The 72089-nt window shown below is 47.3% G+C and overlaps 1 protein-coding gene across 1 annotated transcript; it reads right to left on the reverse strand.

The window, feature by feature from the left end:
• Positions 1–11800: 11800 nt before the first annotated feature.
• LOC142250023 (uncharacterized) lies at positions 11801–42851 on the reverse strand. The gene is made up of 7 exons (XM_075322087.1): positions 42830–42851; positions 21036–21168; positions 20806–20974; positions 15511–15655; positions 14563–15428; positions 13201–13300; positions 11801–11863 (listed from the first exon to the last, which is right to left on the reverse strand). The coding sequence occupies exons 1-7, from the start codon at positions 42849–42851 to the stop codon at positions 11826–11828; spliced, it is 1473 nt and encodes a 490-aa protein (XP_075178202.1). The 3' UTR covers positions 11801–11825.
• Positions 42852–72089: the final 29238 nt, after the last annotated feature.

Consider the following 72089-nt stretch of genomic DNA (forward strand, 5'->3'; position numbering starts at 1 on the left):
TTACAGAACAGCGCCATCTACTGCAATGTAATTCCAACATAATAAATCTGTAGCTTGTTGCATTTATTTCAACATATCTGAGGGCAGAGCTAATGAGCTCCCATCCCACAGACTGAGCCGCAGAACCAGGCAGCATCCCCCGACAGAGCTTATGCCCTCCTGAGCTGTATGCCACTGTCCCCCCTCATTAAATGTGTATACCCACAGAGCTGTATGCTAGACCAGTAACATGTTTGCTCCACCAGTAATGGTTTTGCCCCAGCTGTTATGTATATATTTTAGCACTCAGCCCTTCCTATGATGTATATGGGTCGCCCGAAGATAAAGGGTACTCAGATCCGGGCCACGGGGTCACTTCTGAGGGTATCACGGTGGCTTGACCTGGTCTGTGATCCCAGGCTGAGGCTCCACAGTAAGAAGGGGATTAGGTAAGTGAGATTGTCCGTGACGCCACCCGTGGTGTGCGGTGAGGTAACGGAGCACCGCCGCTGCCGGTAAATGGATCCCGGGGATGGTGGTGGGCAGCAAGGTGGTGATTTCCCTCCACGGGTAGGGTGTTGGTGTCCCGGGACCCCAGTGAGGTGGTGCAGGGAGGAGATGGAGACCGTCTGAGAGCTGTGCGCCCGGTTGGACCAGGGGATGTTGTTACTTACAGTTCGCTTTTCAAGGAAATTCACACAGAGTCAGGAATTAACCAGAAATTGCCGGTGTCTGCAGCCTTCGGTGCGGAGGGTGTTTGGGGTCCCACACACACAGTACAGCAGGATCCTGGTCTTGTTTTGCAGCCAGACGCTTCTTTCTCCTTCCTCAGTCGGGAACAGGGAGTCCACTCCCCCTGCAGTGATCCGTGTTCTGTCCCCACTTAAAGGCGATGGAAGGTGCGTAGCTGTGAGAGGATGTGAGAATCTTACCTTCGTTTTTCCTATAGGTGGGGCAGACAGGACCAGAGCGCTCCAGAGTGAAACATGCACATGCTGAGATGAAACAATGGTGGTTTATTTTCTCCAAAGGTTAGGACATGCAGAGTGCAGTAATCCAAGTACTTGGCATTGTAATTCTCCAGTGATGCTTGCCTCTGAAGCTACTACGTGGTCAGAAGACTTTGCTCCTAGTAGCTCCAATCCAATAAGGGATGTTGTTCTCACAAACTCTGGTTTGGAATGAACATACCAGGATGTGATGCAAGAGGGTCATCAGACACTCCCATGGGCTGGACAAAAGAAACAGAGGAGCAGAAAGGTCTGACCAGTAGATGGCAGCAGAGACAAGCATGAAAAACATTAAATAACAGTTTTAACTAAGACAAATAGAAACAGCACACTCCCCGTCTGAAATTCACTTTGGGGATTTCACTATTGAGTCCATAATACAACCTGAAAGGAAAGGCATGTTAAATGCAAAAACAAGCTCAATTGAGTCCAAAACAAGAAGGATGGCTCAAAGTTCAGGTCCGGTAGCGTTCATCCTGTAGAGACGCTCTCTATGGGCAAAAGCAGAACAAGTTCATGGATTGGCCTTGCAAAGGTCTTCGTCTCACCTTTCCTGATGACCTTTAGCTCCACCTTCCGAACATTGCCGTCCTGACTAGGCAGTATCCTAGTAATTAGTCCCATAGGCCAGTCAGTCCTTTCTGTGGTCTGATCTTTCATGAGGACTAGGTCTCCTTCCTTGAGGTTCGGCTTGGGATGTCGCTTCTTTCTTCCTTGAAGAATGGTGAGGTATTCCTTCCTCCATCGGTTCCAGAAGTAGTCAGCCAAGTATTGAACCCGTTTCCAGTGTTTTTGATAAGTGTTCGCGTGGGTGAACTCTCCACTGGGCATTACCGCGTTGTCAGTTTTTTGGGTAATAAGAATAGTAGAAGTCAATATGGTTGGTGTTTCTGGATCCATGGTCACCGGCACAAGGGGTCTTGAATTGATAATGGCTGAGACTTCAGCTAAAAGAGTGACTAGAGTCTCATGTGTGAGTCTTGAGGAATTGACGTCCATTAGCATGGAGTTCAAGAGGTTGCGTGAAATCCCGATCATCCTCTCCCAGGAGCCTCCCATGTGAGAACTGTGAGGGGGATTGAAGATCCAGGTGCAACCTTTCTCTGCCAGCTGATCTTGGATAGGTTTGGTGTCGATGTTCAGTTCTCTACATGCACCGACGAAGTTGCTTCCACGGTCAGACCTCAGCTGTTTCACTGGTCCTCTGATGGCAAGGAACCTTCTCAAGGCGTTGATTAGGCTGGAGGTATCCATGGACTCTAACACCTCAATATGAACGGCTCGAACACTCATGCAGGTGAATAACACCGCCCACCGCTTGCTGTTTGCTTGGCCTCCGCGAGTTCTGCGTGTGGACACCATCCATGGTCCAAAAACGTCTAGGCCCACGTAGGTGAAAGGTGGCTCTGTAGAAAGTCTGTCTGTAGGCAAGTCAGCCATTTGCTGGTACAGTTGTTTTCCTCTCGCTTTACGACAGTGCACACAATCGTGTAGTATTTGTGCTACACGTCTCTTCATTCCAATAATCCAGAGGCCTGCAGACCGTAAAGCATCTTCTGTAATTTGCCTGCCTTGGTGTTCAGTCTTTTCATGGTGGTGTCGGATCAGCAAGACTAACATGGTGTTTGTTGGAAATGATGAGAGGATTTTGTTCTGCAACTCCAAGATGAGCCTGATTTAAACGACCACCAACTCTCAGTAAGCCGAAACTGTCGATGACTGGGTTTAAATTGGCGAGAGGACTTCTTAATGGAATCTGCTGTTTGTTGTATAAACACTTCCATTCTATGGCGAATTCACTCTGTTGGAGGTGGCGTATTATGAGGGACTCGCTATAGGAGATGTCCTCAGCAGAAAGGGGTTTGTGGCAGACATGCCAGCGATGACAGTCTGTTTTTAAGGTCCGTATGATAGCATCTGGCGATGTGCACTAACCTAGCGCCAGTCCTGACGAGCCTCATCCAGCTGGAGAAACGTTCAAAACGTTGGCAACCGAGGCTGGAAGTTTTTTCTGCGCTGGTGGCCAGGGTATTTACTTCAGCTCGGACATCTGGATCATTGTCTGGATCTAGGATGCTGAAGGCTTCCTGGACACCTTCTTCTGACTGTCTCAGCAGGAACTCTGGACCTGTAAGCCAAGAAGAGTTAGCAAAAGAACGTAGGTCTAGTTGCGTGATCTGCTGGATTCAGTTCGGCTGGTACAGGTTCTGCTAGGTTGTTGCAGACTTCCTTGTCCATAAAGGCGACGCGGTGTTCTCTCATTGCAAGCTTGCTGTTCATAGAACGCTGAAGAGAGTTAAATCTGGTCTGAGCTTGAGCTCGGTTGTTTGGGAGTCTTACCCTGGTAGATCGGAAGGGTAATGGAGAGACCCAATGGTTGGTTTTGTCTTTAGAAAACTCACAGTCCATTATTCCGATGAATTCTCTGTCCTCTACTGACAAGGCTACTTTATCGTCGTCCTTGGTTGTGTGAAAGACTGATCTTCCCAAGTTGTCGATATGCAGAGAAGAAGCGATGTCAGGTAGCTGTATTGTGTCTGGAGACTTCTCTTTCACTCCATAGTGATGAGGACATGGCTTTAAGCAGGTTGTGCGCCCATCTCCATGCACATAAGTCTTGAAGGAATCAATTTCTGATCGATCAACGCACACATTTCCTATGACTACCCATCCCAAGTCCAGTCTCTGGGCGTATGGTGTATAGTCAGGCCCATTACACTGCTGTCGCACCTTGTGTACCCTTAGGGCTGGTTCACACTAAGCGACAGCGACAACGAGGTCGCTGTTACGTCACCATTTTCTGTCGACGTAACAGCGACCTTGTAAGTCGCTGTTATGATCGCTGCTTAGCTGTCAAACACAGCAACGCAGCAGCGATCATAACCACGAGAGCAGGGAGCCACGCATACTGCTCAGCGCTGGCTCCTTGCTCTCCTAGCTACAGTACACATCGGGTTAATTAACCCGATGTGTACTGCAGCTACATGTGCAGAGAGCAGGGAGCCGCGCACACTGCTTAGCGCTGGCTCCTTGCTCTCCTAGCTACAGTACACATCGGGTTAATTAACCCGATGTGTACTGCAGCTACATGTGCAGAGAGCAGGGAGCCGCGCACACTGCTTAGTGCTGGCTCCTTGCTCTCCTAGCTACAGTACACATCGGGTTAATTAACCCGATGTGTACTGCAGCTACATGTGCAGAGAGCAGGGAGCCGCGCACACTGCTTAGCGCTGGCTCCTTGCTCTCCTAGCTACAGTACACATCGGGTTAATTAACCCGATGTGTACTGCAGCTACATGTGCAGAGAGCCGGAGCCGGCAGCACAGGCAGCATGAGAGCTGCGGAGGCTGGTAACTAAGGTAAATATCGGGTAACCACCTTGGTTACCCGATGTTTACCCTGGTTACAGCTTATCACAGCTGCCAGATGCCGGCTCCTGCTCCCTGCTCGCTTCATTTCGTCGCTCTCTCGCTGTCACACACAGCGATCTGTGTGTCACAGCGGGAGAGCGCCTTTGAAGAAAACGAACCAGGGCTGTGTGTAACGAGCAGCGATCTCGCAGCAGGGGCCAGATCGGTGCTCAGTGTCACACACAGCGAGATCGCTAATGAGGTCACTGTTGCGTCACGAAAACCGTGCCGTAGCAGCGATTTCGGTAGCGATCTCGCTATGTGTGAAGCACCCCTTAGATTGTCTCTGCCGATCAGGAGTAGAATCTCTGCATTATTGTCCAGAGGTGGGATAACACTAGCGAGGTGTCTTAGGTGTGGTTGATGAAATGCAGCTTCTGGGGTAGGAATTTCATTCCTGTGGCTGGGTATTTGGTCACATTCAACGAGCGTTGGTAGAGGTATTTCAGTCTTCCCATTGATAGGAGAAGCAATAAATCCCTGGGCTCTTCTGCCGCTAGTCTCTATGCGACCCAAGCAGGTGTTCAAAGTGTAGGGTTCTGATGGTCCATTAATTCCGAAGGCTTCAAAGAATTTGGTTCCTGCTAGGGACCGGTTGCTTTGGTCGTCTATGATGGCATACACCTTCATTGCCTTTTCTGGATGTCCCTCGGGATAAACCTTGATGAGGCATATTCGGACACAACATTGCTGTGTTTGGCCCTCTCCACATACCTCTGAGCATGAGCAGGAGACGGCTGTGGTGGTGTCAGTCTGATTCTTGGGCTCCCCGCCATGACTTGGAGTGGTGGTGACTGCAGCCGGTGTGTCTCTAGCTAGCTGGGTTGGGTGCATGGCTGAAACGTGTTTTTCACTATGACACGCCTCACACTTGAGGATGTATTTACAGTCCTTGGCCATGTGCTCAAGTGATGCGCAGCATTTGAAACAGATCCCAAGCTGTGAGGACTTTCTTGCGCTCCTGTAGGGTTTTGGATCTAAACCCTCTGCACTTGTTCAGTGAATGCGTTTTTTATGGATGGGACATTCTTGATTGAAAGACTTCTCGTGAGGAGATGGTGTTCTGTTTATCTGTGTGTGCTGCAGGTGGTGGTAGCTCAGTCTTCCTAACACTCACAGTGTTCTTAATGTCTCTGCGTTTGTGTATGGCACCTTCATACCTTGATGATGATGTTGCAGCTGCCGAAGTGTTGAATTCTAGGAAGTCGAGGCTGGGGTCGTTCCTCATCTGGGCCTGCTCATCGATGAACTTGCAGAACTGAATAAATGGGGGAAAGGTAATGTCATGCATTCTTTTGTACCTTGAGACTGACGTTGCCCATTTCTCCTACAGACTGTATGGCAGCTTCACCACGATTGGGTTCACTCCATGGGCTGTATCCAGGTAGCACAGCCCAGACAGACGAGGATCTCTTTTGGCGAGCTCCAGCTCCATGAGCAGATCACTTAGGTCTTGAAGCTTGTGGACTTCTTTAAGGTTGATCTTTGGGATGTCCTGCAGTCTCTTGAATAGGGCTTTCTCTATTGCTTCTGCGCTGCCAAAGGTGCATTCCAGTCTTTGCCATGCAGCAGCGAGACCTGCTTCTGCTTGTCCCACATAGACGGTTCTGAGGCTCTTGATACGGTTTGTAGAGCCTGGGCCCAACCACTTGATCAGGAGGTCGAGCTCCTGTTCTGCAGTGAAGTTGAGATTGGCGATGGCTGCCTTGAAAGTTGCTTTCCAGGCCCTGTAGCTCTCTGCACGATCATCAAATTTCGTGAGACTAGTGTTGATTAGCTCTCTGCTCACCATGAACCTGGCAAACTCAGACATATCTGATTTTTCACCACTTGTTGCCACGACGACTCGTGATGCCCCTGGGGCGTATGGGCTGCCTGGCGTGAATGGATGAGATGTTCCCGGGTAAAATGACGTTGCTGCAGGGTTGAGCTGTGGTTTAGCCTCTGTAGATTCTGATGACCGCTGCTTGAGCTGTGGAAGCGGGTCAGGAAACACTTGGTTGCCATCTTGCCGTGGTGACTGTGTTTGAGAGGGCACCTCTTGGTGACTGTTATTAATTTGCTCGGGTGCTTTAGGTGGCACTAGCACTGGTAGAGGTAAGTTGGAGGTTTCGGTGTTGTCGGCTTGGATGGGACTGCAAACCGGGGTTGCTACAGGTAACTGATTCAGTACATAGTCTCTTGTGCGATCAACTGGATTGTCTGCTTCCAGTGGTGGCGAGTGAGCTGGATCAGGACCTTGGATCAATGCTTGCTCAAGTAGTCTCACTTTAGCTAGCGCAACTTCCTCTTCCATCTGTGACCGAAGAATCTTTATCAGAGCCTCCACTTCTGCCCTTTTGGCTTCCGCTTTAGCAGCTTCTGCTTTTGCAAGGGCTTCTGCTTTAGCGGCTTCTGCTTCTGTCCTTTTGGCTTCTGCTTTAGCGGCTTCTGCTCTTGCAAGGGCTTCTGCTTCTGCCCTTTTGGCTTCTGCTTTAGCGGCTTCTGCAAGGGCTTCTGCTTCTGTCCTTTTGGCTTCTTCCTCTACTTCTTTCTGTGAAGGAACGTCTCACCTTGGATTCCTCTGCTCTTATGCGGGCCTCTAGTATCCTGTTGCTCAGGGCTGAGCTTCTTGAGGATGATGACCCGGATGACCGAGAGGAACGTCTAGATGAGGTTGATCGGTGTGATCTGGTTTCTTGCTGGTGAGAGATACGGTGTTCTGCCTTGTCTATAGCATCTTGCACCTTGGCATCTCTTTCCTTGTCTACCTCTTCTGCCTTGCTTAGGTCTGAAAGAGCTTCATCAATTTTAGAGTCTTTTAGAAAGGTAATGTACCTTGTTGACAGTCTCTTGTATCTTTCATGAGCTGTGTTCAGCCGTTCCAGAGCGGCTTGTAAGCATGTGGCATCACCTGATGAGAATTCAAGTCTTGACATGTAATAGGTGACTCGTTCCCACTGTTCCTCCAGGTGTTCACATAACTATCACACTATGAAAGATGAGCTTTCAGTGGCCTTTATCGTGGGTTTGGAAGAGCGCTTCGGTCGGACAACTTGGTCTGCTGAAAGCGTGGGCTCTGCCTCCTGGGCTTCATAATGGACAGTATCATATTGTATTTGCTCTGTTTCAGCAGTGGGGAACTGTCCAAGGTCTTTTTCGGCCATTTTGATTTAAGGTGTACTGTCTCTTTAAGAAACTTGACTTTTGAATAGGGGTCCAAAAATCGTTGTGCAGCTCTACAAGGACTCCCTGATGAGATTCCCAAGGTGTCTTTAGCAAAACTTGGGGTTCGCAGTGCAGCGATGCGCAGTAATGAGGTATAATGTACTGCAAGTCTATAGAAGTGGTATGGCTAGAGGGAAACAGCAGGTGCATAAACTGTCCCTTTACAATGCAAGCAGAGGTGACAGGATGTGGCAGATGGGAGAGCTTCCCCTTAGGCTTGTCCAGGCATGCACTGTGCAGGCAGACTAGTGCACAAGGCTTGTTGCTAGGCAGATTACATGGTAAGTTACAGGGTTCTTAGGGGGTCTGTAGCCGGGGTATTGAGCTCTTAAGCAGTCTTCTGACTGTTCTGTCCCCACTTTAAGGCGATGGAAGGTGCGTAGTTGTGAGGTTGTGAGAATCTTCCCTTTGTTTTTCCTATAGGTGGGGCAGACAGGACCAGAGCGCTCCAGAGTGAAACATGCACATGCTGAGATGAAACAATGGTGGTTTTCTCCAAAGGTTAGGACATGCAGAGTGCAGTAATCCAAGTACTTGGCATTGTAATTCTCCAGTGATGCTTGCCTCTGAAGCTACTACGTGGTCAGAAGACTTTGCTCCTAGTAGCTCCAATCCAATAAGGGATGTTGTTCTCAAAAACTCTGGTTTGGAATGAACATACCAGGATGTGATGCAAGAGGGTCATCAGACACTCCCATGGGCTGGACAAAAGAAACAGAAGGGCAGATTGCACAATACCCTGTGACGACCTGATAGGCCAGGGAAGTGCTCAGTGGAATACACAAGCTAAATGGAAACTGATCCTTTGTTTTGATTTTTGCTAGTTAGAACAAATAGCAGTAAAAGAATAGTTTTTTTTAACTATGCACGGACTACCGTGCGGTATTAGGTATAAAACGGATTCATTCTTTAGGGCTCATGCGCATGTAACTGCTGCTTATTCTGCAGTGATTTGCCAGCACATGTGTGTTTCAAATCACTGCAGAAATACTGCATAATTGATGGTTTTGTATTAAAAAAAAAAAAAACAACCCAATTTCATGCGCTCTGGATGCTGCCCCCACCATAGTGTGGGAGCTGCATCCAGAGCGCACAAATTGACAGTCATTTTATGAACGCACGGATTTGGGTCAAAATTTTAGCATCCAAATCGCTGCGTTCATAAAAGCAAAGTGCGGACGTCTCATGCACAATCTACATAGATTGCAGGGGACGCATGAATTTACGTTGCAGTGCATGCAATTACGCAACGTGTGCATGAGCTTTTAATGTTGGCGTGAACAGAGATCCCATATTTTAGTATTTTTTTTTAATGTTTTGCTGCTATCGCACACCAAAAATGCTTAATTCATTAGAAAAAAAAAAAACTTTGCCATGTTCTGCCAACAGAAACTAATATTTTTGCCAAATGAGCCATATTAGGGCTTGTTTTTTTGCAGGATGGTGATTTTTTTTATATTTTAAAACTTACTATATATAACCCTTAAAATTATGTACTTTATTAATATACATTAAAATCCACAACCCTTGTGCAAAATATTTCAAAAGGGAAAAACAAAGGGAGGAGGGTAAGATGCTCACCCTTTACATTAGCCCTCCCTCCTGTCCACTACCTACCGCGGGGTCGGCACCCTAATGCCTGCGAATAATGGCGCCCCCACTCAGCGGTGGCTGTCCCTGAAATGACCCTCAATAGACCCTCCACAAAGTGATGAAAAATAGATAGGGTTAAGAGTCATAAACTGGGTACACACATTCACAGTGGACAGGTAGAATGGAACAGCTGCACATGAACCTCAGATTTAGACCAACATCAAATATCACTGGTGATTCTGGGGGTAATACTTCAGACCGATGGACAGATCCGATGTACTGAATATCAAGTACCACTTGTGCTTCCAAGGGCAGAAGTACAAAACAATGGATATGTGGCCCTGTATAGCCCCAAACAACCTTGAATACCAGGAAACAATTGCATACGCCTGATATTCAAAACCACTCCTTGGTACGCCTAATTGGTGAAAGACAGAATATAGTGCATAGTGCAAAAACAATGTGCAAACTTATGAGCAGGATCTGGCCTCAGATGCCAATCATACTAAACAGCCAGTCTGTCCATATATAGAATAAATCATACCAAGTGTGATACCATGAATCAACCAGTATTGGTCATGCAAGTTAGTCAATGACTTATCTGTGGGGAGAGTTCATGTGCGCTTCCCAGAATGGCCCCAATCACGCCTCAACGCGTTTCTCCAGACATGGATCTTCAGGAGGCTTGATGTCAGGCTTGCCAATTGGTTTCAGGATAGCATGATGTCAAGATAAAGGGGGGCCCTTTATCTTGATGTCAATACTGGTTGATTCATGGTATCACACTTGGTATGATTTATTCTATATATGGACAGACTGGCTGTTTAGTATGATTGGCATCTGAGGCCAGATCCTGCTCATAAGTTTGCACATTGTTTTTGCACTATGCACTATATTCTGTCTTTCACCAATTAGGCGTACCAAGGAGTGGTTTTGAATATCAGGCGTATGCAATTGTTTCCTGGTATTCAAGGTTGTTTGGGGCTATACAGGGCCACATATCCATTGTTTTGTACTTCTGCCCTTGGAAGCACAAGTGGTACTTGATATTCAGTACATCGGATCTGTCCATCGGTCTGAAGTATTACCCCCAGAATCACCAGTGATATTTGATGTTGGTCTAAATCTGAGGTTCATGTGCAGCTGTTCCATTCTACCTGTCCACTGTGAATGTGTGTACCCAGTTTATGACTCTTAACCCTATCTATTTTTCATCACTTTGTGGAGGGTCTATTGAGGGTCATTTCAGGGACAGCCACCGCTGAGTGGGGGCGCCATTATTCGCAGGCATTAGGGTGCAGACCCCCGCGGTAGGTAGTGGACAGGAGGAAGGGCTAATGTAAAGGGTGAGCATCTTACCCTCCTCCCTTTGTTTTTCCCTTTTGAAATATTTTGCACAAGGGTTGTGGATTTTAATGTATATTAATAAAGTACGTAATTTTAAGGGTTATATATAGTTTGTTATGCGACACCCCCTTTTACATATATATTTTAAAACTTGTAGGATCTATTTTGACTTATTTTCACAAAAGGCAAATCTATGGTAAAAAAAATTATATAATATATTAAAAAAATGTGTATTGTTGTACAACCACTAGATGTCAGCATTGCATTAAAACACAGCAGCAACCTCATAATTACAGTACATATGGTTCGCAAATTGATATGCACCACCACATGACCGGCAATATTTAGTATAACCCATTTTTATCCATCAACTGACACTGAGTTTGGCATCAGCAATATCTTTATTTCATAATGAAAGTTTGTTGTTTTTTTTTTTAATGTAAAACATGGACATTGCTGTGCCTCCTCTACAAGCAAAATCACAACCTTGATTGATGGAGGAGCCACCCACATCATCCACACAGCAATGCAAGTCTTCCGCTTGTGCGATGAAAGAAACTGCCCTACTTAGGACAACCTGTAATGCGCATGCGCTGACTTATGCTGACAGTGTAAGAGGGTGGATAGTCACTGGTGTGCATACCTTATCTCCCCATAGTGATGTTTTTTAGGTTTTTTGCACCCAGTTCAGACATAGAATGGAGTTCCAAACGTTATTCCTTAATGTTAGTAGTTTTTCGTTTGTGAACCCTCCCCATACACACCTATTGCCAATCCACATTATACGCATATATAGCCTGGGTCTCAGCCTCCCATACACGGTAAGTTTTTTAACTGCATGAGAGGACACACACAAGCTAGGGACCCCAACGTAGAGAAATACTTTGGCGTAGTGTTGGGGCTCTTCTGCATTGATCAATTCAGTAGCTAAATTTCTCTTTATTCATATATTCATGGCAGTAATGCAGGTTTCATTTTTCACATTTCATTTTTACAAATAGCTATTGAATTTTTCATGTCAGTATTCACACAGCAGTTTCTGCTATTCCATGTATTCCCCTTCCATAGTCACTGGTGTGCATACCTTATCTCCCCATAGTGTAAGAGGGTGGACCTAGCATGGCATTAAGTTACCTACAGAGGCAAGATATATTATAAATAAAAAAAATAAAAAAAAAGCCAACATGAAAGGTTACCATCTTTATTTACACCAATATAAAAAACTAATTTATAGCTTACAACACAAAAACAATGTAACATCTCATTCTACAGTGAAATCTTAGTCATCCCATTCATCATCTTCTACTTCATCTTCATCTGAAACAAAATGATGGAACAAGGTTAACATAGAACTTTCCTTAGAGTGATTGTCAATCCAACCCCCTCCCCCCAACCCCCAACCCCTGCAGAAACTGTGCTGAGCCTTCTGGCTACACCAAGTATCCCAGTTAGAATATTTCTTTAAAACTACAGTTTCTGCACAATAGAGACACACACGTAGTAGAACCTTGGATTAAGAGCATAATGCATTCCGGAAGTGCGCTCTTAAACCAAGTTACTTTATCAAAGCGAATTTTCCCCAGGAAATAATTGAAATGCAGACAATTCATTCCACAACCCAAAAAATTTACTGTATTTATATAAAGTTACAGTAATACAAAGTGTACTGTATTTGTATAAAATTACAGTTCACTAAGATACTGTACAGTAAAAAACAAAATTAAACTGCACATTAGGTTACAATACAATTGTTGGCGTACGGGAGGTACAAGCAATGTGCTGTACCGGTTAGCACAAAGTACAATACTGTATCCACAAATGCAAATTGATAGACATGCTATATAGCATACTGTACAGTGTATACAGTACATATGTACAGAATGTTACCTCCAGAGCGGTTCAGAGCTAGGTGAAAGGAGGGATCCAGGAGTGTGTGGTGAGTATTTGCTCTTATTGTAAAGCATTGCTCTTAATCCAAGTTACAAATTTGTAAAAAGCTTTGCTTGTCTTGCAAAACTCTCAAACCAAGTTGCTCTTAATCCAAGGTTCCACTGTGAGTTTTTTGTAGTTTAAGGCTAGGTTCACACCATCTTTTATTAAGCCACAGAGATGCAGTGGGGGGTTTTGGCCCCCCCCCAAAAAAAAAAATAAAATTTGCACCAATAACCGCAGTAAAAGATGCAGTGTGAACATAGCCCAATACTCCCCTTACAAGCCATATCAATAGTTGAGGTTCCAGTAGTTGGACCCTGCTAATACATGCGTTTCAGTCTCAGCAATTAGTGTTTTGCTGCAAAACCCTTCAATTAAAAACCCCCAAGGCTTGGTTTCATGGTGTTTGCCGCTACATTCAGTGGCTGCATCAGGGGTTTACATTTGAACCCCACAAAACAGGATACAGGCGTATGTGCCGACAGTCAGTGTGCATCATTTTAGTCTATATATGCCTGTGAGAGGCAGGCAGAACGCTAACTACATTTTGCTGTCCACCTCAGTTAGGTATATATATAACCTATAATGCTGCACAGTAGAGCATACCGACGCCGTTTAAAACAGTCAATAGACCCTGTTGGGTTGGTTGTGACCCTTAGGGCACAGATTACAAAACAAAAATGCCCACCATGACCAATGTTCAATCTCTTATTAACTGGTACCTGATGAGTGTATAGCCTTGTGCCTTCTTTTTATAACATCCATTAATGCTGTGACAATGGAGAGACAGTCACCGGCTTCAACTTTTGCAGGTTGTGTCACCTAAAGCAGTGGGGGGGTAAAAATGGAAGAGAATTTTTTTTTTTTTTTTTTTTTTTAGTAAAATGATTTGGATAGTATAGTAAAGTCTCTGAAGTCATAAGATGTCACCTTGTTCACAACTGTTTATCCAATGATTAACCTAGGCGTAACATACTACACTGCGCCATTTCAATAATGTAACATATCCCACTAACGGGATCAACTTTAAAAGGGAAAGGGTCAAGGTTTTGCCACCAAATATGAACACTAGATGTAGATATAGACCCTGCTTCCAGCTCTGTCACTTACTGGGTAGCTTGCTGTACTGTGACAGGGCAGTAGTTGGTGGGGGGGGGGGGGGGGGGGTCTGCAACTTCTGCACTCTGATATGCTGTTGCGGGCAGCAAGATGCGGATCGCTTTGGAGAGGGATTCCATAAGTTCTTCAAAAGCTTTACTTAACAGTAACCAGAACTGTACATTTGATCAGTAACAGGTCTTGTCATGTGTTTCTTTATCACGGGAACGGAAAAGAGGAGAGCGTGTTGCCGCATAAAACAATGAGGGCAATATGGCCATGGCATCTCTCCCCTCAGAGCCTCAGGTGGTAGCCCAGATTGCCCTCATTATAATTTGACTATGATCACATTACAATAACATTGGAGTCTTCAAGAGGGAACATGACAATAAGATAACTCATCAGAAGTACTGCATCAGCAGGAGACCACTAGTAAACCTTCTGCCATGTAGTCCTACATATTCATGAGGACTGTATATCCCCACGTCCACCACTTGTTGGCAGCTTTTTGCCTATGCACAAAGCAAACTGGGTGGAATTATACAGAGCTCAGCAGCAGATAAAATAAACCATCAAAACTACAACAAGCAGCCTAGCAATGTCACTTACTGGGTAGAGGGTCTACCAAAAACCTAGTGACAGATTCACTTTATTAGTTACAACTAATCCACAGAACCCAATGTTCCCATGCTAGTTATCTATGTCATAAAGTACATAGTTGTGAAACTGACACTCATGGGCCCCAATGCAAAAAAATTAGAACAGGCCCAATACCACCCGCAACGAACACAGGTCTTTTAATATTTATTGTAATATAGGTCAAATGGACCTTTTGGGCCCCCTAAGTTCCAATGCACTTCCAGCTCCTGCACCCATTATAGTTATACCCCAGGACATTGTTCTTCCAGCACCAAACAAGACTGTCAAAATGTGTCAGTAGCAGGACCGGGCCACTCTGCCAGAACTTTTAGTGTTTGTACACTTACCGATTTTAGCTGGACACCCTGCTTGATCTGATCCAAGAACATAGGATTGTTCTGTTGCTCGGGTTCCTTTATGGAAGCCACAGTGTCTTGTGCACTTACTGGGTGACTGTTTTCATTGACACTGGAAACGAGTGAGCGCTCAGATCCATTGTATAGTGGGGTCTCGGAGAACAATTTAATTGCAAATGGGAGAGTTGGTGGAGGAGGAATTGTAACAGATATCGGACCGGTGATTGGCAGGCACTCTTTGAGAACACATGGAATGGTTTGGGAATTTGTGTTTGAAAATGGTGCAAGAGGTAGAGGCGATAGAACATCTCCCAGTTTAATAGGTGGCTCAAGGCATGGGATAGATGGAGGAAAGATGTCAGGCATGCTGTTTATTTTATCTAAGGATCTAATGAAGTGAGGAAGTGAAGGTGTGGAGACCAAGTTAGAATCAGGACAGGGATAGTCTGGAGGAGGAAGACCAGTTCCCGAAGAAACACCTTTTGTAACTGGAGGCAGAGGGGGAGGCATCTTCATGGAATTTTTAGTAAACAGCGATTGTGGAGGGGAAGATGCCTTCTTTGAATGAGAACGTAAAGGAAAGTTAGCTGGAGAAAAGCTTTGGGACAACTCATCCAAATATGGAGGAATTGGAGGAAGGGATCTATTTGACTCAAAGTGGCTAAAAAGTGGAGGAGCTTCCATAGGTGGCGGCACTTTGCTCAGAGATGAAAAGTAACATAGTGGAGAACCATGTGCCAGAATTTTTGCAGCATGTGGAGAATCCTGTTGAACACCAATTTGTCTTTTTGACGGCGTGATGCTTGAAGATGATAAAGAACGCAACCTGGTCCGTGCACTTGGCCTGTCCACAGATGCTGAAGTGAAGAACAAGGTTTAGTAAAAATTCTGTCACCACTATAATTCAAAGCTGGAAGACGTGTAAAAATTAGTACATACTCATTCTCCGTGTCTGCTTCCTCACATTTTCCAAGCTTCCTGCCTTTCCTAGCACGGAGAATATTTTCTGGGACAGTTCCTGATCTTCAAAGTCATGTTTACCATGGCAGGTGTCAAAGAACAACATATCCAAGTCTAAACCAGGCTGAAAAACAAAAAATGTTAAGAAAATCTAATTTAAAAAGTGCGACTTGGATGAACCCGCGATTTTGATTAAAGAAAGTCTAGAACTTACATCAAAACCTGGTACAGTGTTAGGTCCAACATGGGTAACATGCCTGTGGAGAGAAAACGAAAATGGATGTCTGTTCTTCTGGCCATCAATATTTGAGGCTTGCAAGAAAGGGACATGGATGGGACACACACCACACCACATTATTGAATATACATAACTTTGGCATACTGGCCCAACATGGGATTTGGAGGAACAAGGCAATATGGACTGTTATAATCCACCCGCTAATAGAATATTTTACAAAGCTTGTTTTGTTGATAAATGAGTACCCGATCAGGGAGTGGTGTTCATGTAATATTAGGACCTTCAGTACAAAGTGTTACAATATTTTTAGAATTGGTGGAGTAAAGGCAACATGCAATAGGGTTAGTTGTACAGTCAGTAGCAACTCCACATATCCATTCTAAGCAGTTTTGAAGTGTGCTGACCACATGTTGGGTGGGTGCAGAGATTGTTCTAGCAACAGTGTGCTGCTGAAGGAATGTGGACCCAGTCTGTACAACCTTGCAGGATTAATGGTGGGACACTGCCCTCTGCTGGCCAGAAAACTAGAAGTTACCTAGGAAGCAAAAACCGATCTGTCTGTTCAGTCAGATTCAAGGAGAGAGGAAGGAGATTGAAGCGCCTGGGAAGTGACTAGGTTCTGGCAAGGAGGGTTCTGGCGCGAAGCGGAGGACAAGCATGCAGGGGTGAAGGCAAAAATATCCCCTGCAGTAGAATTGAGAGATACAGTGACTGCTCCAGAGCAGACTAGAACAGGTAGTCCGCAAGATCCCCTGCACCGCCTGCCAAGTCCCTGAGTACAGCCCACAAGACCTATACTTCCACTACACCTGCCAAGCCCCCGACCCAGACAATGGTCGAGGCGCAAACATCGCCAATCAAGATGCCATCCGTGGGTGACCCGAATCTGCCGGGCTGTTACTTCCTGCAGCCACCATACAGTACCTGATGTGGGGACTAATTATAGTGATTTAAGTTTAGTTTGTTCCACAAATTAGTGACTAGTCCATAGAGACAGGTTATAGGACCGGGACTAGAGAGAGGCCCATAGAGAGACTCATTAACATGGGCTACGAGCCATTATGGAGGAGTCTTATCCACTGAATCTGTAGGAGCTACTGTTGTGCTCAGGGAAGGGGGTACTCTGTCCTGGGAGGTAACAAATAGGAATGTCACTCTGGTGGCCATTGCCCGGTCCCATGACCTGGGGCTTCATTTGTAAAAGGGGATATTTACAGTGGTGAATAGAGTTATTGTCATGTGATGCCACCTGCGGGTTTGCGGTCAAGGATCGAGAATCGCCGCTGACAAATGTGGGTACTCTCAGAGCTGGTGGTGATTACAGCAATGGTGTTAGGGTAAGTTCTCACAGTGCGTTTTTGCGCAGTTTTCGGGTGCGTTTTTGCTCAGAAAACTGCATGACTTTGCTTCCCCAGCAAAGTCTATGAGTTTTCATTTTTGCTGTCTGCACACAGCGTTTTTGTCCAGCTGCGTTTTTGTGGTGCCACAAAAACACAGCATGTCAATTCCTGCATTTTTCACTGCGCTTTTCATCCATTGAGTGCAATGGGATGTTGAAAGACGCAATGAGAAACGCAAATAGCTGCGTTTTGGTGCGTTTCTAAGACCAAAAACACAGCTATAAACGCAGGAGGTGGGTAGTAAAGTGACATGTACAGGAAGAGGATTCCTTCTGTCAGTAAACACAGAAGCGTGAATCCTCCCGGTACTGTCACCGCTGCGTCCACCTCCAGTCCTGTGCATGTATGCTACCGTGCGGCGCCATGTTCGGGCGGGAGGTGGAAGTGGCTGCGAAAACAAAAGTGAACAGTAGGAAAAAAAAAAAAAAAAAAAAAAATTCATACTCACCTGTCTGCAGACTCCCGGTGCCATGCCCGCTCCCATCTCCTCTCACGGTATCGCCACCCCCGCTCCGGCTGTGTGCAGACGGCCGGGACACCTCCGATGGATGCAGGACCTGGCGATGGATCACCTGATGCAGTCACCTGACGCATCAGCTGATTGTAAGTATCGCGGTGACGCGGGCGCCCGGCCGGTTTAACCTATCAGCGGATGCGTCAGGAGACTTCATCCCTGATTACCGGCAGCTCCTGCAGCGATCGGACAGGATCAGACTCCTCCAATCACTCCAGGAGCTGCTGGTAATCAGCACATAAGTATTTTTTTTTTTGCACCGATGCATCTGCTGATTGTATAAACTGCGTTTATACAATCAGCTGATGTGTGATGTGCTTCAGCCCCTAGAAGCAGACACATCTGATCGGTTTGCCTTCCAGCAAATCCATCAGATTATATTAGATCAGGATTGGACGGCGCGGGACCCTTGACCCAGGATTACTGCGGAGGGGGGTGGGGGAGGGGGGTTCTTTATTTCAATAAAGATGGAGTCACTAATTGTGTTGTGTTTTATTTCTAATAAAAAAATATATATTTTTCTGTGTGTTGGTTTTTTTTTTATCATTACTAGAAATTCATGGTGGCCATGTCTAATATTGGCGTGACACCATGAATTTCGGGTTTAGGGCCAGCTGATAATATACAGCTAGCCCTAACCCCATTATTACCCAGCGAGCCACCCGGCATCAGGGCAGCTGGAAGAGTTGGATACAGCGCCAGAAGATGGTGCTTCTATGAAAGCGCCATTTTCTGGGGTGGCTGCGGGACTGCAATTCACAGCGGGGGTGCCCAGAAAGCATGGGCACCCTGCACTGTGGATTCCAATCCCCAGCTGCCTAGTTGTACCCGGCTGGACTCAAAAATTGGGCGACGCTCACGTCATTTTTTTTTTTTAAATTTCATGAAATTAAAAAAAAAAAAAAAAAAAAGGGCTTCTCTATATTTTTGGTTCCCAGCCGGGTACAAATAGGCAGCTGGGGTTGGGGGCAGCCTGTACCTGCCTGCTGTACCCGGCTAGCATACAAAAATATGGCGAAGCCCACGTCATTTTTTTGGGGGCAAAAAACTCCTGCATTCAGTCCTGGATGGAGGATGCTGAGCCTTGTAGTTCTGCAGCTGCTGTCTGCTCTCCTGCATACACTATTGGATGGAGTATGCTGAGCCTTGTAGTTATGCTCCCTCTGCCTCTCCCTCCAGCATACAGTCCTGTATGGAGCATGCTGATCCTTGTAGTTCTGTAGCTGTCTGCTCTATTGCATACACTAGTGGAGAATGAAGAACATATTGAAGAAGGAAATTACAGACTTTTTTTCAACAATCTTTAATGGCATTGTTCACTGATAAAAAACGCAAAAAGACGCAGTGAGCAAAAAAACGCACCAAATTGCGGCAAAATGCGTGCGTTTGCCGCGTTTTTTTGACGCGGGTGCGTTTGTGCGGTTTTTGCCACAAAAACGCAGCATAAAAAAAAACGCAGTGTGAGAACCTAGCCTTAGGCCCTCCGCAGGTAGGGCTGTGCCTGGGAGATTAGGGATAACGGCGACCACACTGGGTTGTCTTTAACAGTCTTACTGTGGACCCAGGGGTTGCTGGTTCAGGTCCCTAGGAGTATTAGTGCCAATGTAGTGACCCAGGTTGCTCTGTCCACAGCACTCCACTCTGTTGGTTGGGTCCCCGTAGCGTGGAGCGTTTGAGGCCCGACTGTCCCTTTTGGGGTAAAGTCTCTCCATACGGCAGACAATGAGGACCCTGTGGGGAGGTAAGTGTACAAACCCCGATCCTAAATTACTGCTGATGCCCCTGGATTATTTGGTTTGGTGAAGTCCGTGAAGGTGTCCTCACCGGGCAGGTATTTATCAAGCCGTGTAGAACTGGCGCCTGATCTAGGGCCCTGTGCTCCGGTCCCAGCGGTATCTCCAGTACCTGACCTGGCGACCTCTCCCCTGTGCCCCCGGGTCACCGTTGCACAGACCCAGCTCAGGCACGTCCGCAAATCTCTCCTGGGTGTGCCTCACTTCCCTAGACCCTACTGAACCCTCCCACTAGGCTGGCTAATCCCAGGGACTCGTTACTTTCCATGGAAACCATCCCTTACATGATTAACACTATGCCCACTGTGGAGCGGAGAACTAGAATTTTAGTTGTGCTTTGGTGGTATCGGCACTAATACTCTAGGTCCCAGGGCATAGGTCCTGCATCCCCAAGAGGATGCAGTTCCTTGTAGTGCCCCGAGTGTCTCAGGGGCGCTACTCTACTTTTGTTAGTGTAAGCAACAAACTGAAAAGATTCTCCTTGTAATAAATTTTCCCCCGTCCACATGTGTGCATTAAGGCTGCTTTCATACAGTTTTTTGGCAGGCACGATCCAGCAAAAAAAAAAAAAAAAAAAGGCTTCCCTATATTTTTGGTTCCCAGCCGGGTACAAATAGGCAGCTGGGGGTTGGGGGCAGCCCGTACCTGCCTGCTGTACCTGGATAGCATACAAAAATATGGCGAAGCCCACGTCATTTTTTGGGGGGGGGGCAAAAAACTCCTGTATACAGTCCTGGATGGAGGATGCTGAGCCTTGTAGTTCTGCTCCCCCTGCCTCTCCCTCCAGCATACAGTCCTGTATGGAGCATGCTGATCCTTGTAGTTCTGTAGCTGTCTGCTCTCCTGCATACACTAGTGGAGAATGAAGAACATATTGAAGGAAATGAGACCTTTTTTTCAACAATCTATAATGGCATTGTTCACTGATAAAAAAAAAAAAAAAACAAAAACAAAGACACAATGAGCAAAAAACGCACCAAATTGAGGTAAAAACCGCATGTGTTTTTGCCGCATTTTTTTTGCTGCGTGTGAGTTTGTGTGTTTTTTGCCACAAAAACGCAGCGTCAAAAAAAAAAAAAAAAAAAAAAAAAAAAAAACTTAGTGTGTGAACCTAGCCTAATACTGTTAAGTCACCACTGTGTCTTACTTCTGTGTGCTGCATCCCAGGCTTGCTGTTACACTGCTTCCTGTAGGAAGAATAGAGATCTGCAGGGGGTCCCAGGGACAGATTGACAAAGCCATGAGGAAAGATCAATTTGCCACCAACGAGTAGTGTTGACTATTTGAAGTGAACCAAGTATTGAGAGCTAGAGAAGTGACTGGCAGTACAGTCCTCTCCTGGGTTTCCAGTGTGAAGATATGAGCCATCCTACAGATGGGAGCGCTGGAATCCACCACGTGAAACGCCAGGGTCTTGGCTAAGGCCAGAGAGACCTCTGTTTTGTGTGAAGAGAGGTTGGCAGTTAGTGTTGCAATAGACCAAGAAAAGCCATGGAAGCTAGAGTAAAGAAAAGTATAAAAAAAAAAAAAAAAAAGCTGGGGGACAAATTATGACTTACTTAAAATTAGTTGGTGAGCCAATGTCAGATTTGCTCAATTTTCCTCTTTGAGATCGCCCCGTAAGGGACTCCTTAGGTGTGAAATAAACAGATCCACTGTCAGCTCTCTCCTCCGATGCTTGGAACATGGAGCCTGGTAAAAGGGGGATATCAAAGACAACATTGAATTGGAAAGAGTGGTAAAAACCCAAGTCTGTCCAAGTATTTTTCTCATCATAAGCAGTGAACTATCAAAAATCAGTTTTTTTTGATCTCTTATTAGGATAACACTGGGCATAGAAGTCACCATTGCCAGATCTGCTACAGCTCCTGGCAATCGCACTAATCACATGTTACAGACAGGTATTTAAAGGATAAAATAAAAAGCTTTTTACTGCCAACTCTTGGCAAAGATGTTACATCTTAATCTTGTCAAACTGGTAGTTCTGCTGTACACCAAGCACCTGGACTTTGCTTCAGTCATTCATGTGCAGAGTCCTACTAGTAAAAAGAATTGTGGCAGAGAAAGAGGGCTTCAGATAAACTTCTGAGGAATACATGTCCCAAACTTAGAGAAGTTTATGCACGATACAAAACACCACCACTGAGACTCATGAATATCTGCCACACTTGATCTTGCCCTAAACAGACATGACCATGGCATCAAGGGTAAACACACTGGGTAATTGGTCCATGATGTGGAATGGTTCCTCAGTGTGGAACAGAGATTTGGACAGCTAAAAGGTTAATTGATCAAGGTAGGGGGGCATATGTAGGGGGGGGGGGGGTGGGGGGGTTGGGAGAGCAGGGCATTTTTCCTGGACACTCCCGGCAGGGGCCATCTTGTTGCATGTCAAGCCCTGACTGCTGGTGTAGCACCCCTGAGCCATCAGGAGCTACAGGGCCTACCCGCAGGAACCCAGCAGACCAGTGCCGGTAACTCCAAAAACAGTCATTTTAATTCCTGTCTCCCCCTTCAAAACTGGTGACGGCCAGGGAGGAGGGGCCAGACAGTCAGCATGTGGAAGTGAAAGGAGACGGACGTAAATGGTACTGACGGGAGAGTAGCAGTGACCTGTCAGGCTCAGGCGTGTGGTTGCTGAATGAGTACGGTGGAGTACTCTCAGAACCATAGCACCGGTGGGGTGCAGAGACCTAGGTCAGGAAATTGCTCAAGGCAGACCTGATAAAATCTGCATAGTGACCTAAAAGTTCAGGGCACAGTAACGACGGGAGAACCTGGGAATGAGACAGATCTGGCACAACAGGGTTCTACCTGCTATACGGTCTAAGTCTGAAAGACAACCAGGATGAGGCCCCCCCAGACGCTCCAAGCCAAGGGGACCCACCAACCAGAGACCGGTGCAGGGAGGTCACCACACCGGCACTGGAACTTAGGGGGACCAGTGGTGAGGACCAGACTCCATCGGGTTGCAAGCAAATAACTGCGTAATGGAACCAGTTACACTGCAATCCCTTGTGTGGCCTACCTTCTTTCCGTACCCAGTATTATCAACAGACCTCAGCAACCAACACAGTCATCTATGCCCTGGGGCCCGGCCCTACTTGCAGAGGGCCCAACATTCAGGCTGCCATTAACACAGCCCCAGTAGCGAGATACTGCAGCGGCAGCCCCATCTAAATAGCCGCAACCCGCAAGTGGTGTCATGACAAAAACTTTATTATTCCCCTGTACATAACAGCTTTTAAGTGACCCCCAGGGTCACAGAACTGGGCAACGGGCACCCAGTGAACTGTCCCAGTAAATATACTGCCCAGGACCAAGTACCGCAAAGCCCTGGGGTGCTTCACTGGCACATCTGGAAAGAGAAATAAAAATTTCTAATGACCATTTGGTGGATTGTACTTTTACTTGTGCACCATTAATGGTTTTGCACATTATTTGTTTTCTTTAGAAACCTATTTGCCAAGAGTCAGTAAATTAAAATTAAAAAAAAAAAAGTAACTTATCTGAAACTTAAGGCAGAAGCTCCTTTAGAAATATTTATGAACATCATGTAGGCAGTTCTGGCCACAAGCATTTTGTATTTAAAGTCTAAAGGGTGCTTTACACGCTGCGACATAGCTAGTGATGTCGAGCGCAATAGCTCCGCCCCCCGTCGTACATGCTTCATTTGGTGATCGCTGCAGTAGCGAACATTATCGCTACAGCGATGTCACACGCACATACCTGTGCAGCGACGTCAATCCCTCCTTCAAGGGGAAGGTGCGTGCAGCGTCACGGCGACATCACCAAGCGGCCGTCCAATAGAAGTGGAGGGGCGGAGATCAGCAGGACGCAACATCCCGCCCACCTCCTTCCTTCCTTCATCATTGCCGGTGGACGCAGGTAAGGAGCTGTTTGTCGTTCCTGCGGTGTCACACATAGCAATGTGTGCTGCCGCAGGAACGACAAACATCGTACCGGTGGCAGCAGCAACGATATTAAGGAAAGGCGTGACGTGTCAACGATCACCGTTTTTGAACGATTTTGCGCTCGTTGATAGTCGCTCCTTTGTGTCACAGGCTGCGATGTCACTACTGGATGTGCGTCACCAACGACGTGACCCTGACGATATAAAGCTAGCGATGTCGCAGCGTGTAAAGGACCCTTTAGTTTTGAACCAAACTTTGGTATTATAAAGAAAAATCTCCAGCGTCCGTTCTTCTAAAATAGATTTTTTATTTCAATATCTTAAGAAACAAAAATCGCCAATGCAAGAAGGGTAAAAACAAATTCAAAGCACAAACATCTGAGATGCCTAGAGTCTGTACACAGACATGCTTCGGACATTGTGTCCTTTCTCAGTGTGTGTAAGGCCGGCTTCTCACTTGCGATTTTCTCGCAGTAGTGCAATGCGAGAAATTCTCGCATTGCAGTTGGACACGTGTGATACCAATGTGATATGACTGAAAGAATGTGTGATTAGATAGGCATAATCATAAAAGATAGGAGTGATCCCAGATATTATTTGACCTATCAATAATTCAGTATCAAAGAGATGTCCTTTGGAGGGCCAATATGATGACCAAAGAATACATGTCTTGAAGCAGTTTTCAAGATAAAGGAAGTAACATTCACAGTTCCACTTGCCGGAAACTTGTGGTTAGCTTAAAGACAGGTTTAAGGAAGCTTGCATATGAAATTTATGGCTCATTGCGATATTTCACTAACACAATGGTCAACTGTGGTCGGCCAGTTGACCACTGGCTAAATGTGCAGGAAATGTGCAGGAAGCTACTGGTGCCCACAGCAGCTTGTGGTCAAGTTACATGAACATGACTCAGCTGTCATATGCTGGTGACCATGTAAACCCAACCTACAATATTTTCCTATAAAAAAATACACCGAACTCGCTTAATGTTAAGGGAAAACCTTCCAGGACATTGAAGTGTACGTACGCACTGTTCCTGTGATGCAAGATGCCATGATGTTGATTCCTTTATCATTAACTCGAGTTCCCTCTGATGTGAAAGGATTGCTACAACAAACAGTAATGTTGATGCATATTTCTATTATATAAGATTCTAAATGCCTATGTACCATTAACTATTCATGTGCTATTAAAATAAATAGTATCTTGCTATAAAGAATATTAGTATTCGTGCCTGATTAGGATATCAGTGAGCGCTTCGTAAGTACGGGCTTTCAGCCCCCTTTTTAGTAGAATTTAGCAAGACATAAATTGGCGTAGTCGGCAGGATTACTTCTATAAGAGGTAAGTAACGAATTTTTGTAATTTAGAAGTTAAAAATATATATTTGGCAAATTTCCAGATATATTTTTCAATCTTTTTGCATAGTGTCAAAATGTTCAGAAAACGTAAGGATAATGTTAAGGAGGTTGTTGTGGAGATCCCCACCTGGATTGAGGCTCCCTACAATCTTATAGCACATGAATTGGTCAATTGTGGATTGGCAGAACAATGGCAGAATAAGCTCAAGGGTTGTGAAGCTACTGATGTTGTGAATGTACTCAGTGGTGCCCCTGTGAAAGCAGGTGATGTAGTGTCTTTAGCACGGCGCAAACAATGGCAGGATAAGCTTAAGGGTAGTGAAGCTACTGATGTTGTGAATGTACAGTGGTGTGCCTGTGAAAACAGGTGATGTAGTGTCTTTAGGACGGCACATCTGGATTTTGGCAAGTGCATATAGTATAATGCATGAGCGTAATCTAAAGATGCAGAAGAAAAGTTCCCAGATGGAACAAAAGATGATAGAATTAGGTTGCCTGAAAACAGTTCTGGAATGTAATACCAGACTGTTGAATAAATTGGAACATTATCAGAATGTGGCACAAAAAGCTGCCATAAAAATTGCTCAAAATAAGTACAAGAAAAGAAGAGGAAAGGTAAATAAAACCAAAGTACATAAAAGTATCGTCTTAGCTTCTATAAACTGGGATCCCGATACTTGGGATGGGGATGTGTGGGATTCATCATCATCTGATGAGGAGGATTACCATAAAGGGAAGATTCAGGCTAATCCCGTGAGGAGGTGCTTAGAGAGGACAGAGAATGAGATCATCCGGGAACATGTCCGGGATGGTCAGGGGAATCTGCAATATGACGAAGATGGTAATGCCACCACAAATGAGAGAACGATTCCTCATGTAAAAAAATCGAGTAACCATTGAAGATTACTCTCAGGGAGAAGTTGATAGCATTTTAACACAGTTTAGACAAAAACCAGGAGAAGGAGAAATTCCCTGGTTGGTCAGGGTGCACGATCTCGGAGGAGGTGGAGTGCTCTTTGACGCCAGAGACGTGGCAAAATTTGTCACCATGTCTCGTGACCCAGTAATTCAGAGATCAATAAAAAATTATTTTGTTGATCATAATGAGCATGGTACTCAAAACTTAATCATGATCTTAGCCCATGCTTTTCTGGACAAATAGCCATCAGAAGCAGACTTTCCTATCAATGATAAACCTTGGTATACCTTAAAAGACGGCATGGAAAGGCTGAAGGAAGAAGCAATGAGGAATGCTCTTCCTCTTTTGGGAATGGATGATGATTATCTCCAGTTCCCATTGACAGCCAGCATAAGAAATAGGCTGGTTAAACATGCTCCTCCAGCATACAAAACAGTTACTTTAACCTTAACTGTAGCGCTGACTGGAGAATCAATCGGTGTAGTTCTAGGGAGGATGAGGGAGTTACAGGATATGGGACAGTGGGATAAATCATCCCCTGGAGGCCATGTTGGTAACAGTAAGCTAAACAATCCTGATTGGAAAGAGAAATCAGTAGGGAAGGCCCCACGGGTGTCTCACAAAGACATGTTCCAGGCTTTGCTTAAAGCCGGGATCAATAAGGAAAGGATTGATGGAAAGGAGACACGAGAATTATGGAAGTTGTACAAACAGAAAGTTCTATCCACAAAGAAAGTGACCACTACAAATGTGGAAGGGGGTTCAAAAACCCCCAAGGTAAAGAAATCAGAGGGAAAAGGGGAAAAACCCCCAAAGAATGTGTCTTGGGAAGATTTTCAGTCAGTTTATCCATGGGAAGAACTGGCTGCAGCCGTGGCCACAAAGGTCACGGAAGGAAGGGCTAATACACAGACTGAAGTCTGTGTAAATGAAAGTTCAGAAGGAAGTGATTTACCATAGGTAGCCAGCCAAGCCCCCCTATTGATGAAAAGGGACGAACGTCCCTACGTCAATCTTAGCATACATTGGAAAGGGGGAAATGTTCAAAGAGTCCCAGCTTTGATTGACACGGGGGCGGAGGCTACTTTAATTCATGGGAACCCAGAAAAAATAAAAGGACCTCGAGTAAAAATTGCTGGACTAGGTGGTCAAGTGATCACTGGGGTTCAGACACAGGTAGCTTTGAAGATAGGTAATTTACCTATCAAGCAGTATACGGTGCTGGTAGTACCTATACCAGAATATATTTTGGGAATTGATATCCTAAAATGGATGACTCTTAATCTAACCAAAGGAAAATTCTCCTTTGTGGTTATGTCTTGTCATAAGGAAATGCAGATTTCACATTATATCAATGATATAATGATACAAGGACAAGATGAGCAAAGTGTGAAAGATCAATTGACAAAACTGGTTGCTCATATGAGGAGTAAAGGATGGGAAATCAGTGATGCCAAGGTTCAAGGACCATCTCAGGTGGTAACATTTCTAGGGATTCAGTGGAACAAGGGGCACAGAGAGATCTTGCCCAATGCCAGACAGAAAATTATTAATTTTCCGGTCCCTAAATCCAAACAGGAGACTCAGTCTTATATTGGATTGTTTGATTTTTGGAGACAACATATCCCTCATTTGGGACAAATGTTGGCTCATTTGTACAAAGTAACGAGTAAAAAATATGAGTTCCAATGGGGAGAGGAACAGCAAAATGCGTTTGAGATGGTCAGGGAAGTGTGGCAAGACATTGAAGGGATTATTCAATCTACCAAGACCACTGTATTTCATGTCGATGCTCATGTCCCTACTAACTCACTTGAACGTTTGTTTAATTCAGAAGCAGATAAAGCAGCAGCCATCAGACAAGTCAGTCCAACAGTTGACAAGACAAGGTACAGCTGTTTGGGCACACCAGAAAGAGCGACGCCTTATTCAGCAGGTTTAGACCTCAGTACATTGGAAACTGTCGTGGTACCCCCAGGTAAGGTAAAACCAATTTCAACAGGATTGCGTTGCCATATACCAACGAATCATTATGGTCAAATAGCCACTCGTTCTAGTTTAGCGTTAAAAGGAGCCATAGTGGTGGGAGGGGTAATAGATGCAGATTATCAGGGAGAAATCAAGGTACTGATGCTAAATTTTGGAAATGAACCTTTGATTTTGGTGAAACACCAGAGGGTTGCTCAGATGTTGATAATCCCAATAAACTTGTCTGAAATAAGAGAAGGAACTGCCCCGGCAGAATTAACAATACGGGGTACTAAAGGTTTTGGATCCTCTAATATTACAAATGTAGGAGCAAAAATATGGATTCAAAACCTCCAAGGACCGCCCTCAGAGACAGAGGTAATAGCGGTCGGAAAAGATCGTACTCTCCTGATAACGAGACCAGGAGTGGGGAAGTGGGAATATGTCCCACAAGAAAAATGTTATTTACGAGAATAATAGTGTATCTTTATTTGCAGATGGTGTTGTAAATAAGCGGAATCCATGGTATCGGTTATTGGGAAGAGCTCGATAGTGATGAGATGGAGAAATTCCTGTGTTTGATGTTTGCCTCTCTGGTCGTTGGATGGACAAGTCTACATCAGGAGGAACCTGCGGCGAATGAATTTCTGATGCACCATCACATTTTCAACACACAGATTGCTGGATCCGTACACATTCTCCGGTTACAGCCACCAGTATCCCTTATCTGGATGTCCCGGTATCGATGGAGGAAATCTTAAAGTAGAAAAGTTGTTCTGATCATCTTGCTGATAAAAACACTCGAAGTGTTCGTCTATAGAATACTACAGTACCCATTTCCATAGTGGGATGGATCAATCTTCCATGGTGGCAAGGCAATTTGAATGCAACAGTCACCAATTTGCAATATCTGGCTTTTAAGGGAGGAATTTGGGTACTAAGATATAAGACTGGACTGACTAACCTGGGATTCATCTCTATGGGGAATATAAAAATAAGTTTTGGGACAGCTATAAATACTGTAGATGCTTTTAAACCCAGCTTAGTGGAAAAGACAATTCATGATATGTTATGGCCTTATGCCAATATGTTCATAAATGGGTCTAGTGAAACTTGTAGTAACATATCGGGAAATGTGTAATGATTCCTTTGAATATCGAGCAAATGCCAAAACACATGATATTCAAGGGAGCTTTTCAGATAATATTGCTTTTAGTTTTAATATACTGTACAAAAGTAGTGAAAGTGATTATATTTGTGATTCAACGTTTATCTAAACAAACCAAGAAAACAAAATTTGTGGCAAATAATATTTCTTGGTCATGGTATGGTATATTCCGAGTGATCTTCTAGTGGAATACTGATGATGGAAAATAATCCCTGGGATCAAGGACCGATTGTGATACCAATGTGATATGACTGAAAGAATGTGTGATTAGATAGGCATAATCATAAAAGATAGGAGTGATCCCAGATATTATTTGACCTATCAATTCAGTATCAAAGAGATGTCCTTTGGAGGGCCAATATGATGACCAAAGAATACATGTCTTGAAGCAGTTTTCAAGATAAATGAAGTAACATTCACAGTTCCACTTGCCGGAAACTTGTGGTTAGCTTAAAGACAGGTTTAAGGAAGCTTGCATATGAAATTTACGGCTCATTGCAATATTTCACTAACACAATGGTCAACTGGTCGGCCAGTTGACCACTGGCTAAATGTGCAGGAAGCTACTGGTGCCCACAGCAGCTTGTGGTCAAGTTACATGAACATGACTCAGCTGTCATATGCTGGTGACCATGTAAACCCAACCTACAATATTTTCCTATAAAAAAATACACCGAACTCGCTTAATGTTAAGGGAAAACCTTCCAGGACATTGAAGTGTACGTACGCACTGTTCCTGTGATGCAAGATGCCATGATGTTGATTCCTTTATCATTAACTCGAGTTCCCTCTGATGTGAAAGGATTGCTACAACAAACAGTAATGTTGATGCATATTTCTGTTATTATATAAGATTCTAAATGCCTATGTACCATTAACTATTCATGTGCTATTAAAATAAATAGTATCTTGCTATAAAGAATATTAGTATTCGTGCCTGATTAGGATATCAGTGAGCGCTTCGTAAGTACGGGCTTTCAGCCCCCTTTTTAGTAGAATTTAGCAAGACAACACGTTACTCAATGAGGCAGCTCCCATCTGCTATTTTTTTCTCAGTCCAAATCTGACAAAAAAAAAAAAAAAAAAAAACGCAGCATGCGTTTGAGTTTCTTGCACGAGTCTCTCCAATGCAAGTCTATGGGAGCGGGTAAATAAATGGATGTCACGGGACGGCACTCACACCATCCTAGTGACATTCGTTTTTCTAAATACATTTATCGCATGTTTCACAAAACACTGGAAATGAGAGGTCTCACAATGTCGGTCACTCTGTCAGTCGGTCTCTCCCTCTCGGTCTCTCTCACTCTGTCCATGTCGGTCTATTCCTTCCCCCCTCTCATACTCACCGATCACCAGCGCGGCACGGCGTTCACTGTGCCGGTGGCTTCTCTTTTGAAAAAGCCGGCCGTTAATTATTCAATCTCATCCCCTGCTTTACCCACCCACCGGCGCCTATGATTTGTTACAGTCAGGCAAGCCCCCACAATGAGTGACAGCTGTCTCACTGCAACCAATCACAGCTGCTGGTGGGCGGGTCTATATCATGCAGTAAAATTAAAAAAAAAATAAAAAAATTTAAAAAAAATGGCGTGCGGTCCCCCCCAATTTAAATACCAGCCAGGTTAAAGCCACACGGCTGAAGGCTAGTATTGTCAGGATGGGGAGCCAACCACCCTAACAATATCAGCCAGCAGCTGCCCGGAATAGCCGCATCCATTAGATGCGACAGTCCTGGGACTGTACCCGGCCATCCCGAATTGCCCTGGTGCGATGGCAATCGAGGTAATAAGGAGTTAATGGCAGCAGCCCATAGCTGCCACTAAGTCCTAGATTAATCATGGCAGGCGTCTCCCCAAGATAAACTTACAGGTTAATCATGGAAGGTAAGAAAATGAAGACATCCACCAAAAAAAATCCTTGATTAGGAAAAAAAACAAAAAAAAAAAAAAACACCCTTTCACCACTTTATTCAAGTCCCCAAAATACCCTTCCATGTCCGACAATCCACAGAGGTCCCTCGACGCTGTCAGCTCTGCTACAGCAGAAGCTGACAGCAGTCAGACCACGACCGCTCTGTGAGCTCCCCGCAGCGACTGAAGTGAGTCGCGCTATCAGCAATGACGTCACCCACGGCCACAGATCTCAGCTGGAGGACTTCAGCTGTGGCCACGGGTAACCTCAGTGACGGCACCACTAATCGCACGGCTCACTGCCGTCACTCAGGGGATTTGCGGTCACCGAAAATCAGGGGCCATGCCACACAGACAGAGCCGCAGGATGACAATGAAGTCGGGTGAAGTTCATCCGAACTCATTCTGATCATGCGGCTGTCTGGCTACTGTCAGCGGCTATTCAGCTCTGCTACTGTGACGCCCTGGACTAGCCAGGTAGTAACATACATACATACCAACATACACCCCCCCCACCCTAGATAGTTACAACCGTCAACCAAAAACCCTTGTTGCCTCCCTCCAGGGTCTGATGTCCACACCAGGTGGGGCGGAGCCAGGCGGTTGGCCCCACCTACCGAGTTCACAGGCCTGGAGGCGGGAAAAGTGTCAGATCAGTCTTGGAGGTGAAAGTGAGGAGTAAACACTTCAGGTGTCTGGGTAGGAGCCCAGGCACTGACAGCAAGGTTGGCAGATGGTGGTGGCCGTCTGCAGGAGTTTGTGGAACTCCGCAGAGCCGTAAGGACCGGGCTCGGGCGTCGGCCCGCCGGTACCGGACCGGGGAACGGAGTGAAGCTAAGCACACAGGCAGGGTCATCGGACCCCGACCAGGCTTGGAGCCGCCGTCAATAGTCAAATCCAAAATGTGACAGGAACCCCAGGGGTTTCCTAACAACCAAGTCCCGATTGAAGGCAACAGTCCACCCAGAGAGGATATACAACCACCGCCACAGGCTAGAGGTCCAAGGGCTAGTGCCTGCGGGCAAAACGGGCTCCTACGGCACCTATACACCAGGGAACAGACTACCGGTGGGCAACCACAGGAGTAAAGAAACTCTTCACAGGTGCAGGGAAAGACAGCCACCATCAGCCGTCCGGGGAGAGCACAACAACACTGCATCCGGCCGTTTTTGGTTTACCAAATAGAATGGTGTTCCAAACGTTATTCCTAAGTCTGAACTGGGTGCAAAAACCTAAAAAAAACATCACTATGGGGAGATAAGGTATGCACACCAGTGACTATGTAAGGGGAATACATGAAATAGCAGAAACTGCTGTGTGAATACTGACTTGAAAAATCCAATAGCTATATGCAAGAGTGAATATGTGAAAAATGGAATCTGCATTACTGCCATGAACATATGAATCAAGAGAAATTTAGCTACTGAATTGATCAATGCAATAGAGCCCCAACACTACGCCAAAGTATTTCTCTACGTTGGGGTCCCTAGCTTGTGTGTCCTCTCATGCAGTTAAAAAACCTACAGTGTATGGGAAGCTGAGACCCAGGCTATTTATGCGTATGATATGGATTGGCAATAGGTGTGGTTGGGGAGGGTTCACAAACGAAAAAATACTAACAAATAGGAATAACGTTTGGAACACCATTCTAAGTCCGAACTGGGTGCAAAAACCTAAAAAAACATGGGGAGATAAGGTATGCACACCAGTGACTATGTAAGGGGAATACATGAAATAGCAGAAACTGCTGTGTGAATACTGACTTGAAAAATCCAATAGCTATATGCAAGAGTGAAGAGTATTCATGGCAGTAATGCAGATTCCATTTTTCACATATTCACTCTTGCATATAGCTATTGGATTTTTCAAGTCAGTATTCACACAGCAGTTTCTGCTATTTCATGTATTCCCCTTACATAGTCACTGGTGTGCATACCTTATCTCCCCATAGTTTTTGGTTTACCAACGACTGTCAGTGATTGAGTACACCAGTGCCGTCCGGCACCGCGCCGCGCAGTACCTGCACCCCAGCCATCTGGCCTCCCCGTTACACCACCGGGATCACCAACCCCCCTACCCACGGAGGGGACAACATCCTAGCTGCACCCTACCATCTCTCCCGGGATCCCCGTTACCAGCAACGGTGGTACCATCATCACCACGTCCCGTGGGTGGTGTCACGAACAATCGCCCTAAACACACACCCCACCTTTTCACTCACGGCTGAGGAGCGCTGCTTGAGTCCCCGGGTCCGGTCCACCGCTCGAGCCACCGAGTAGCAGCAGCAGAAGCCTTGGACCCGAGCGCGTCCCCTCCGCCCGCGACACTACATGGCTCTGTCTGCTGTCAGCGGCCATGTAGCAAAGCTGAATGGCAAATGACATAGTAAAAACGGATCCTATACGCATCAAACACGCATTGTACACGCACTGCAATCATGAGAAAAATCCCAGGATCGAAGTGCAGTTGCATTGCATACTTGACCATTGAGGAAGGATTCTCCAGTCGTGCTGTATGTGTGTTACCCACCAATACCATCTGTAAATAATACACGAACTGCATGTGACTTGGTTTAAAATTGGCCACAGCAGCCTTTATTACCTATTATTTACATACTAACACAAGGGGGCGCCGTCCAACGGGCGACCCCAACAAATAACAATAGGTAACACAGTAACCAATACAGTAAATATACAACCCTGAGTAGGCCCAGTCCAGGAACCACTTCTCACCCCAGTATCCCTGGCCGCAACACACCGACCCAGAGATGAGGTATTAATCACCTACGGATTAACCCTCCAACTTTGCAGAACCCCGTGCCTGCAACATCCCGGAACCTGGAGCCACCATACCAAGATGGTGTCTCTCTGTCCAGTTACCATTGCCTTCAACCGCCTCTGGACCAGACCTACCCCCCGCTGCTGTGACAAAGAAACAACCCAGACAAAATTCCCCTCGGTATTAAACACAAGGGAGGGTGGGCGGGGATCGTTCCATATCCGGAAGTCAAGAGAGAGGGGGTAAGTCAAAGTCCTTTACTTACACCCCTCAACTGTCCCACCTCTTCCTCCAGGGAACTCCTCCTACCCACCAATCCCTCTATTCTGCCTTATAAACAAACCATTCCTGTTTCCATTAACCCCATCACTCCTTCCCTTCCCTCTAGTCATGTCGCCCCTCCACCCTATGGGTTCCATGGCTTTCTTGACCATTGAGGAAGGATTCTCCAGTCGTGCTGTATGTGTGTTACCCACCAATACCATCTGTAAATAATACACGAACTGCATGTGACTTGGTTTAAAATTGGCCACAGCAGCCTTTATTACCTATTATTTACATACTAACACAAGGGGGCGCCGTCCAACGGGCGACCCCAACAAATAACAATAGGTAACACAGTAACCAATACAGTAAATATACAACCCTGAGTAGGCCCAGTCCAGGAACCACTTCTCACCCCAGTATCCCTGGCCGCAACACACCGACCCAGAGATGAGGTATTAATCACCTACGGATTAACCCTCCAACTTTGCAGAACCCCGTGCCTGCAACATCCCGGAACCTGGAGCCACCATACCAAGATGGTGTCTCTCTGTCCAGTTACCATTGCCTTCAACCGCCTCTGGACCAGACCTACCCCCCGCCACAGGACAGGGCACGTGACTCCTTACGTGGCCTGGACCCGCCACACACCAAAAGCTTGTACCACACCTCCACGCAATCCCAGCGTCCACAAACAGCACCAAGAACGTTAAGATGCACCCCCATCGCATCACCAAAACCACCAGTTCAGCGCCACCAACTTTAGGCGCCGCCCCCCAATAAAGGCTCGATTGATACTGCCTACCGCACAAGCCACACGCCATTCCAAACCGGTCACACTATCAAAAACTACCCCACGATTAAGCCCGGGTATGTCTTCCACAATGCAACAAACCAACAAATTTTTTTTTTTTTTTTTTTTAAAACATTCATAAATAACTTCTCGAGATACCTAATCGCTGCCTCCCACTCACTGGACCAGTACCATCGACCCGTCCAGACCCCACTGGCAAAATTTGGGCGAGCCTCAGACCGTCGAGGCCCCGAGAACCAACGAATGCCCAAATATCCAAATGAGGCACACCCTCACCACAAAACCCAGAGGTTATAAACCCACAGATAACCCCAACCTGTTACGCCAACCCATTCCACTCCCAAAAGACTCAAACGCCCCCATTGGCCTTAACCCGATAACAACTGAGGCCAACGTAACACCGAAACAAGAGGACTCCCACCTCCCAATACTTCTCACCACCCCTTTTCTGAGCCCACCGAGGGGCCTCCGTGGAAGCCCAATCCAGAAGGAAGACGACCCGTAGTATTCCGGGCGCCCACCCCCGCCACCTGCAATCCAGTCTGCAGCGCTGCCACAAAATGGTACCTTAACAAACGCGACACAATAATGATCCTGGGCGTCCTCACAACATAAATTCCGCACCCGGGACCGCGTATAACAACACCAACCTTCACCACCCGCCTAATCTGATTCGGTGAGCGACAAAGCCGGCGCTCAACCCACTGCACCACCTCGGACACATCCTCCAACATCCAACCTCCGCTCCTAACCGTAGATGGGCTGACCAACCCCACAATCTCAAAGCCTCCCAAAAGGCTAACACAAACCGTTTTGGACAAGGGAAACAAAACCTGCTCGTGCTCAGATGAACATAGCCACCACAAATCACTCACCAAACGCTTCCACAAAACAACGGAGACGAACCCTTGTATCCCGCTGCCTCACACCCTTACGACCAAACCCTTCAAGGCCTGCCGCGCACTAAGATCCTGCGAAAACATCTCTCCACATCTAATCCTCAACAAGACAGCCACAGCCGCCACCCTCTGCTCCACTGCTGACGCCGGCCTAGCAGCCTGAAAACCGTTAATCACCACTGCCAACACCCCCACCAAATACTCCACCGGGCCTTCCTCACACATTGTCCCAAACAACGTTATCCGCGCCACCCACACTTCTGGATATCAGCCCCAAATAACCTCAGTCACTGGGCACCGAGCCGCTCCCCAACACAGCCACACCAGACTCCACAAGCCCTCAGGACACACCGTGCCCACCTCGTCTGTTACGCGGCCTCAACTCCCGAGACCTGCAGAACTGGAAGGAAACAAAGCAGCTGCTATTCCCTTGGCGAACCCCAGTACTGGTTGCGCCACGCATACCATTTTTTTTTTTTTTTTTTTCTTTTTTAAACGCATACAATTGCGAAACCAACTGTCGCAAGTACGCCACCCTTGGCCCCAGGATTAGCAAACCAACTATTAATCGAATTCTCCACCAACTGATAGTCAGAATGACAGCACACCTTCCTCTTGGAAAAACTGCCAACCTCCCCAACCCGACTACTACCACCGATTGGAAGCGCTACCCCACAATGCCCAACCAGAAAACCAACTGGACCCGCTGCATCCGAGTACCGCAGCTACGTTCCATCAGGCACTACCTTACCCAGCCACAATCCGCGGCCACTAAATCGCCGTAAGAAAAAACCTCCTACACCATCAGATCGTCATTGATCTCCTTCGTGACCACACACAAATGATCCGATGGCTGCACCCTTGGCGCAGCCATCGCCAGCCGTCCAGCAGACACGCCCCCCAGCGGCGTAACTCTGCACCCGTGGTTCGACCGCCCCTGCAAAGACTGCACCGCCTGAAACCGCACCGTCTTAGCTGACCTAACTGCCTCTATCGCAGCCCATAGGACCACACCATTACCCACGAATCCTACCTCTCTGACCATAACATCAAACTTTATCCCCCACAAACTGTATCACTGGCGTTGGACCCTCAGTCTTCGCCTGCGCCAACAGGCCCAAAAGAGTATCCACCACCATCTGCAATGAAACAAACAACCTCAACGAATCATCAACCCGCCAACCCGATGTAAAGAGAATGAACCTATAATGAATAAGAGGTGTAAGCTGGGACACACCACGCACAAACCACTCCACAAAGAAATAACCGCCCCCAACGGAACATAAAATGGGACAAAACCCATTAGCCCCCACCGATCAGCATAATAATAACTCCCCTCCCCACCGCAGCACCAGAACTGCTAGCTAGCAGGGTGGACCAGTAACAACCTAAATGCCGCCTCCAAATCCACCTTTGCCATCAATGCTCCACGGCTCACCGCCTTTACCAAATCCCACCCTCTGTCCAACGACACATAATAAACCGCCGACAATTCTGGAGCCAAGCAGGCATACACCGATGACTCCTCCAGATAAGATACGTTTTGAACAAGCCGAAATATATACATCTATATACAGCTCATTTCCGGCACTACCCACCAACAGAGAAACCCAATCATGACAAGGAGGGCCCCGAATGGCCCACCCATCCTGCCCAAAGCCACGTCCTGACCCCTCTTTCCACTGACAACCACCAGGTGTCCCCTCGCCCAGCACAAACTTCCAATAAGGAGGCAAAGATCCACCAATATAAATAGAAAGACGCAGAATTACTATGTTCCTTACCACAACCCAACACGTATGCTTAAGACAACCGTCCGCGCCAAATCTGCACCACCCATCATTCTATTCCCCCCAAAAAACCCTCATCGACCGTGTCGCCGGGGTTCCACGCCCCGAACAGCCAACTACCCCCCAAAAGGGGGGGGGCTGACTAGGAGCCGCCATCCACTGCAGCCATAAGGATGTGCCCGTATGCTCCTACCGCATACTGGCACGCAACACCTTCCCTTGCTGAAATTACACGGCGTACTGAAGCCAGACTAAACCGCCATATGACCTAAACAAGCCACCCCAAATGGATCCATATAACCGAACCATGCCGAACCAATTACCCAATTCCTTCCCCCGATACCCTTGCCAAAAACGCAAATGCCCGCAGCCACGTTGCAAATGTACGAGGGGTGAGCCTCCACCGGCGCTCCCCTCCCTCTACTTATCCTTCCTGGAATCACTTGGCTTAACCTAATCCAGGTGAAACTGTTCCAGGGGGAGCAGCGAAACTATTGCTACACGTTCCCCCATTCAAATCTTATCCCTCACATCCTCCAGCAAGTGAGCCCCCCCCCAGCGGGCCTTTGAAGCACCCATAACTCTCACACTTGACCACTGTCAGCCCAATGCACCACCTCATCCCCCTCTTCGCTCCTCACCACTCACTCTGTCACAGCCCTTGCCGCCTCTGCCCGAAAATGCTCCCCTGCCGCCTCATGCGCCCTCACTCTGCCTGCCGCACCTGCGCCTATTACCCACCGTTCCCGTCCATGCCGCCGGCGGTGCATGCGCACTCTCCACAACCGTATACACCACTGCAGTAAACCCCATACCTTGTCAAAACACAAACCCACTTGGCGCTGCCGTGTCCGCAGCCGCCCCCCCCACCAACTGCGCCCCAACCCTGCCGAATCCACGGCCGTCTCACCCGACCGCGACCCGGCGTATCCCGGAATAAAAGTCACGCCATCCAGACGTCTGATTCTTCCGTCGCTGCTTCCTCCTCCTCCTCGCTGGAGCCGACCGCCTCTGGCTCATGTAATGCAGACGCCGCCGAAGCGCTGCCACCACCACGGCCGTCCTCCTGGTACGCCGCGTGGGCACCATCCTCCAAGCTCCATCTTCTGTCCCGCGGCGACAACCCCGGAAACCATCCTGACCCACGGGCTGCCACCGCGGGCCTCATCTTCTGGCCCGACCCCCCCTGCTGCCTGCAAGGACAGGGGGTACCTGTGGCCCGACCTGCTGCCAGCAGACTCCCATCCAGAGCCGCCAGCCTCCTGCCCACCTGGGCCCAGAAGGCATCCGTCCGCCGGGTCCTCGCCCCCCTGGGGGAGACCGCCGCTGCCGGGAGCTGCACGCCTGCTCTGGGTGACCAGGCGGGGACCGCAGGGTCCCCGCCGTCACCCCCACGTACCGACGCCTCCCGGGCATCCGTCGCACCAGGCTCGCCTGCCCTGGTGCCGGACCCCTTGCTGGCTGCAGCCCCCCGGCCACCCCCCCTCCACCCACGGGGGAAGGGGGGTAACGCTGGCCTCCGTCCTCGCCGGGCGCTCTCCTGGCCAGGAGCCGCCGCATCCAGCCCTCCTGGGCCCCATGAAAGCCTCTGTCCGCTGGGCCCTCCCCCTCCTGGGGGAGACCGCCGCGGCCGGGAGCTGCAACCTGATCTGGGTGACCAAGCAGAAACCGCAGGGCCCCTGCCGTCACCCCCACTCACCGACGCCTCCTGGGCACCCGTCGCCCCAGGCCCGCCTGCCCTGGTGCCGGACCCACCACTGGCTGCAGCTCCGCGGCCCCCCCCACCGTCCGCGAGGGGTAAAGCTGGCCTCTGTCACCGCCGGGCACTCTCCCCGTCCGGGAGCCGCCGCATCCAGCAATCCAGGCCGCGGCTCGGACCGGAAATAGGCCGCAGACAAGCCACGCCCCCCTCCCGGCTGCCGCGGCCCGGACGGAGATTCCTCCCGCGGCCGGAGCAGCAGCTGAGTACTGCCCTGCCCACGTCCTACCGCGGAGGGTCCCCGAAGGGGCTCTCACATCTCCTCCTCGCTCCCCCCGCACACGGCAAGTACCTGAGATATGAGGGAGGGGGGACGCCGCCCGCAGCTGACAGGGGAGCGAGGGGAAAGTGCCAACAGGTTAACCCCCAGCAGCCAAGGCGTGGGACCGCGCTGCCAGGGGCCCGTGCACTGCCATGATGAATTCGCTGGTCCCGGGTAGCAGCCATCCTGTCGCACGTCCGGATCGTTCCATATCCGGAAGTCTGGTGATGTGAGGGGCTGGGGAACCTCCATTATGACGTCCTTGTACAGATCTTTGTGTCCTTCTAAATACTCCCACTCCTCCATGGAGAAATAGAAGGTGACGTCCTGACACCTTATAGGAACCTCTCCAGTCAGATCGTTCCATATCCGGAAGTCAAGAGAGAGGGGGTAAGTCAAAGTCCTTTACTTACACCCCTCAACTGTCCCACCTCTTCCTCCAGGGAACTCCTCCTACCCACCAATCCCTCTATTCTGCCTTATAAACAAACCATTCCTGTTTCCATTAACCCCATCACTCCTTCCCTTCCCTCTAGTCATGTCGCCCCTCCACCCTATGGGTTCCATGGCTTTCTGATCATAAAGTGAACTGAAAGCGTCCGACTTTTTATCATGCAGCTCGGACCGATTTTACACGCATAAGTGTGTTTCCAGCCTAACTTTTCTACTAGCCTAGTAGTCTTATAAACTAATTGCAGCCACTTTTCACCTGCATTGAGAATGGAGGTAGGAAATCTGTTCCACCCACTTAATAGCTGCCACTCACACATGGGATTATTTGTTATGGACTGTAATCATTCCTGTAGTGTATACTGACAGTCGGTAGTGATCCTTCTTTGCACCTCTAGATGTCACCATCCGCAGGCACAACTACAGAAAGGTAGTTCACAAATAAGGCAGTTTTATTACAACCATTTAAAAAAAAAAAAAAACACGATTTCATAGTCACCATTATTAATACAAAAATAAAAACGCGACACCTTCCCTTTAAGAGACACATTTCTTAATAAACCATGAGGATCTGACTAGTGGCCTGCAAAGAATGGACTGGAGTAAAACACCACCCCTCATGAATTAGACAAGTTGTGCCATCAAATCCCCACCCCACCTCCTACACAGCGCTGTTTATTTGGGGCTGAGCTGGGAGACACTGGCAAAAATGTCATGACTTAAAGCCTCAAGGCAATTTGCACCAGAATTTTAGTGCAATCTAGTTGACAATGTTAAGAGAAAAAAGAAAAAACGAACAAAAAAAAAAAAATAAGCAAGATCCAGCACCACCATGGTCATGAAGAGTGGAAGTGCCTGCTGTTGGAAGCCAACATGGACGATGTGTAAGGCTACTTTCACACTTGCGTTGTTTGGCAGCCGTCGCAATCCGCCGCTTTGGGAAACAGCACAATCTGTTAACGGATGTGCGCTGTTTCCAATAGACTTGTATTGACGCCGCATTGCGATGGATGGCCTTGCGTTGTATCTGCCGGCTGACGCTGCATCCGCCGGGCAGAAAAATGCAGCATGTAGTGGTTTTCTGCGCTTCCCAGAGCATTAAAAAAAAAAAAAAAAAAAAAAAAAAAAAAAAAGAGCACGCAGGATTCCGTCGTTTTTAGAACGAACGCCTATGGTGGCGGAATACATCATTTGACGGATTCCTGTGACGGATCTGTCTTTTACACAACTGAGCATGCTCATTTGAGTTAATTGCTTGAAAAAAAAAAAAAATATACAACAGATTGCGTTGTTTTGCAGGATCCATCACATCAGTTGTGCCACTATATGCAACGCATCTGTTACACAACGCAATGCGACGGATGCCGCACAACGCAAGTGTGAAAGTAGCCCAATATGAATCACTGAACTCACAACTGGATCCATGAGCTCTAAATACTGCCAGAGCTCAAAAGGCCTACATCAAAGAAAACCATGCCCTGTGAGAGAGGGGGGAGGGGTTATGAGGGAGGATATTGTATATACTGCAGTGTATTTGCCCTTGGTTCTATTGAAGAGCAGAGTACATCTACATGTCAATTGAACATCTTGCCTCCTGCCTCATGTAATCTTCTGTACATAACCCCTGTGGCATTTGGAAATTAGACATTCTTGAGACAGACATCAAGTCTCCACAGCCCAAATTGAATCTGTCCTCAGGCCAGGAACCATCCACAGGCAGATCAAAAACCATTGCACCTACATTTGTAAAGACTCTTGACCCTCTAACCCATTCTGGATCCAAGAGGGCCACCTTCAGGAGAGAATCAACATCAATAGCCATGCGCATTTTCCTGGACAACTGAAAAACTGACCTGATTAGATGGTGCCATTATATAGAGGGGGTTACAGGGACGGACCGACGCACACACAATCTCACTTTCCCTTCACTAGTTAGGGCCTTGACTATTCACAGGGTTGTCATTTTCTGTTTTATCACACCCCTGTGGATGCGTGCAGCTCATTTTGGCCATGTTACTGCGCCTCAGAAACAGGGTGGATGCTTCCTGGCTTCATTAGGTACACTGCGCATGACCAGAAGTTCAGAAGATGGCTCACATACACCTTCAACTTCCAGACATGCGCAGGGCGCCTAATGAAACATCCACCTTGCTGCTGATAAACATTTTGTTGCCTTTGGCAAAAAAAAAAAAAAGGGTCATTAAGTAACCAAGTTTAAAAGGACACTGGGGTGAAGGTTTAGTAATTATAGTATCTCAAGGGGATTTGGATTCAATTGGAATGGCTGTGGACCAAACAATCTATCCTCAGCTACTAGCCTCCCCAACAGGTTTCACCATGACTGGCTTCATCAGGGAAATGAAGCTACAATAAAATATTGTAGCATAGCCTCATTCCCCTGATGAAGCCAGTCATGGTGAAACATGTTAGGGAGGCTAGTGGCTGATTTGTGTTAGCAGATACAGGGTAGGATTAATCTAAGTAGGAGGATAGATGGGGATTGTTTGGTCCACAGCCATTTCAAATTGAATCCAAATCCCTGTGAGATGCTATCATTACTAAATTTTTACCCCAGTATCTATTCTTTTAAACTTGGTCATTTAAATGACTAAGTTAATTTTTAATGGTCTTTAGTCAGGGTACCTTTTGTTGACTTTGGCAAAATGCATTTACCCTAGGGCCTATGCCGTCCATGAAACAGATTTGAGGTTCTGGGTTTCACCCTGCTTCTGAGGCACACAGACATGGCCAAAATGAGCCATGCTCATGCACAAGACTTCCAGAAGCTGGCTCTTGGAAATCACATTATCATGCAAACAGGAGCATAACACAGAAAGAGGGCCAACTAGTCAAGGCCCTAATTAGCATAGGGAATGCAAGGTATTTATTATTTTATTTAGCATTCACATTAGGGAATAGCATTATAAAGGGCTGGTTAGGCAGGGAATTTGAGCATACAGCTATGAAAGCTGCTGGGTTGAAAAGCAGACCTGACAAGGTCCCTATAAAGGCACAATTATATAAATAAGAGATTGGTGCACTGCACCTCTCCATGTGTGCCCTATACTTTAGGAACTTAAGCTTTGTCCCACACTCACCAATCTTGTAAAAGAGCTCCATCATTCACAAACCAGTCAGTACTGTGTGCTGGGAATGCAGCATTTTATGTTGTCATCTTCTCCACCCCAAGCCCCTGATCACTGTGATAACCTTCACCTGAGTGGAACTCAGTCACCTATCACAGGACTCATTGCATTTAGGGTACTTTCACACTTGCGTTTAGCGGAGTCCGTCACTATGGAGAATAGCGCAGTCCGTTAACGCACTGCACTATTCTCCATACACTTGTATGGACAATGCACTGTAACGCAAGTGTCAGCATTGCATCCGCGGAAGAAACGCAGCATGTAACTTTTTTTTGAGCAGCGCAATCCGTAGGATTTCACTGCGCATGCTCTTTTTTTTTTTTTTTTAAATCACAAACTTTATTTTGTCTTTCGGTGGCGAACATTCAGCTGAGCGCCCGCCCGCCAGCATGTGAGAGCGCTCAGCTGAGCGACCGGCCGCCGGCTATTGAGAGCGATCAGCTGATCGTTCACAATAGTCTGCTGTCGGTAAAACTGTAAAGAAGAAAAAAAAATTTAAAATAAAGCTTTCCGTTGTTTCGTACAATCCGTAGCATCCGTTGTGCCACTATATGCAACGCATCCGTTGCATCCGTCACACAACGCAATGCTACGGAAGCCGTCCAACGCAAGTGTGAAAGTAGCCTTAGACCACTGAGGCAATGCTACTACGTAGCGTAAAGGCTGGTTTCACATCAGCAAAAAACGCAAAACGCATGTTACTGGATCCTCAAGGAAAAAAAAACGCATCCTAGGCTGGTTTCACATCAGCGTTTTGCTGCCGGTCGGCAAGAAAACGCAAAACGCATGTCACAGGATCCTGTTGAATTTGACTTGAATGCATGCAAACGCAAGTGTTATTTACTGGATCCGGTAACATGCGTTTTGCGTTTTTTTGCCAACCGGCAGAAAAACGCTGATGTGAAACCAGTCTAAATTGTGTTTTGTCTATTGGGTTTTTTGTTTGTGCAGAAAATCTGCGGTATTTAAGGGTAAGTTCACACTTCCGTTGTTTTGCTTGAGTCGTAATCCATTGCCTTGAGGAATTGCGGTATGCTGCAACGTATTTTGCAGGATTCCGTTTTTTCCCCATAGACTTCTATTAGCGACGGATTGTGACTGATGGCCCTGCGTTGTATCCGCCGTGTGAGGAATCAGTCGTTTACTCACTGACAGTCAGGCGGGAGCAACGCTGAATGTAACGTTTTTATGCAACGGCAAAAAAACGGACTCCGCAGGTGTCCGTCGCCATCCGTCAAAAGCTATAATGGATGCCTATGGTGCTGGATTCCGTCGTAATCCATCACACGAAAGAATCCAGTGCTGGATTCCGTCATGCTCTACTGAGGATGCCCAGCAAGTTTGGCACACCCATTGGGCTGTCCCAAACAGAATCGGATCACGACGGATCTGTCAAAAAACGGACGCACAACAGATGTAAAGGACGCAACGGATCAATTTTTCACAGGATTCCTGTGAACGGAATCCTGTGAAATAATACATCCGTTGCGTCAGTTGACATCTAAAAAATGACGGATCTGACGGAAGCAAAACAACGGAAGTGTGAACTTAGCCTTACTGTCCAAGCAAAGTAGATGTGATTTAATGCAACCTCCAGCCAACCGTGCAGTTTAACTACGCATTTTTTGGTGCGTTTTTTTCTCCGTAGGCTTCTATGGGGATCCTGAAAAAGGATGCAAAAAAACTGTTGCTTTTTGTTTTTAAAGCATCAAAACTTTCTATACTAAAAAAAGGAAAACAAATGCAGCAAAACGCAATAATAATAGTTTGTTATTGGTTATTATGGTGCTGACTTCTGTGCAAAATTTGAACTTAAAAAGCAGCAGGAAAAAAAAACCAGCAATTACACTCTGTGTGAACATGGTCTGTTTATATGATTGTTTTTTGTAGGGCATCCAGAGGCTGGGTTCATATATTGTGTATTTGGTGCGGATTTTACTCTCGCATATATAAACAATAATCCGTTGTTTTTCTGCATCTAAAATCTTTGCATGTTTCTTAATTGTGGAAATGCACCTCCACCCCAAAGAAACCAAAGCCATGTGCTTTCTATTTTTTAACATTGTAGTGTGTAGTTGAATTTTTTTTCATCCCTGTCAATCAAGTTACAGTTGAGTGGTAACCACACTCACTGTGTACTGAGTGGTGACTGTTACAGCCCCTTGCCCTGCCCCAAAGACTGGAAGCGAGCAGCTGCAGGGAGAATATAATTTCATGTTCTCTCTGTAACTGCTCCAGTAAGGCTAGTTTCACACTTGCGCTATTTTGACGCAAACGGAATCCGTCACTAATGTAGTACAGTTCATTTATTTACAGTGGAAGAGCGTTACTATGGCGCGTGTGTGTGTCATGCAGTACCCGCTTGTGTCCACATGATGTCGCGCTTCCACTGTAAATAAATGAACTGTACTACATTAGTGACGGATTCCGTTTGCGTCAAAATAGCGCAAGTGTGAGTGGGTCCTTACGCAGCCAGGCAGGATTTAAATGCTATTTACCTGCAGATCAACCCAATAGCCACAGGTAAATAGCATTTCATAGATGACTGGTTCCCTTTATGGACTCTTTTCCATCTACGATTAAATAATCCCCGCGATACTCGCCCAGTAAAGTGGGGTGAGTGTCCTGCGTATGATGTGCGTTTTTTTTCTCACCTAGCATCCGTATGACATGTGAGTGCCATGTGAGTGCTATGCAAGCCTGTAGATTTTTAACACCAAAGATCCGTGTGACATGTGTATGCCATCTGTTTGACATTCGTATGCCATCTCTTTGACCTGCGTATGCCATCTGTATGACATGCGTAAGCCATCTGTAGTGCAATTTTTTTCTCGCTCCCATAGGCTTGCATGGGGGTGAGACTCGGTGCAAATCGCAGCATGCTGTGATTGCACCTAGAGCCCGATTTGTGTGGAGAAAAAACGGGACAGAGGAAACTGTCTCATTGATTAACCCTGGTGCGAATGTAATCCGATTTTTCAACAGATCGCACTCGCCCATGAAAATCGCAGATGGAAAAAAGCCCTACAGCTGCCGCTAGAGGTAGCTAATTGACAAGCTTGGTTTTTATCTATAAGGGTGGAAACACATCTATGCGAGTAAAATCGGTCCGACTGGGCTGAAAAATACTCGGCTGATTTTAGTTCACGTTAGGTGCGAGTGCAACGCAAGTGCGATGCTTTTTGCTCGCGTGTGTGTTGCGTTTGCGATGCTAGTTTCATGCAACATCTTAATTAGATAAAAGCTATTACACATGTGTCATTTAATTAACCTATGGGAATGTGCTGTCACATTCATCTAATGTGCGAAGTTACTGCCACACTCGCAAATGTGAACGCTGGTGCGCGTGTGTGATGCTACTTTTAATCCCCTTCCATAGGAAATCATTGGGACAAATGGTGTGAGAAACTCGCAAAAAAGCAGCATGCTGCGATTTTTTTCTCGGTCCGATTTGGACTGAGAAAAAAATCGCAGATGAGAGCTGAATCATTCACTAACATGTGTCCGATTTCAATGCGAGTTTTTCTTGCATTGCTCTACTGCGAGAAACTCGCAAGTGAGAATCAGCCCTTAGAAGAACACATGCCACATTAGTTTTCATGGCATTTTTGTGAGTTTTTCGGGTGCGTTTTTGGCCTCAAAACTGCATGCACTTCCTTCCCCAGCAAAGCCTATGAGATTTCATTTTTGTTCTCCACACAAGGCAGTTTTGTTTGGCTGCGTTTTTGAGCTTAAAAAAAAAATGAACATGTCAATTCTTTTGTGCGTTTTTCTATAGCAAGGTGCGTACATAACCTAAGGCGCCGCTCACATCAACGGTATTTTGCTGGAAAGCCTGATCCAGCATAAATGCGTTTCAGTTCCATTCTTTTCCTATGGACTCGTGGCAAGATGCGTTCACATGCGGTTGCGTGCATTATACACAACCGCATGTTGCCGCGCTTCCAATGTAAATGAATGGAACTGAAACGCATTTGTGCCGGGTCCTGCTTTCCGACAAAATACCAATGATGTGAGCGGCGCCTAATAGTAAAAATGTGTAACAGTGGTGGACTATGGTTGTCATGTTCTGGCCCATGAAGACACCAATCACCTTATTGTGTTGTAATTTGAATAATGTCTTGTGTTTTGTGTATATGTTAGGTGAACCACTGCGGCTGAAGTAATGGCGGGCTCATCTGGGATCGGTGTTGCAGCCGCAGCCGAGATGTTAACCCCTCCGTGAATAGGGGCAGTGTGTCCCGGGGCCCGGTGGGGGACTGTAAGGGTTGGTGGTTGTTGTATTCGGGGTGCAGGGTGCCGTGCCGCGGTGTAGTGTGTCGTGCCCGGATGGCACTGGTGTACTCACGATTAATTCACACTGAGTCACTGGTAAACCAAAGTTCAGTAGTGGTCGGTAGTGGTCGGTCCCCGCGGCCGGCTGCTGATGTCCCCTGTGGGGTTTTCCCGTGCACTTCTGGATGTTTCTGTTTCGGCCCCCCTGCCTAAGCAGTGGTAGCCCGCTCCCCGGCGTTGAGCTGCCGGAGGAGCCCTCGGTTGCCCGCAGGCGCTGACCCGTCGGGTGCTTGGCCCTTGGCGGTGGCGCTCACCCGGACTCGGTGGGCTTTTGCCTTCTTTCGGGACTTTGGTTGTGGATGAACCCCTGAGGTCCGGCCAGCAATCAGTCAATTCGCCTATACTCAGTGGCTTCTAAGCTAGGACGGGGTCTGAGTACCCTTCTGTTTGGTGCTCCGGTACACGTTTGACTCCCCGGTTTGGGACCGGCGGGCCACAACCCAGGCCCGGTCCGTACGGTTCCGCCGGTTGCTGTACCGGTACTCCTGCAGACGGCCACCACCGCCTGCCTGCCTGACGTTTTCCAAGGGGCCCAGGCTCCTACCCGGGTCCCCGGCAGTCTCTCTCCTTTTTCGCCTCCTGACACTGTCACTGTCCAAACTACTCTGATCTTTGTCTCTTTGAACTTCCTGCCCCAGGACAGTAGTCTCCTCGGTGGGGATGTCTTTCAGCCTGACTCCGCCCACCTGGTGTGCTCTACTTGCCCTGGGGGAGGCATCAGGTCTCCCAATCGGGTGACATGTGTGTGACCTCACAGGGGTGGGGGTGTGTGTGTATGTGGCTGGTGTAATTACCTGTTACCCCTGGAGTCCAGGGTGCCACACATACACCCAGCATCAGTTTAGTGTGTGTCGCTGGCGGCGGGGCGCTGCGCTCACCACGCTCGGGTTCGGCGCTGCTGTTGCTGCTGCTCGGTGGCTCGAGTGGTGGGCCGGATCCGGGGACTCGAGCGGCGCTCCTCGCCCGTGAGTGAAAGGGGGTAGTTTGGTTTGAGGATTTGGTCCGTGACGCCACCCACGGGTTGTGGTGAGGATGGGCACCACCGCTGCTATTGACGGGGATCCCGGGAGCGATGGTAGGGAGCAGCTGGGATGTTGTTTCCCCCCTCCATGGGTAGGGGTTGGTGGTCCCGGGACCCGGTGAGGTGACGGGGAAGCAGGGCTGGCAGGGTCGCGTGGACTGCGCAGCGCGGTGCCGGAAGGCACGGTTGTACTCACTCAGCCACAAATGTACGCAAAGTCTCTGGTAAACCAAACGGCTGGATGGACGGGTCCCGCAGCCGGCTGCTGTGGCTTCTCCCGGACGGTTGGTGGTGACTGCCTTTCCCTGCACCTTTTGTGGATGTTCGGTCCCAATGGCTTCCCACCGGTAACCCGCTTCCCAACGTGTGTATGCGCCGGAGGAGCCCTTTTGCCCACAGGCTCTGGCCCTTGGAACTCTAGCTGTGGCGGTAGCTGTATTTCCTTTTGTTGGTTGGACGGTTGCCTTCAATCGGGTCTTGGCTGTTAGGAAACCCCTGGGGTTCCGGTCACTGACGGATTTGACCTTATTAACGGCGACTCCTAGCCTGGTCGGGGTCCGCAGGCCCTGCCGGTTTGTGCTGGCTTCACTTCGCTCCCCGATTCGGTACCAGCGGGCCACCGCCCGTCCCCGGTCCTACGGTTTCACGTTCATCCGCCTCTCCTGCAGACGGCCACCACCGTCTGCCAACCTTGCTCTAAGTGCCCGGGCCATGTACACCGACACTGTCAGTTTGCTCCTCCACTTCTGCTTCACTCCTCTCACTGTTCTCTGCACTGACTGACTTCCTTTTCCCGCCTCCAGGACTGTGAACTCCTCAGTGGGTGGGGCCAACCGCCTGGCTCCACCCCACCTGGTGTGGACATCAGCCCCTGGAGGGAGGCAACAAGGATTTTGTGTCTGACTGATGTGCCTGTCTCGGGGTGGGGGTGTCGTGTTGTAGTACCTGTGACGACCTGGCTAGTCCAGGGCGCCACATTCCCCCTTGGTTAAATGCAGACCGTCCGCGGGCTGCCCGTCCATCACCGGTTTTATTTTTCAACTGCAAAATATATAAAACATGTGAAAACATTCAACAAAAGCAAATTTATAAATCTTCCCTTAATGGGAGGCATGGTACTTTAACGTTGCAAAACATATGTATACAGTTTAATAACAACGGACGGCTTCCGTTCTCCACCCAAGCAACCTGGCCCTGATGCTGCCCCTGCTCGGGGCTTACCTTGTGGGTGGAGTAAGCAGCGCGCTGCACTCCTGTCCCAGAAGAAGAGGTACAGCAGATTTACCGGCCTCCCTGCTGTACATGCCTCCCAGACCTTAGGTGTGTGACCACTCCCCCCCAGTACTGTGAGTACCCAACCCATCGCTGCCCCCCGTGCTGTGTACCCCCAGTACTGTGTGTACTCTCCAGTGCTGTGTGACCTCCAAGTGCTGTGTAACCCCTCAGTGCTGTCTGTACCCCCTTGGTGATGTCTAAGCTCCCCCAGTACTGTCCGTGCCACCTAATGCTGTTCATGCTGCCGCCAGTGCTGTCCATGCCATGGTCAGTGGTGTCCGTGTACCCTAGTCCTCTATGTGCCCCCTTATGCTATCCGTGCTCCCCAGTGTTCTGTACCCCACAGTGCTGTGTGCCCCCCCCACTGCTGTCTGTGCCCCCCCACTGCTGTTTGTGCCCCCCCACTGCTGTCTGTGCCCCCCCACTGCTGTCCGTGCCCCCCTAGTGCAGTCCGTGCCCTCCTGGTGATAGCTATCCTCCCCCAGTCCTTTCTGTGCCTCCCTATTACTACCACCTAGTGATGTCCGTGCTGCCAGCTAGTGCTGTCCGTGCTGCCACCTAGTGCTGTCCGTGTTGCCACCTAGTGCTGTCAGTGCTGCCACTGCCAGTGCTGTCTGTGCAACCCAGCCCCACCGCCACAATGTCTCCTGTGATGTGTATGTGTGGCGCCCTGGACAAGCCAGGACGTCACAGGTACTGCAACAACACACCCCACACCCCGGTTAGGCACATCAGTCACACACACAAATCCTTCTTGCCTCCCTCCAGGGGCTGATGTCCACTCCAGGTAGGGCGGGGCCAGGCGGTTGGCCCCACCCACCGAGGAGTTCACAGTCCTGGAGGCGGGAAAGGAAGGGAGTTGAATTAGGGAGAGTGGAAGTGGAGGAGCAAGAGCAGACTGACTGTGTCCGGGTACGTGGCCCGGGCACCCAAGAGCAAGGTTGGCAATCGGTGGTGACCGTCTGCAGGCGAGGCCTATTGATGCACAACCGTGAGGACCGGGGATGGGCGGTGGCCCGCCGGTACCGAACCGGGGAGCGAAGAGAAGCCAGCACCATTCGGCAGGGCCTACGGACCCCGACCAGGCTTGGAGTCACCGTTAAACCGGTCAAATCCATCAGCAATGGGAACCTCCGGGGTTTCCCAGCAGCAAAGACCCGACTGAAGGCAACCGCTCAACCGTGAAGGGAAATACAGCTACCGCCACGGCTAGAGTTCCCAGGGCCAGAGCCTGCGGGCAAAAAGGGGCTCCTCTGGCAAATACACCGCTGGGGAGCGGGTTACCGGTGGGAAGCCATCGAAGCCGACAACACATCACAGGTGCAGGGAGAGACAGTCACCGCCAACCTACCGGGAGTGACCATCGCAGCCGGCTGCGGGACCCGTCCATCCAGCTGTTTGTTTTACCAGAGACTTCGTCTACGTCATTGGCTGAGTGAGTACCACCGTGCCACCTGGCACTGCGCTGCTGCCCCCGTGACCCTGCACCTCGCCAAACCCCACCATCCACCTTACAGTCACCATCACCGGGCCCCGGGACCACCAAAACCCCCTACCCACGGAGGGGAGAGAAACATCTCGGCTGCTGCCTGTTATCGCTCCCGGGATCCCCGTCCAGAGCAGCGGTGGTGCCCCAACCTCACCACAAACCGTGGGTGGCGTCACGGACTAAATCCCCAAACCAAGCCACCCCTTTCACTCACGGGCGAGGAGCGCCGCTCGAGGCCCCGGATCCGGCCCACCGCTCGAGCCACCAAGCAGCAGCAGCGCCGCACCCGAGCTTTAGCGAGCGCAGCGCCCCACCGCCCGCGACAACTGTCCCCAGCCTCTCCAGACTGAGACAATCCTGGAAAAGCAGTTGTGAGAGACAACATGATCAATATCACTGAACATCACAACCGTACCAAAGAGAAGCCACTCCAGCCACCACAGTAAGGGTGAGTTAATTGTTTGACCAAATATAGTCAGGTAGTTTTCAAGTTGATTATTTTGTGTGGCCCCCGAAGGTTGGTAGAAATTTCTAAATGACCCCCGGCAGTAAAAAGGTTCCCCACCCCTGGTATACAGGGACGGTTGGGCAGGAATTACTAATATGCACCCAGAACTGCTCTTGGTTCTGGGTGCATATTGGACCTGACAGGTTCCCTTTAAAAGAGGCTTAATCCTGCTTTACACGAGATGACCGATTGTGCGATAGCACGATCGGTCGTACCCGCTCCCGTCGTTTTTGCGTCACGGGCAATTAGTTGCCCGTGGCGCACAAACTCGTTTAACCCCCATCACACGTACGTATCTTTCGGACAACCTCGCTGTGGGCGACGAACGTCCACTTCCTGGAGTGGGAGGGACGTTCGGCGTCACAGCGGCGTCACACGGCAGCCGGCCAATAGTAGCGGAGGGGCGGAGCTGAGCGGGATGTAAACATCCCGCCCATCTGCTTCCTTCCACATAGCCGGCGGGAGCCGTGGGAGGCAGGTAAGATGATGTTCATCGTTCCCGTGGTGTCACACGGAGCAACGTGTGATGCCACGGAAACGATGAACAACCGCCGCCATTTTAATTAAACAATTTTATGAAACCTAGCGACGAGTACACGACTCACGATTTGTGAGCATTACTGCGTCGCTCGGAGGTGTTACACGAGACGACATCGTGTATGATGCCGGATGTGCGTCACGAAAACCGTGAGCCCGACGATGCATCGCACGATCCGTCGTCTCGTGTAAAGCCCGCATTACACATTAACTTACAGATTAACATAGTAATGTGTATGCAAAATGTTAATTCTTTTGAGAGTTTGGTAGGTTAGCGCTGTGGTTTTTAGAGTGAAATCTGCTTGAAAAAGACGTTATGTGCACATGCCCGTATAATGATAAAGGCCTATTGAATAAGTAAAACAATGTAATTATTATGGGCTATTACAAACTAAAAGCGCAGACTGGAACGAAAAGGGAAGATAATATGTTGGGATTTTTACAAAGTTGTATTGACTAATCATTCAATACTCTGAACAAAGGACAAGAGAAAGCTGTGCAGTGAGGAAACAGGTAGCATAAAGGGCCGCCTATTTCCCATAAGTCACACAGAGAAAACAGAGAAACGAAACTTATGGTGAGGGCATGGATTCTCAGGATCTGCTGCATCGCTGGATAATACTGAGGCATCACGCCTACAAAAAGGAGGGAGGCAGCATTGAACAGGGAAAGCCTCCTCTATTACAGAAAGGCTGGAGGAGATCCAAGAGGAAGAACAAGTAGAAAAAGAATTTCTAAAACTAACAATCATAGACAGTTCTTTGTTCGGCTGTGTAGATCTCACGTTGGCTTTTTTTGGGGCTCCCGCTAATCCTAGTGTCTTTTCACAAATGTATCGAGAGTCGCAGAACTGGAAAAATGGCAGGGTATAATTCACTCCTTTAGCACAAGTTTGGCTGCTTTCGCACATCAGTTTTTTGGCATCAGGCACGATCCGGCGAAAAAACTGATGTGACGGATCCGGCGAAAAAACGGATCCATTGCATCAGTTTTTTCCATCAGTTCCATCAGTTTTTTTGACAGATCCGTTGTGATAATGAGTATGCTCAGTTCAGAAAACCGGATCCGGCAGCCATATCCGTTTTTTGCCGCAATACGCCGGATCTGGCGTCCATAGGGTTTGATTATGAAACACGCCGTACGGCGTAATACGCTTTTTCGCCGGAGACAAAAAACGTTCCTTTCAGTGTTCCATCTGGCCGCCGGACAAGCAAATTTTGCCGGATCCGGCGAAAGCTGGATGGAACTCAAGGCCATCCGGCACTATCCCGTGCTAATAGAAGTCTATGGAGGAAAAAACTGGACCGTTTTTTTCAGGTTTTTGCCGGATTGGGCCTGATGGCAAAAAACTGATGTGTGAAAGCAGTCTTTGTTCCCCCAGAAAACTGTCTCAGACCTTCTTCACACATCCATGCCTCTGGTACGTGTGACGTCTGATTTCACACATACCGGAGACACGGACAGTAGACCCAATAAAATCAATGTGCCTGTGCACATGTCCGTGTTTTGATATGGACTGTGTGTCCGTGTGGAGCACATGCTTGTCCATGTGCTCCATATGGCGAGATGTCTGTTTTCTCCGGCAGCACGGGTGTTACACGGACCACACACTTATGTGATCTGTGTGACATCAGTGTGACACATACCGGAGAAAACACAGGTAACATAAAAATAAAGTATTTCTATAATTACTTGTTGCCGGCGTTGTTGTCTCTGCCTCTGCTGTTGCTTCCGGGCCCACTTATTAGGCTCATGCATATTCACTACAGTCACCGCAGATCCGGAAGTAACACTAGCGCTGGAGACAGGTAAGGCTGTTTTCACACATCCGGTTTTAGCAGTGCGGCTAAATCAGGCTCTAAAACCTATGCAACGGATGCGGCGAAAAAACAGATCCTTTGCATAAGTTTTTACATGCGGCCCATCCGTTTTTTGCTGGTTGCGGCACGCTACTGAGCATGTGCAGTGCAAAAAACTGCATGCAGCGGCCGTTAGGCATGCATTGGAAAAAGCGGCGCATCGCCCGGATGCGGCGCGATGCGTTTTTTTTTGCCGGACAAAAAACGTGCCAGGCAACGTTACATCCGGCCGCTGCATTGGCTAAATATGCTGCATCCGGCAAAAAACGGACCGAACGCAAGGCCATGCGGCACAATCCGGCACTAATGAAAGTCTATGCGGAAAAAACGCCAGCGGCGGCAAAAAAAAAACGGTTGCGGTTTTTCTGCAAAGAGCCAGATTGTGCCGCACAGCAAAAACCGGATTTGTGAAAGCAGCCTAAGTATACAAGTTCATGCTGTTCCTGTGCTATCGGGATGTCACATGGACAGCACAGGGACACACGCACACACATGCGCACCTTCACCACGAACCGTACAAAACGTTAGTGTTTTGCACAGATGTGCAATGGCGGCATTAGGGTAGGTGCACACAACATCATTAAGATGCTGGCGTATCTGGTGAGGTTTTCCTAGGCAAAGACCGTTGGCTTTTTCCTGAAGCAGCTTCGCTGGCGGTTTTTCGTTTTTGCTGTCAGCATGTTTTGTTTTTTTTTTTTAAACTATACCTAGCGAGAGGCTTTTTCGCAGAAGCCACCGGAAGAAGGAAAATACATCTTCTTTTAACTGTTTAACGGTTTCCAGAACTTGGAGCGATTAAAAGAAATAATGAAAGACTGTGTTCAAAGCAATGACATTTTTACATTGCTGTACAATGGGGGTTTTTTTTGGGGGGAGGGGCAGTTTTGCTATGATTTTTCAGGCGGATTGGAGGAGAAATCCACCTGAAAAACATATTGTTTCGGGTATGTACGCACGTCTTTTAGACAGTGGATGAAGTTTTGGAGCAGAGGTAATACGTCATAGGTGTTTACCTTGAAGTGTCTTTTTTTGTGTGTATTTTCATTTGTTTTTGCTACTGGCATCTTTTCTTTTAACTGTTTAAATAAACTAGTGAGTAGCTTCCAAACAGAGTCAGGTCACTTCTTTTAGCTATTTCATAGCTTTTGTATGAAGCAGTTATAAGAAGCTCAAAAGGGCTGAAGCTATGCACAGCATGTTATTTTGAAATTGCTGTGCATATGTTTATTGTTTCTAGCAGTTTTAAGTGCTTTTTCAGGTGGAATCCCTTAGGGCAGGGGTGGGGAACCTCCAGCCCGTTCTTTGTGGGTGGGATTAGCGTGCAATGTGCTCCCGGCCCGCAAAAGTAGAGGACCAGCAGCCTCACTGTCCGGAGTCCTGCACATGCCTCCCAGTGCTGAGTGCCGCCCCCATCCCAGTGCTGAGTGCCGCCCCATCCCAGTGCTGAGTGCCGCCCACATCCCAGTGCTGAGTGCCTCCCCCATCCCAGTGCTGAGTGCCGCCCCCATCCCAGTGCTGAGTGCCGCCCCATCCCAGTGCTGAGTGCCGCCCACATCCCAGTGCTGAGTGCCTCCCCCATCCCAGTGCTGAGTGCCGCCCCCATCCCAGTGCTGAGTGCCGCCCCCATCCCAGTGCTGAGTGCCGCCCCCATCCCAGTGCTGAGTGCTGCCCCCATCCCAGTGCTGAGTGCCGCCCTCATCCCAGTGCTGAGTGCCTCCCCCATCCCAGTGCTGAGTGCCTCCCCCATCCCAGTGCTGAGTGCCGCCCCATCCCAATGCTGAGTGCCGCCCCCATCCCAGTGCTGAGTGCCGCCCCCATCCCAGTGCTGAGTGCCGCCCTCATCCCAGTGCTGAGTGCCGCCCTCATCCCAGTGCTGAGTGCCGCCCTCATCCCAGTGCTGAGTGCCGCCCCCATCCCAGTGCTGAGTGCCGCCCCCATCCCAGTGCTGAGTGCCGCCCCCATCCCAGTGCTGAGTGCCGCCCCCATCCCAGTGCTGAGTGCCGCCCCCATCCCAGTGCTGAGTGCCGCCCCATCCCAGTGCTGAGTGCCGCCCCCATCCCAGTGCTGAGTGCCGCCCCCATCCCAGTGCTGAGTGCCGCCCCCATCCCAGTGCTGAGTGCCGCCCCCATCCCAGTGCTGAGTGCCTCCCCCATCCCAGTGCAGTGTGTCGTCCCCATCCCAGTGCAGTGTGTCGTCCCCATCCCAGTGCAGTGTGTCGTCCCCATCCCAGTGCAGTGTGCCGCCCCCATCCCAGTGCTGTGTGCCGCCCCCATCCCAGTGCTGTGTGCCACCCCTCAGTGCTGTGTGCCACCTCAAGCATTTTTCAGCTTTTTTTTGGGGGGGGGGCGGACATTTTTACTGCCCTTCTCCAGATCTTTTTTAATCCATTAAACAATGAAGAAAGCGCTAGCATTTTTTTCAATAAATATGCTGACAAAATGCTCAATATGAGGCTTCCAGGCCCCCTTCCCACATGCGTATAAAACACGTATGTGAAATAGTGGTACCGGTGTAATCAGTGTTTTTCATCCGTGTTTTCCATCTGTGTGTCGTCAGTGTTTTTCCGTGTTTTCCCTCAGTAGTTTCCATATGTATTTTCCATGGATGTGTCATCCGTGAAATAAAGATATAGCAAAGCTTTTCCTATACCTTCAAGATTAAACACGTACAGCACATGGATGCCATTAGTGTGCTATACGTGTTGTTCATGGACCCATAGACTTGTATTTGTCCTTTCCATGTGAAAACATGGACATGTGGAGATCACAATAGGTTATAATTGGTAAGTGTGGTATCCGTGAGAAAACGAATACTATGTGTACCAGATTCAGGTACTTGTGAAAAAAACCCTGTTTCCTAATGAGGCTATGTGCACACGCTGCAGTTTTGTCTCTTCAGCAAAAAAGACACCCTGTGGCAGAAAAACATCCAAAAAACACAAGCGTTTTTGCCACGTTTTCTGTGTTTTTGGGTGCGTTTTTGCCCCTGCGTTCTTTTTAGTGTATTCAATGGGAAAACGCAGAAAAAGGTGACATGCAGCTTATTTTTTATGCAACCAAAACTGCAAGGAAAAAAGAAACAATGTGCGCACAGTCTTTATGAATTCTCATAGACTTTTCTGGGGAAGGATGGCATGCAGTTTTGGGCAACAAAACTGCGCCCAAAAACACAGCAAAAACGTGGCCTGAGGCTTCTTCTTGAAAACTTATTTTTGAACTCCTCAAAAACTCAGTTCTATCAGAGTCATAGCGTATTGTCCGCACTCTGCAGTTTTGTCGTAACCAAAAAAATGCACCCTATGGACAAAGAAAACACATCTTGTGGCCACAAATCGCATGTGTTTTTTATGTGTTTTTCTATGCGTTTTTTAACACCAATGGGTCAAAAACACAAGAAAAAATGCAAAAACAATTGATATGCTGTAGTGTTGCAGCCACCACAAAACTGAAATCCCCCCCTCCCCCCCAAAAAAACCCCAACGTGCTCCCTGCAAATCTGAAATCTCATAGACTTTGCTGGGAAAGGAAAAACATGCAGTTTGTGGTGACTAAAAGGTCACCACAAACTACAAACTGCACCAAAAACGCATAAAAAACTGCATGGGGGCTTGTTCACACAGCATTATTTGATGCATTAGGCTGCTTTCACACATCCGGTTTTTGCTCTGCGGCACAGTGCGGCACTCTGCAGAAAAACCGCAACCGTTTTTTTTGCCGCCGGTTGCGTTTTTTTTTGCATAGACTTACATTAGTGCCGTATTGTGCCGCAGGGGCTTGCGTTCGGTCCGTTTTTTGCCGCATGCGGCAGATTTAGCCTGCAACGTTTTTTGCTCCGGCAAAAAAAAAACGCATCGCGCCGCATCCGGCCACTGCGGCACATTTTTCAATGCATGCCTATGGACGCCGGATGCGGCGCGATGCGGAAAAAACCGCATCCGGCCGCCGCATGTGGTTTCTTCCACTGCGCATGCTCAGTAGCATGCCGCAACCGGAAAAAAACGGACCGGCCGCATGTAAAAACGTATGCAAAGGATGCGGTGTTTTCGCCGCATCCGTTGCATAGGTTTCACAGCCGGATTGAGCCGCACGGCTCAAACCGGATGTGTGAAAGTAGCCTTAGGCTATGTTCACACACTGCGTTTTTTACCTGCGTTTTGGGTCCGTTTTGGGTCCGTTTTTGCTGCAGAAATTTCTTGAGAAATTCTTGTAACCTTTCTGCAGACATTCCCCAGCAAAACCTATGGCAAAAAAAATTAGCTGTGCACACACTGCGTTTTTTTCTTAAGAAAATTCTTTCAGTAGATTTTCTTAAGAAAAAGAATGAGCATGTCACTTCTTTTCTGCAGCTAACTGCGTTTTTTGCCATAGATAATTGGCACAATAACGCAGGGAGCAACCAGCGGTAAAAACGGACCTAAAACGGACCTAAAACGGACCTAAAACGGACCTAAAACGGACCTAAAACGCAGGTGCGTTTTTGGTGCGTTTTTTAACACAGGTGCACTCTTAAGAAATTTCTTAAGAAATTTCTTAAGAAAAATCATTTTTCTAGTGTGAACATAGCCTATGTCTTTTCTGCTGTAAACATATGGCATTGTATGTTTATATATATGTGTATTTTTTTATATATGGGTGTATATATATATATATATATATATATGTGTGTGTGTATATATGTATATATATAAAATGTGTGTATGTGTGTATATATTTAGTGTGTGTGTGTATGTATATATAATTATATATATATATATATATATATATATATATATATATATATATATATATATATGTGTTTATTGAAAAAAATTCGAACAACGTATTCCACTTTTTATTATTTCACCATGTAGAACATAGCATGAAACAGTTAATAGTCAGATCCCCCCACCCCTTCTCCTCTCTGAGTCTTAGCTCATTGTAGGAGGAGGGGTCACAGCAAACAGGAAGGTTTACAGAAAGCAACACAGACCACAGGGAACCAAGAAGATCCTGATTTTTGGAAAATCCGGCCACCATGCATAAAACAGAGGGGATCATGTTGGTGGCTGCTCTGTGCCTGATGTGCATGCCAGTAGGTGGGTACAGTGCCAGTCTGGACAGACTATGGGCTCATTTTATCAGACTCATGTGGCAGGAAGCTGAGGGGGTACTGTATAGAACTCATTGAGAAAAATGCAAAAGAATGGTGTCCATATCACCATGTGCTCAATGGCTGGAGATGATCAGTGTATAGTGTAATATATAGTATAGTTCTGCTAAACTCCTACTATATTTATGACCTCTAAAGGGCCTTTTTTCTGGACACTTTTGTGATTTTGTATTTGTACAACATGTTCATGGATGATTTCACTTGTAAACACTTTTTTTTCAGTGTGTGTGTGTGTGTGTGTGTGTGTGTGTGTGTGTGTGTCGCAAACAGTGGTGCAGACAGATGTCGGCTGAAAATGTACAGGAAAAATCATTTGTTTTGTGTGTTTTTATTTAACAGGTTATCCACTACTTTTCCTGTGATGGCCTATACATAGGATAGGTCATCCATGTCTAATCAGCTGGGGTCCAACACTGCACCCCCGCCAATCAGCTGCTTTCAATGGCGGCAGCACGCAGCCAGAAATGCTCAGTTCTGGAGCTGCTCCATCTTCTGGTTGTGACTAAGACTGGGTACTGCACATCGATCTCTTAAAGGGAACCTGTCAGCAGAAATTTCCCCTAAAACCTAAAAGATTCCCCCTCTGCAGCTCCTGGGCTGCATTCTAGAAAGGTCCCTGTTATTATTGTGCCCCCTTTCTGACCAAAATACAGAGTTTATGAAGTGGTACCTTTTTTGGATTTGGATTCTGTAAATGCGACACGGGGGCGGGCTGCCTGGCGTCCGTTATTCTGCCTCCTGCCGCTTTAGGCCGTCCCCCGTCACTCCTTTCCATAGCTGTGTACGCCGCCCAGTGCTCCAGAGGTCCCCGCGCATGCCCAGTGCTCATCTCTCGTGGATGAGCACTGTGCCCAGTGTCACCGCTGGTGACGTGCGCGCAGGCTTTAGATTATGGGCGGTGCTGTGATGTTTATTACCAAGCAACCGCCCATAATCGCGGGACCGCGCTTTCCCCCTCGGCGTCCTTCGTTCTGCGCAAGCGCGGTGCTGCTGACCTCACGTCACCTCCTTCCCATCTATTTCCTGCCTCAGGGCAAGATGGGAAGGAGGTGACGTGGGGTCAGCAGCACCGCGCTTGCGCAGAACGAAGGACGCCGAGGGGGAAAGCGCGGTCCCGCGATTATGGGCGGTTGCTTGGTAATAAACATCACAGCACCGCCCATAATCTAAAGCCTGCGCGCACGTCACCAGCGGTGACACTGGGCACAGTGCTCATCCACGAGAGATGAGCACTGGGCATGCGCGGGGACCTGTGGAGCACTGGGCGGCGTCCACAGCTATGGAAAGGAGTGATGGGGGACGGCCTAAAGCGGCAGGAGGCAGAATAACGGACGCCAGGCAGCCCGCCCCCGTGTCGCATTTACAGAATCCAAATCCAAAAAGGTACCACTTTATAAACTCTGTATTTTGGTCAGAAAGGGGGCACAATAATAACAGGGACCTTTCTAGAATGCAGCCCAGGAGCTGCAGAGGGGGAATCTTTTAGGTTTTAGGGGAAATTTCTGCTGACAGGTTCCCTTTAATGATTTGATTAGGAGGCGGATGTGCAGTACCCAGTAGCGGCCGCTATCAAAAAATGGGGCAGCTTCGGGACTGAACATTTTCGGCTGCCACCGAGGACGGCTGATCGGCTGGGGTGATGGATGTCTGGGGTCCAATAATCAGACATTAATGACCTATCTTAAGTCCCCTTTACACGTCAGACATTGCTGTACATATGACATCTGTTTTCATATGTACAGGAAACGCAGGCATATTTAAAATCAAGGGGTCTGCGCACACATCCATGTTTTCTCAGACGTGTGTTCCGCATGTAGACAAGTCTGTTTTTCTCCGGCAGCACTGATGTGATCCGTGTGACATCAGTGTGATACGTACCGGAGAAAACACGTGTCATTGAAATAGAAAATAATTTTATACTCACGTTTCCAGTGCTTCTGTGTTCGGCGCTGCTGTCACTGCTTCCGGGCCCTCTCATTATGCTCATGAATATTCACTGCACCCTGGACCTGGAAGCGGCAGCAGGACAGGTGAGTAAAAAGGTCTTGTTCTCCGTGTGCTTTCTGTTATAGCACATGTAGAACACACATGTGCCAAAATCACAGCACACAAGTGGTGATACGCACAGTCAGCACACTCCGTGTAAAACATCCGTGTTTTTCACTGATGTATGATGAGGGCCTTAGGCCCGTTTCACACGTCAGTGAAAATCAGTGACGTTTTTCACTGGCGTGTAAAACACGCACATGTCCCTGCGTGTGCCGTGAATCACGGCACACGTGGGTTGTCTAAGTGCAATCCGGGCTCCGTTATCCGTGGCCCGTGATTGCACTTAGAAATCAACTCACCTGCGCCCGCTCCCGCTGTCCATGGTGCTGATCGCTCCTGCGACGCAGCATCCGGCCGGCGGTGACCCCCGCAGCAGCTGCTTCCGGGTCGGCTGTGTCGCGCATAATGAATATGCGCGACAGTAATCAGCCGGCTTAGAAGCAGCAGGCAGAACGGGCTGCAGAGGACATCGCTGGACGCCGGGTGAGTTAAAATGTTTATTATTTTAAATGCACATTTTTTTCTGGCACGTGTTTCACGGACCACACCACTGCGTGGTCCGTGGAACATCAGTGATGCCAGAAAAAATGGACATGTCTCTGTGCAGCAATCACGCACACGCGGGTACGCTGCATGGAGACACGTGCAGTGACAAATCTCTGATGTGTGAGCAGACCCATTCATTATAATGGGTCTGTGTATGTCAGTGATTCTGGTATGTTTAAAAAAAAGCACAAACGTCCCAGAATCACTGACGTGTGAAAGGGGCCTAAGGGCCGTTTCACACATTTGGCATTTTTCCGGATCCATCACACTCCAGTACAATGTAATACTGTGCAATGGCATTGCAGCAAGCTCCGGTCACATGCTGTCATGTGTGAAACGGCCCTTAAGGATAGGCCATCAATTTAAGAGTAATGGGCAACCCCTTTTAAAAACATATTTTATTTTTTTTACAAATTCTCGTCATGCATACATTTTTAGCATAGCAGTGTGCCAAAGTGACTTGAGTGTCCAGACTATTTTGTGTTAAATTTCCTAATTTGGGACATTGAAAGGTTAATATTTGCATTGTTGGCAACTGTCCCAGATCTCCTGGAGACACCTGGAAGGGGGTGGTGTCTATGATGTCCCTCCCTGAAAGTGGACATTCTGGGGCAGACCAAGGGTCTTCCTGAAAAATCTTTGCAACAATTGCCCAGATTCATCAACACTGGCGATCTTCACCCTGGTCTTTATTAGGGGGTGGGATAAAGTATAAGCCTTCTGATTCATTAAAAGGATCTGTCACCAGGTTTTTGCCACCTAATCTGAGAGCAGCATAATATAGGGGCAGAGATTCTGATTTCAGTGATGTGTTATTTACTGGGCTGCTTAGTGTAGTTTTGATAAAATCACTGATTAATCAGCAATAGATTATCCTTACAGCACTTCTTGATGTGCTGCCAGATAGTCTAGCATATTCATGAGCTCTGTATAACTGCTTGATCTGCAGCAAAGAAAATATGGATTTTATAAAAAATTACAGCAAACCGCTCAGTAAGTTACACATCGCTGGAATCAGGGTCTCTGTCTCTACATTTTACTATGCTCAGATGGGGGATCAAAAACCTTGTGACCTATTCCCTTTAAGAGGTACATGCATCCTTATGGATTAGGAGTGTCTGACGAGTGGCATGCGCCTTGCCACAAATCTTACTATAGTCCCTGCTGGAGTGATATTTGTAGAGATGCAAAGAATGCCGCTTGTCGTCAGTTTGAGCGGTGGTTGCCATGTCCCCATTTTTACTCCAGCTTTACAGCTTTAGAACTGAGCGAAAATTTTGTAAAAACTTTACAACTTTTCAAAGCTTTTTTTTTTTTTTCTGCACATCCGAGTTTAGTTTTGCTTTTCATGACTCGGAATGGAGGTGGAGACACTCCTTTTTTTTTTTTTTTTTTTTTTTTTTTTTTTTCTTTCTTTCCCTTTCTTTCTCTCTTTTTCTTTGTCTCTTGCACCATTTTTCTTGTGCGTTGAAAAATCGGGCTTATGAATGAGGCATTAAAACGAAGGGTACAGTCTCACTAAACGATGTACCAGCGATTCCGACCACGATATGACCTAGTCAGGATCGCTGGTGCGTCGCTACATGGTCGCTGGTGAGCTGTCAATCAGGCAGATCTCACCAGTGACCAGCCACCAGCCCGTAGCGACTCTTGGAAACGATGCTGCCCTTGGTAACCAAGGTAAATATCGGGTAACTAAGCAAAATGCTTTGCTTGGTTACCCGAAATTTACCCTGGTTACCAGCGCACACGGCTTAGCGCTGGCTCCCTGCACTCGTAGCCAGGGTACACATCGGGTTACTAAGCAAAGTGCTTCACTTAGTTACCCGACGTGTACTCTGGCTACGTGTGCAGGGAGCCAGCACTGGCAGCCTGAGAGCGGCGTACGCTAGTAACCAAGGTAAATATCGGGTAATCAAGCAAAGCGCTTCGCTTAGTTACCCGATGTGTACCTTGGTTACCAGCGTTCGCAGATGCCGGCTCCCTGCACATTCAGATCGTTGCTCTCTCGCTGTCAAAAACAGCAATGTGTGCTTCACAGCGGGAGAACAACGAGCAAAAAATTAACCAGCACTGTGTGTAACGATCAGCAATTTCACAGCAGGGGCCAGAACGCTGCTCAGTGTCACACACAGCGAGATCACTAATGAGGTCACTAGTACGTCACAAAACCTGTGACTCAGCAGCGATCTCGCTATGTGAGAAGTACCCCTAACTTTATTTTAGTGAACTGCAACCAATATTTATTTATTTTTTACATAAAGGCACCTATCTTAAAAAGTACAGTGCAATTTGGCTGAACACTTAAATTTAGGCTACCTTGAGTAGGTGTGATGTGAATTTGTTCCTAATTTTCTGACTTTACTATAATTGACCTGTCTTGGTGAACCTCCCCATGTTGAGACGATTCATGCGGCTGAATCCACAACCACATGTGGTTGATTGGGTTCTCAAATAGGAGCTTCCACAATTTGCAACTTTCCCCGGCTTTCGACAACTCGCTGACAAATAATGGTGTGGGGCCTTCATAGCTTAAGAAAATTTGTTATAATTTATGCCAGAAATTAATGTAAATAGTTTTGCAAATCTACAACACACCTTTTTGGCACAGATTTGATTATCTGGCTTGTGGGTATTTATAGATGCACCATATTTATTAGATTTGTGCCCCTCAATAAACTTTGTGCACCTATCTTTGTATTAAAACTGGGATATGAGAACATTCATCTTAATAAATTCCCCCATTACCCTTAGATATTCTCATCAGACCTGGAAAATCAACTTGTTCATACAAGTGCAAACGTTTGATTTCCACTTATTGGGACCCCATATTATCTTTGCAGGGTGGAAGCTGAGAATATTTGAGGATGACTCATATTTTATCATAGCCTTCAGCATATTTTCTGTAGGACGGTATTGCAATTTAAATTGCACCTCAGTTATTCAAAGTCGCACACATTGTCATGGCAATACAAACCAATGAACTGTTAACTCCTGTAAATGTTCATCCAAACTGCATCGTCACTTGTAAATATAAAGTTCTTGTATCTTGATAAATGAGTAAAATTGCAAAGTGTAAAAACAAGCAACTTTATCATTTAGATCCTATTAAAAATCTTTTGAGTTTTCAAGAACGGAGGGATTTTTAATACTTTAGTGTACAGCTCGTTGCCTAGGTTGCCGACCATTTCTGCTGTCAATTTAGAGGGGGGCGGCTTCCTATTCAAGGAGCGTATGCGTGGAAGTTCTTTGTGTCAGAGCTTGTAAGTGCAGTTGTAAAGCTGGTGGATCGCTGCACTGGAGAATGCTTACATCAACATGGTCGCGCCGGAAGTCTGCTGATCAGTTTTTAGGAGTGTACCGTTCCACTAGAAGATACAGAAATTGATTAGAGAAATATGCGACCATGCACAACACTAAAAGGTATATGATGTAAAATAATTAATATATGTTCAAAGAAAATAGTGTGTGGGTCTTATGGATGTAGCTGACCTACGGTAGCAAGGACTAGGCACCGAGATTTAGAACAAAAAAGCATTTTTTGTTCTAAATCCCCGTTCCACTAGAAGGCAGGTTTGCGGTGTGCTCCTGCAGATAGAAGCAAGACTAAGGGCGGCTTTGCACGTTGCGACATCGCACGTGCGATGTCGATGGGGTCAAATCAAAAGTGGCGCACATCCGGCGTCGCAGTCGATATCGCAACGTGTAAAACCTTTTTGATACGATGAACGAGTGCAAAAGCGTCGTTATCGTATCATCGCTGCAGCCTCCGACATTTCCATAATGCCGGTGCAGCGACAGGTGCGATGTTGTTCCTCGCTCCTGCGGCAGCACACATCGCTGTGTATGAAGCCGCAGGACCGAGGATCAACACCTACCTGCCTCCCGGCTGCAATGAGAAGGACGGAGGTGGGCGAGATGTTTACGTCCCGCTCATCTCCGCCCCTCCGCTTCAATTGGCCGCCTGCCATGTGACGTCGCTGTGACGCCACACGACCCGCCCCCTTAGGAAGGAGGCGGGTCGCCGGCCAGAGGGACGTCGCACGGCAGGTATGTACGTGTGAAGCTGCCGTAGCGATAATAATCGCTACGGCAGCTTTCACTAGATATCGCATGTGCGACGGGGGCGGGACTATCACTGCATCATCGGTAACACGTTGTTACCAATGTCGCAGCGTGCAAAGCCCGCCTAAAGCAAAAATTCACTAAGGCTATGTGCGCACTTTGCGTCAAGGTAGTTGCAGTTCAAAACGCATCCTCTGGCAGAAATTGCTTTTGCCAAAGTTGCTTTTGACCACAGAAACGTGATAAATCCGCGTGCGTATTTGCCGCGTTTTTAGCGCTTTTTACATGCTTTTCCATTGCGTAAAGACAGATGCATTTTGAACATAAAGACACTGCTAAATTAAGTTTAGGCTGCTTTCCCACTACGTTTTTTTTAACATGCGTCATGAACGTTTTTTGCTGTAAAAGCGGATCCTGCTTTTACAGCAAAAAAACGCATGCAAACGCATGTGTTCTTTCGCAGGATCCTGTCACTTTAAGTTTATGGGTGGGCATTGGAGTCATGTGATCGGGAGTCAGTGGAACGGAACTTGATATACTGGGAGCCAGCTTCTAACAGCTGCAGAGGCTCGTAAACATCGGGTAACTTGCTTGGATACCCGATATTTACGTTGGTTACGAGCATCCGCACACATAACCAACGTAAACATCGGGTAACTAAGAGAAGCGCTTTCCTTGGTTACCCGATATTTATGTTGGTTACGAGTGTCCGCAGCTCTCAGGCGGGGGAGAGAGAGGGGGAGAGAGAGGAGAGGGAGAGAGACAGAGACAGAGAGGGAGGTGGAGAGAGGGACTGATCACCCGAGGCAGGTTACTGGGCATGCTCAGTAGAGCAAGCAGGATCCTGTCTATCAGCATGCCAGCGTTCACATGCGTTTGCGTGCAGTATAGTCAGGATCCAGCAATTTGCAGTATTTGGACGCAGCTCAAAAACGCTACAAGTAGCGTTTTTGAAAAATGTTAAAAAATTTCGTCACTGGATCCTCACTATAACGCAGGTGAACGCATGTTGACGCGAGTCCATTGCAAATGCATTGAAATAAACGCATTTGCACTGGATCCGTTTTTGCGTTAAAAAAACGTTCAGGACGCATGTTAAAAAAAAAAAAAAAATAGTAGTGTGAAAGCAGCCTTAAACAGGCAAACACTATGAAAAAAGGAAAAAAAAAAAAAAAGAAAACAAATATAATTATTTCAATCATAACGAAAATAGTTACGGTATATTTAATATAATAGCGGTTTTATACTATTTTTGGCTAAAATAACAATAAATTAAATTAATATTTTCCATTAATTTAATTGTCGGACTATGTGTGTGTGTAAAGGGACATATCATTCCATTATTTTGATGTCCTAAACGCATGTTTTCTGCAGCTAAAAAGCAGGTAAAACGCTGGAATTTTGATGTTGCTTGCTTTTTGCTACTTCTCATTGACTTCAATGTTAGCAAAACGCAGCCCAAATGGCAAAAACAATTGAGATGCTGCTTCTTTGAACGCTGAGTTTTTGCCCAAAATTATGCAAATTAAACGCAGCGTTTTGAACAGCATTGTGCGCACAAGAAATTACCATTTCCCATAGACTTTGCTTGAAAATCAAAACGCATGCTTTTTGGCATGAAAACGCTGCAGTTCAAAACGCAGCTGAAACGCAGGTAAAAACGCAAAGTGCGGACACAGCCTTAAACATTAAAAAAATGAGTTTAATGCATTTTCTCACTTTAAGACCAAAGATTACAAGAAATGACTGATCCTCAATAGGACATACACTTCTTTTTTTGTTCACGGGATTGTCTTCTAAAATACTATGAAAGACCTTTAGCACCTATTCACAGGATAGTGTGGAAATATCTGCGGCCAGGGGTCCCACCTTGGATTTGGGCACAACTAAGGCCACATGCACATGTTGAGTATTTGGTGAGGGGTTTTTTTTTTACCTCAGTATTTGTAAGCCAAAACCAGGAGATGGTGAAAACTGCAGAAATGGAACCTGTGTTTCTTTTAGGCCCGAGTCACACTTGCAAGTGACTCATGTGGGCCTCGCATTGCATCACCCGACACGACCGCACACTCTCCGGACAGGAGCATCTCCGCTACATAGAAATACATGCAGACGATCCACTCTTGATAGGAAAGTGTGCAGCCTTGCCGGGTGATGTGATGCTAGACTCGGCAAGTCACTCGCAAGTGTGACTCCGGCCTTATACTTTTCCTTTGATTGTTCACTCCTGGTTTTGGCTTACAAATCCTGAGGTAAAAAACTCACCCAATACTCAGTGTGTGCACATGGCCTAAGGGCTTGTTCACAAGTTGCCCTTGGGCTGTGTTTTTCCCATGAGGAAATAAATGGTTCACTTTACAGCACCGGCAAAGCGAATGAGCTTTCTGAAACCTCCTGCACTCGCTGCTTATTTTTTTTCCTTCGGCCATATGAACACGTTCAGTATTTTGAGAGTATTTTACCTCAGTATTTGTAGCCAAAACCAGGAGTGGGTAAAAAATGCAGCAGTGGTGCCCGTATTTCTATTATACTTTTCCTCTGATTGTTCTACTCCTGATTTTGGCTTACAAATCCTGAGGTAAAAAACTCTCACCAAATACTCAACATGTGCACATGGCCTAACTGGAGATAGATGCTCATGCATGACCAAGGGCGGTCCATTCATTTCTATGGGGCTCCCTAAATTAGCCAAGAGCTGTACTTTGATATCTTCTAAAACCTTCTTAAGTTTGTTCTACCCACATAATTTTTTTTTCCCCCAAACTATGGCCACAGTATACCCTAAATCGTGCACAGATTTGTTTTCACAATGCAAGTCATCCATGTTCATTTACAGAGTATTGTACATTACTGGGTCGCATTTTTTCTTTGACAAATATGCAACCGGTCTGAACTTGAATGCGTCCTAGGATTGTCTGGAAAGGCTTGTATCTAATGATGAGCGAGCGTGCTCGGCACTACGCATTATTCCATCAAGCATTGGGGTGCTCGGGTATTTCCGGTGCTCGAATGAGTATCGTGGGTGCTCTTATATTTTGTCTGTGAAACAACAATGCACAGGCTTCACAGCCTGATGTGTGCAGGCACCTCAGGGAGAGCCATTTACTGTCTCTGGCTCTCCCTGGGAATAAAACAATGTTCTCAGACGTAGTGTGGCAAAAAAAAAACTCATCGCCGTAAATGCTCTGTTATGGCTGGCTGTATGTGGGCAGAGACCCAGACAGTGCAATCATTAACTTTGTGCAATGCTTGTTACTCTGGTCAAGCTCGTCCGAGCATCTGACCAGCTTGAATCGAGGAATGAGCATCCAAGCATTTTAGTTCTTGACCATCACTACTTATATCTAATGATGGAAGAGCATGCTCGGTATTCTATAGAGCATCGGGGTGCTTGGGTGTTCGCGATGTTCAGCAGAGTATTGCAGGTGCTTGAATGTGTCGTTCATGGAACACAAAGCACAGGCTCGCTTCACTGAATGATGCGAGCAGACACTCCAGTGAGCGCCACTTGCAGTCTCTGGCTCTCGAAAACCCCGCTCTGTTTACACAGGCGGAAAGCTGAACGGGCTCATTACTTGAGTTGAGCCCATCCAAGTGTCTGACCTGTTCGACTCAAGTAACAAGCATCGTAGTGTTCACTCATCATTTCAACGATTGTACTGTGCGCCCATCATTACGTATATCCACTCCTGATCTAACAATAACTTTTTGTGCAGTGGTTAGTGTCGTAGAACCACTCAATCATTTTCTTCCCCTTTTTATGTAGACCACGTTCACACAGAGTATTTGGTGAGTGTTTTTTGTTTTTATTGTTTTTTTTTTTTTTACCTCTGTATTTGTAGTCAAGAAAAGGAGTGGAATAATCAGAGGAAAAGTATAAGGACTAAAGCTGGGTTTACACACTGCAACATCTCAAACGACATCGCTGTAACGTCACCGGTTTTGTGACGCAATAGCGATGTTGTTTGCGATGTTGCAGTGTGTGAATCCTATCAGCGACCCGGCCCCTGCTGTGAAGTTGTAATCGTTACAAATCGTTCAGGACCATTCCTAGGTCCTTTGTTTCCCGCTGTGCAGCATGAAGTTTCAGTGTGTGAAGACTTTGCAGCGACTTTGTTAGCAACTTCCCTTTCAAAAGGCTGCTTATCAACGTCCCCAACAACCAGCTAGGTCACTCTGCAGGTCTGGATCGCTGTTGCGTTGTTGGCCAGGTTTGCCTGTTTGAACGCTCACCAGAGACTTAACAGAGACTTAGGGAGGTCGCTATTGCGTCACAAAACCGGTGACGTTACAGCGATGTCCTTTGCGATGTTGCAGTGTGTAAACCCAGCTTAAGACACCCGGCATGAAAATCAGAGCGAGTGGAATGCGATAAAACATCGCATTCCACTCTGATCAATATCAGCCTATGTGCCAGCACCCATGAGTGATTTATTTTCTCAGCCCTAAAAGTACCGAGAAAATAGTCACAGTATGCTGTGGGTGCAATGTGAGTCTTTTTCTCTCGCACCCATTCAAGTCTACGGACGAGAGAAAAAGAAAACGCACTGAACTCGCAGTACACCGGTGTTCTACGAGTGCAGGGCAAGAATAGCAATAGCCGACTACTGAGAAGAGAGGGAGAGAAATCCCTTCCTTTCCTCCTCAGTGCCGGCCCGCCCCCCGCAGCTGTGGGCTGATCGAATTATCGGACCTCAGTCGCAATGACACTCACATGACACTCGGCTCCCGCTGTATTGCCAGCGTGAGCCTACTGTCATGCGAGGATCGCAGTGGCCCCGGCCTAATAGAAACACTGCACCACTTCTGTATTTTTCACCCACTTCCGCTTTTGGCTTACAAATACTGAGGTAAAAAAACTCACCAAATGTTGAACATGTACACATGGCCTTAAAGGGAACCAGTCAATTGAAGCTGCCGAATTACAGACAGCATAAATAACAGTCCAGCTCCATTATTGTAGCCAGGAATTGTTCTCTCTGAAATGACAGCTGGGGATGCAGCAGTAATGGAACCGGTATTTGATTCATGCCACCCATGGTTGGGACAACATAAATAGGCTGAAAACTTCCCATTTAAAGGGTTGATCACAGCCTAGTTATTCAGGGAGACTGGGGCCAGGCTTGGTGATGTCACATAAACTTCCAGTTGACCCGACGTCGCCAGATCTCGGAGGTCGCTGAGCCCGAGGTGGGGGGTCACTTCATGGGGATGTGCGGACCTCAATCGTGCCGCTCAAAGACAGAATTTGCTGAACAAGGTATATAGAAAAAGACTTCCCTATCAGTTTTACAGGGATGTGGCTACTATTGCAGAGTAGTGAGCCACCCCTTTAAGAACTTCTTTGACTACCAAGGTCTAAGGCTATGTGCGCACTTTGCGTTTTCACCTGCTTTTCCGCAGCGTTTTGAACTGCAGCGTTTTCATGCCAAAAGGCATGCGTTTTGATTTTCCATAATAGTCTATGGAAAAGGTTGATTTCCTGACCACACTTTGCGTTTCAAAACGCTGCGTTTAATTTGCATTGTCAGTTGTTTTTGCCATTTCTGCAGCGTTTTGCTAACATTGAAGTCAATGAGAAGTAGCAAAAAGCAACAAACATCAAAATTCCAGCGTTTTACCTGCTTTTTAGCTGCAGAAACACTGCGTTTTGGATTACCAAAACGCATGCTTTTCTGACATTACAATAATGGAATATGTCCCTTTACTTACACACACACACACACACACACACACACACACACACACACACACACACACACACACACACACACAGTCCGACAATTAAATATAAAATGATTGCTATTTTACCGCTAAATAGTATAAAACCGCTATAATTATATGAAATATAACTATTTTCTTTATTTCAATAAATGAGTTCCTTTTTTTTTTCCTGCTATTTTCATTTTGTTTGACTGTTCTAACTTTATTTAGCAGTGTCTTTATGTTCAAAACGCAATGGAAAAGCATGTAAAAAGCGCTAAAAACGCGGTAAATACGAATGTGTTTTAGCGCTATTTTGTGGTCAAAAGCAACTTTGGCAAAATCAATTACTGCCAGAGGATGCATTTAGAACTGCAAGTAGGACGACGCAAAGTGCGGACATAGCCTAAATTTGATTAAAACAAATAGATTTCTGTTAGTAGTTTTCTTTATAACCTGAACATGGAATAAAACAATGGCGGCTAGAAAAATGGGCCTGGCTTTGTAGCACCAAATACATACAGGTATCTTTGAATGCTAGGAGAGTGTGAGGAAAATCTTCTATTAATGGATGACTGAAGACCTGAGTTTGAAGCGATGAAAGGTTTATTTTCTCATATATGAGGAGACACGTGAGAACCACGTTTCAGAAGTGAAAAACAAGAGTGTCTGTGTGA

This window comes from Anomaloglossus baeobatrachus, chromosome 8 (genome assembly GCF_048569485.1).
Source record: "Anomaloglossus baeobatrachus isolate aAnoBae1 chromosome 8, aAnoBae1.hap1, whole genome shotgun sequence".
Classification (NCBI taxonomy): Eukaryota; Metazoa; Chordata; class Amphibia; order Anura; family Aromobatidae; genus Anomaloglossus; species Anomaloglossus baeobatrachus.

What these genes read in the sequence shown, in the direction of transcription:
- LOC142250023 (XM_075322087.1), bottom strand. Translation starts at nt 42,851, where the DNA reads ATGGAGCTCTTTTACAAGATTG. An exon ending in TGGAAACCCAGGAGAGGACT is followed by an intron (nt 15,656 to 20,805) that starts GTACTGCCAGTC and finishes TTTGTTTTTCAG; the next exon opens with CCTGGTTTAGACTTGGATAT. An exon ending in AGGGTGTCCAGCTAAAATCG is followed by an intron (nt 13,301 to 14,562) that starts GTAAGTGTACAA and finishes CCACTGCTTTAG; the next exon opens with GTGACACAACCTGCAAAAGT.